At 45.3% G+C, this 57,697-nt stretch overlaps 2 protein-coding genes and 1 pseudogene across 3 annotated transcripts; 2 read left to right on the top strand and 1 right to left on the bottom strand.

Annotated features, from left to right (window-relative positions):
• Window positions 1–2,817: 2,817 nt before the first annotated feature.
• xrcc6 (X-ray repair complementing defective repair in Chinese hamster cells 6) lies at window positions 2,818–33,948 on the bottom strand. The gene is made up of 13 exons (XM_083635641.1): window positions 33,876–33,948; window positions 33,402–33,500; window positions 31,627–31,742; window positions 30,241–30,382; window positions 27,123–27,374; window positions 22,849–23,035; window positions 21,600–21,786; window positions 20,367–20,541; window positions 9,547–9,708; window positions 8,062–8,203; window positions 5,462–5,562; window positions 5,229–5,345; window positions 2,818–4,427 (listed from the first exon to the last, which is right to left on the bottom strand). The coding sequence occupies exons 2-13, from the start codon at window positions 33,472–33,474 to the stop codon at window positions 4,219–4,221; spliced, it is 1,863 nt and encodes a 620-aa protein (XP_083491767.1). The 5' UTR covers window positions 33,475–33,500; window positions 33,876–33,948; the 3' UTR covers window positions 2,818–4,218.
• Window positions 14,197–17,997, top strand: LOC310774871 (superkiller complex protein 2 pseudogene; annotated as a pseudogene). Its single transcript has one exon. The product of its transcript is annotated as a superkiller complex protein 2 pseudogene (transcript).
• A 6,818-nt stretch (window positions 33,949–40,766) lies between the features above and the next one.
• LOC310775642 (bone morphogenetic protein 2) lies at window positions 40,767–45,872 on the top strand (the record flags this gene model as incomplete). The annotated part of the gene is made up of 5 exons (XM_083635798.1): window positions 40,767–41,061; window positions 41,356–41,495; window positions 41,826–41,942; window positions 44,590–44,770; window positions 45,460–45,872. 5 exons carry the CDS (start codon window positions 40,767–40,769, stop codon window positions 45,870–45,872), a joined length of 1,146 nt encoding a protein of 381 aa, XP_083491924.1.
• Window positions 45,873–57,697: the final 11,825 nt, after the last annotated feature.

Consider the following 57,697-nt stretch of genomic DNA (forward strand, 5'->3'; position numbering starts at 1 on the left):
TTGATGCAAAGGCAAAGGCTTTGGAAGGAAAGAAATGTGTACATAGGATCAACTTAACTATTTATAGCTTTATATGTAAAACATAGTATTCAACTCCTACTTGACTGGTTGATAACTCATATTGTTACTTAATGCTCCACGTCAAAGCATGATCTGGACGGCACTTCTCTGATGACATCATCACTGCAAGACGACATCACAATGCCATCTGTGACATCACGAGTGTCAGATGAGTTATGACATCACCGGTGATGTCATCACCGGTGATGTCATAACTGCCCAGGCTGGCACAGGCTATAAGTAGGACCACTTCAATAGCTAGAGACGTTCTAGTCTTCTAGTCATGCCACGATCACAGAGTCCCATGCAAGATAGTGATCCTGGAGATGAAGCCTACAGCAGTCCGCCAGATACCCCCAGTCCGCTTCTGATCCCGGCTGGGGCATCTGGAGTTACTCAGAGATTAGACCGTGTCTTGGCAGACACACCTGCGACATCGCGAGCTGCGAGACTTGAGCTAGGTTTATACCTGCTGAATCCTGTACCAGACTCTGGGTCCTTCATCGCCCAGAACCCTGAAAGCACACCAGACTCCGGGTCCTTCAAGCCCGGACAAGAATCTAACCCAGGGTCTGGGTCCTTCGCCCGGAACTCTACAATATATATACAGAATGTTTGTCATAACTGCAATAATCTTGTATAGTCAGACAGGCCTGTGTGTAAACAGTGTGAAGACATTTAGAAAAGGGCAGAGCCTATGTGGGCTGTCTTCATACTTCAAACCCCTGTGGCCTTTGAACCAATACAATTTAGTCGGGGGCGAGGCTTCATGCTGCTGCTCACCTACTTTTAGTGTAGCTAGTTGCTAAACACGTCATTACTATTACACAATACTGTTTGGGAGCTAAGAAGCTGTAAATACTTCAGTGACTCAATTTGATGTTAAGAGCAAACCTCTGACAAAACATAATTCAAAGTTTCAATCCATTTTTTACATAACATAGGCTACATACAAACACACACACACACACACACACACACACACACACACACACACACACACACACACACACACACACACACACACACACACACCTATATATCTATATCTATATATATATATATATATATATATATATATATATATATATATAGCCGATCGATCAGTCAGACAAACAATATGGGCGATATATCAGGGGATTTTTCTGTAGCATGTTTAGGCCTACTAATCAAAGTGAATTTGTGTGTTGCTGGATGACTGACTCTGTGAGAATCTGTAGAGAAGATACCCCGCCACAGTGTAAGCTCCCATCTGCAAGCTGCTGCTGTCCAGCCACAGGCCTGAGCACACAGGGGAGGGAGAGAGGGAAGCATGACATTCATTCATCAGTAGAGCAATGTTGGTTACAGCCTATCATGGGGTTAACCTTTCACCCAAATGTGAACTATGGCCTATGCCCTATGGGAAGAAATACTCCAAATCCCAGGAAGTATCCCTATGTGTTGACTGTTCCGACTGGGCATATCCAGGAATGTGTTCAACGTTAAGGATTTTTTTATTTTATTTTTTTTAGTTATGATATAAACCTGGATGTTATCTCAACCCAGCAACAGTTGTCCTGAATGAGGTAAATTGTGCTCATAGTGGAAGATTGTAACATTTTACACAACTTTAATGACAGTTTGCAGTAGCTGCCACCTGTAGGCCTAGGCTATAAACATTCAGAAAATAGCCTAGTTTAAAAAGTCAGAAAATGGAAGAAAAAAACAGCGTGAAAACATATTGTTTAATTTCATAAACTATTTATGTACCGTATACAGTATCGTTACAATAAACACGATGTCATACATACTTTGAAAGCTAGCAAGTACTTTTATTTGGAAATAGCTAAACCGGAAGTTCTGCCGTTGACTTGACTGTAAAAAAGTGTAAACGAAAGCAACATGGAAAACTAGTCTCCTGCCTAGACAGAGTACAGGTAAAGCACAACTGAATCATTGAACTATAACTACAGTATAACAATCATTAAATCATTCAACTCACTGTCAAGTATCATTCACAGATATCTAAGTCCAGAAATAAATGTTATAATTATTGCTTCTTCTCTTTTTTGGGGGGTGGGGGGGTGTTATCTCACCTGCAACAGCCTCCGTTGAGGCTCCACAGTCTCTCTCCGGTCTGCAGTTACACTCCATGTTAACGTTACCTCTGCAGGTCAGTCCTGTAGCTTGTGGTTATTAGCAGTTTAGTGTCAAAGGAGTGTCAAGCCAGCCGGAATACAGCACTATCACTTGCGCTCTTGTCTTTCACAATGAAAGACAAGCTTTCAAAGTAAAACAGGCTTTGATGTCCCAACATTGTTCTGACTTAGAAAGTGGCAGTGGAAAATAAACAATATATGTATGGAGTAATCTGTTGAGAATCAAAACAATTGTGTCCCAAGGTGTCCTTGTTGATGTCTAGTAAAACTAGATTGTAACAGATCCATTTTGTACAGGACTGACAAATAGAGAAGGCTCCAACTAACACATGCTCCACTCCCACACAACTACATTGAAAAATAAGACTTTCAAATAAAAAATACCACACAAGAAATAACTTTTAAGTCTTAAACTAACCCATAGCAGTGGCACAACTGTTCCTATAAAGCTGCATTACCTGGTGTGCTAGTCAACAGAAACAGCTCCCACTGAAATGCCACAAACTGTAAGCCTGTCAAAACCTGATGCAGCTCAGTTGTGGCTGCAGGAGTCAGTCATTTAGAACAGCACTCTGCACGGGCCTGCCCTCAACATGCACACAATTATGATTTTATTCTACTGGGTGGGGATACAATGCAGTGGAAGGCCCAGGTATGCTCACAATGCTATGCTTTTACTTTGGGGGGAGACACCCTTTTTTCCTAATCGGACAGGAAGAACTGGAAATGCTGCATGAGACGCACACCGACTGACGCACAGGCATCGCCAAATAATGCAAGATAGAAGCAGTTACTGTAGAGTAAAAAAAACTGAAAAAGACAATTTTATTACAAAGGCAAGATGCAAAAACTCAAGTGTCATTCTTGGTTACAGCATTTTTCTGAACATGTGCATAATCCATTCCAATACTCACTGACACCAAAAGCATTTAGAACATAACAACCCAACTTATTTACCTTATTGATATAGCTGGTTACCATGGGGCTGTAACTATAAACCATGCTTAGGGTGTAGGGTGTAGGGTGTATGGTTCAGGGCCGAATGTTGCCCTCAGGCTCTTTCTATGTTCGTCTCAGGACTTCACTGTAGTACGAGCCCTCCCATCGACCATGCGATTTTCGTTAGACAATCTGTGTTGGGCATTAAACTCACCTTATTTCTGCACTTCGAAGTCACAGGTAGGGTCGGATGGGGCAAACTAATTATATCGGAAGCCTAGTTGCGGAAAAAAGTGAACTGTTGTTCTTTTTTAAAAGACAAAGTTTGACGAGAATCACAGAGTTGCCTGGAAACAGAGTCCAGACGCATGCGCATTGGCATCATTTTGTCTTCTGCATACATTCTGCAATGCATTTTAGACAGACCACCACCGCTCACTTTTTTCCGCAACTAGGCTTCCGATATAATTAGGTTGCCCCATCCGACCCTACCTGTGACTTCAAAGTGCAGGAATAAGGTAAGTTTAATGCCCAACACAGATTGTGTAATGAAAATAGCATGGTCAATGGGAGGGCTCTTACTACAGTGAAGTCCTGAGACGAACATAGAAAGAGCCTGAGGGTAAGGCCGAATGCATCGAGCAGAGCAGGACACTTTTTTCATTCCGTTTCTTTCCTTCTTCTTTTTTTTTTAAGGGGGGGGGGGGCATGTTGTCATCGGCCATGTTGGCCATTTTACCCGCCAGCTAAGGAAGGAATATGTATATTCTTTTGAGGATTATGAGTATTTGAAAGACAAACAAGACTTCCAAATGATGCTTATTTACCTGCTACAGTAGCTGGTGAACATATACTCACTGAGCATTTTATTAGGAACACTTGGCAACCAAAGTGACATCAGCTTCCAGGTTGGACATGTTGCATTCTGAGATGCTTTTCTGCTCACCAGTTATGCTGCATTCGTTTATAACTGGCAAGTGGCAAATTGCCAGTTGCTGCTAGCAAAAATCAAATAAAACGCCACATTAACTGGGAGTTCCTACTCGCAAACTTGGGTATGATTTCTCAACTCCTCTCGTCACTTGGCCAGCTGGGCGATAATAGCGTCTATCAGTTCCTGTTTTCTCGTCCCGGTGGTCTGAACCCCAAACTGCTTACAGGCCTCCTTCAGCACTGGCACTGTCAGCTTTGAGAGGGTGCCCTTCTCCATGTGGGTCCTCAGCTCTTCTTCTGGTATCTGCTGCATCCCCACTTTGGGTTTCTTCTCGGCTCCGCCTCCGGCATCGACTGAAAGTTTGTAGGTGAAGAAAAAAAGAAAAAATATTATTCTACGTTGAAAACCCACTTTTGGGCTGGAAAGTGAGTTTTGATCATTTTGATCATCATCTGTCCAAGTACATGCTGAGTTATTGGTATTGATTAACAAAGTTATCAACCCTGCAGATACAGTCCCCTCCGAGACTATTGGAACAGCGAGGCCAATTCCTTTATTTTTGCTGTACACTGAAAACATTTGGGTTTGACATCAAAAGATGAATACGAGACAAGAGATCAGTATTTCAGCTTTTATTTCCAGGTATTTACATCTAGATCTGATAAACAACTTAGAAGATAGCACCTTTTGTAATGGAACACCCAATTTTTAGGTGAGCAAAAGTATAGGAACAGATAGACTTAAAATAGATTAAAGTGAATAATACTTTATATTTAGTTGCAAATCCTTTGCTTGCAATAACTACATCAAGCCTGCGACCCATTGACATCACCAAACTTTTGGTTTCTTCTTTTGTGATGCTTTCCCAGGCTTTCACCGCAGTCTCTTTCAGTTGTTGTTTGTTTTGGGGGGTTTCTCCCTTCAGTCTCCTCTTTAACAGGTGAAATGCATGCTCAACAGGGTTTCAGTCTGGAGACTGACTTGGCCAGTCTAAAACCTTCCACTTTCCCCCCAATAGTTCCAATAGTTTCGGAGGGGACTGTATACTCTTGTGCTATAAGGCAGGATATATTTGACCGATTGAACCCTAGATAAAAACAAAGGAACAAATGACAATGTCAAGTGAAAAAAGTGACTTTGCTTCCGGCTCTGACCCGTTTTGCGTTTGGCGGCTGTTTTGCTCTCTGGGTTGTAGCCGGCAGGGTAGACCAGGTCTTTAAACTCTTTGCCCAGTGGACCCAGACGCTGGTCCATCTGTTGGACCTTCGGCACTGAGACAGAGGAAGAGGACAGAGACCGGGTGGAAGAGAGACAAACAGGCAGCTGTGCATGAGCCACAAGTGAAACTCAAGAGTATTTTTATGTTTGTTGTTTGTTTGCGTCTTACTGATGAAGTCCTCGATGGACTCTGGAGCCATCATGTCCAGAGCCAAGGCCTCCAGGTTCCTGTAGTGCTGCTGGATGACGGGGTTCTCAAAGGCATCACTCCTGAAACCACACACACACACACGACATATAGGCTCCGTTCACACTGTAGGCTTTCAGGCTCTATTCTACATTGATGCTCATATCTCAGCTGTTTTTGAATGACTTTCCATATATTCTATGAAACTAATCTCCAATAGCAATATGAACTGACAGCCATGCTGAAAAGACACATAAGAGTAACAATAACACAACAATATTGCATGTTTTTCCTCCTTAACACTTGTTTTAAACTACGGCTGCAACTAAAAATTAGTTATTATTTTTTATTTTTCTTCTTTTTTTTTATTCCCCCCCCCCCCGATTTTTTATCCCATTTTTATCCCCCTTAGTGCTAATTTACTTTTATTTATCCTGGTTGCTGCTCCACCCTCTGCCGATCTGGGGAGAGCCGAAACTGGCTTCATGCTTCCTCCGAGACATGGGCAGTTAGCCAGCCGCTTCTTTTCACCTGACAGGGGAAGCTTCACTGGTAGGACATAGCACGTGGGAGGTTCACGCTATTCCAACCGGTTCCCCTCCCTCCGAACAGGCGCCCTTAACGACCAGAGGAGGAACCACATTAGCAACCAGGATATTGCATGTTTTGGTGAAGGGGGTTCCTATATGAAGGAAACCCCCGGGAGGCACGGGGAGAAGATGCAAACTCCACACAGAAAGGCCCTTTTGACGACCCCACCCGGGCAGTGGGCACTCGAGGACATGCGGACGGGCACGCATTCCTTCAGCGTTCACAGCGTCCCAGGTGAGAATCGAACCCAAGACCTTCGAGCTGTGAGGCGACAGCGCTTACCACTGCACCACCGTAGCCCCGTTATTATTTTTTCAACTAATCAATTCATCATTTATAAACTGTCTATTAACTCATTGAGTGCCAATGACGACAATCGTCGTCAATTCAAATAGTAACGTAGAGTGCCAATGACGACGATTGTCGTCAATTGCGTTTTTTGACGGTGGGACGTGGATCAAAGCCTGATACATCTCCTGTAAAAATTTGGGGCATGTTGAATGTGTATAACCTATTTTACGGACCCATTAGGTGGCGACAGTGCTCTCCAGATTAGAGAAAGGTGAGGAAAAACAGCAGAAGAAGCCCCGTGATGAAACGGAAACCGCATCGGTATGCATCGATATGCATGAAGCATAACGTTAGCTGTGCCTGCAGCAGCCAATCTGCTCCCACAATTGAGCCCCTCCGTGTCCGCTGCGATAGCCCCTCACATGATTAGTTGTGGAGTTGTTATTATTCTCAGTTGGAAGCGCTGGGAGCCGGTGACAAATACACGCGGAACGCTGTGAAAAAGCTGGGTTTTCAGTGCAGAGCAAACGCAGCAGAGAGCCACCAGAGACACACCAACGGAGGAGGGCTTTGCAGTTGAGGCGGGGGGGTGGGGCACGCAGGGCAGCATACAACACCGACCCAGACAGACCCAGACAGCAGGCTCGATGGACAGATTGGCAAGCTAGAATATCTGATGCCCACCAGCAGTAAATCAAGACCAGCAAGAAAGTGTAGGGTCTGCGCACGCAGGGGCCAGCGCTGCTGGTTGCAGCTAAAAAATATTATTTTGACAAACAAAATTCCTTTGTTTTCGCTGTTTTATTGAAGGAAATTATTTTTGAGGTGTCACTACATCAGAAAATATTAGCTTCAGAGTCAGTGATGTGCTTGAAATGCTTCATTTCACAAAAGGCTGATTATCTCAGCTTCTAATTTGAAACGTCTGTTTTTGGTGAAAACAACCTATCTTCTCCGGCTGATAACTAAAGAACGGAAAATGATATCAATAAACTTTTTTTTGCCGATGATACAATAGAGTATCATCATCGTTCTTTGGGCATGTTCGGTGTTTACATAGTAATATCACACAATATTCTGTGGGCCTCGAGAAATCACTGAAAATGCTCTGAAAGGGCTGGCACTGGGAGCATCCGTCTTCCAAAAGTGGCTGGCACTCAATGAGTTAAATGTCAAGTTACCAGTGAAGTCTTACACTTGCTTCATATCCTATGCTATCCTACTACTATAATTGGAGAGCTATACGTGTACAGTATGTCCGTATGTCCAGAGTTGCAAGGCTCCGATTGCCTCTAAACTTTGCCGAAACACCTTTCAGGGGTCTGGCATGAATCTGGCGTGGAAAAAACAACACAAAAATCAGATTATCTCGAGACCCGTTCATCTGATCAACTTCAAACTTGGAGAGTGTGCTGCTGGGGACCTGCCAGAGTGCAGTGCCAAATTCCATGCAAGTTGGAGACGTGCATAGTTATAGCGCCACCTACGGGGAACACAAAAATGGTTTATCCCGAGAACAGTTCATCCGATCGACTTCAAACTTGTTGCGTGCGCTGCTGGGAACCCAAGAAAGTGCAGTTTTGAATTTTGTCCAATTTGACCAATCAGAACATGGCTTTTTTGTATCTTGAGAACCGTTTGTCCACTTCAAACTTGGGGGGAAGAGGGGTGCTGCCGGGGACCCAACAGAGTGCAGTTACCTGTATTTGAAGCGCAGCTTTGAGACAATCTCCTTCATCTTGTCCACCTGCATGCCCCCCAGTGTCCCAGAGGCAGTGGGACACTGGGGCGCATCCAGCCTCCGGATGTCGTCAGCGAACGGTAGGAAGATGACATTGAAACCTGGTGCAGGAAAGAGTTCCGAAGTCAACAGGGAAAGAGTGATACACGCAGGGAAAGAGTGATACATTGATACAGTGATACAAGAGTGATCCAATTCTGTCAATGGCACTGGACAATATTTAAAGTGCGAAGTAAAAGGTTGGACTTTAACAATGTTGTTCCCTGTTCAGTGTGATGCTACAGTGTTATACCTGTTCAGTCTTTGTTCGGTCTGATGCTACAGTGTTATACCTGTTCAGTCTGATGCTACAGTGTTATACCTGTTCAGTCTTTGTTCGGTCTGATGCTACAGTGTTATACCTGTTCAGTCTGATGCTACAGTGTTATACCTGTTCAGTCTTTGTTCGGTCTGATGCTACAGTGTTATACCTGTTCAGTGTGATGCTACAGTGTTATACCTGTTCAGTCTTTGTTCAGTCTGATGCTACAGTGGTAAATGGCAAATGGACTGCATTTATATAGCGCTTTTATCCAAAGCGCTTTACAATGTGCCTACATTCACCCATTCACACACCAAAGGCGACCAGCTGCCACGCAGGGTGCTGGCACAGCCATCGGGAACAATTTGGGGTTCAGTATCTTGCCGGGGATCAAACCACCAACCTTCTGGTTAGTGGACGACGCGCTCTACCTCCTGAGCCACTGCCGCCCCCCTACAGTGTTATACCTGTTCAGTCTTTGTTCAGTCTGATGCTACAGTGTTATACCTGTTCAGTGTGATGCTAGTGTTATACCTGTTCAGTGTGATGCTACAGTGTTATACCTGTTCAGTGTGATGCTACAGTGTTATACCTGTTCAGTGTGATGCTACAGTGTTATACCTGTTCAGTGTGATGCTACAGTGTTATACCTGTTCAGTGTGATGCTAGTGTTATACCTGTTCAGTGTGATGCTAGTGTTATACCTGTTCAGTGTGATGCTAGTGTTATACCTGTTCAGTCTGATGCTAGTGTTATACCTGTTCAGTCGGATGCTACAGTGTTATACCTGTTCAGTCTGATGCTACAGTGTTATACCTGTTCAGTGTGATGCTACAGTGTTATACCTGTTCAATGTGATGCTACAGTGTTATACCTGTTCAGTCTGATGCTACAGTGTTATACCTGTTCAGTGTGATGCTACAGTGTTATAAACCTGTTCAGTCTGATGCTACAGTGTTATACCTGTTCAGTGTGATGCTACAGTGTTATAAACATGTTCAGTCTGATGCTACAGTGTTATACCTGGTCAGTCTGATGCTACAGTGTTATACCTGGTCAGTCTGATGCTACAGTGTTATACCTGGTCAGTCTGATGCTACAGTGTTATACCTGTTCATTGTGATAATACAGTGTTATTTATACCTGGCGGTGTGACCTGGTTTTTTCCCTCGTCCACCTCCTCTCTCTGGGGCACCAGGGCTACGAATCGGGGTGGGGTGTTCCGGCGAGCGATGTAGCGACACAAGGCGAAGACTTTCTTCTCACTGCACTTCCTCAACAGGGTGGTGAACACACATGCACTGCCTGGAGGGGGACACAGGATATAAAGCTTAGTGGCACTAACAAGGGAGGGGGGGTTGAGTAGGACCATCCATGCTAAAAGTGTTTGAGAATGTATAAGAGCATCAAATCACCAATGATGTCACATTGCGACAAAGGCAAGGATGGTGCACTTCTACACCTCCATCGTTGAGTCCATCCTCACCTCCTCCATCACCGTATGGGACACTGCTGCTACTCTCAAGGACATCAGCAGACTGCAGCGTATCATTCGCTGTGCTGAAAAGGTGATCGGATGCAACCTTCTATGTTCTCAGAACATAGAAGCAATATCAGAAACCATGATCCCAAGAGCCCTGTTGCTAACCACTTCAATCATATGGACCATACCGTTGCTTCTCTCAGTTATACCGGGATTGAGCATGTGCAACTCCCACGGAGGAGGGGGGCAACATTAATAATATTATTTTAAGACGCAAACTCTTTTGGATCTACACTCTGGGTACTCTGGCGCCCAGGGGCCTCAATGAGGGGATGGACATTTGTCCTTTCTTATAACTGTATTTTTGTGTGTGTTGCATTTGAATTGTCTCTCTCGTTCTCATTTGAACTTTAAGTACTCGTGGTCCTTGTTTGCTATGTTTACACCGAGTTTAAGACATATAGAGGCGCCTCTCTAGCGTACCCACACTTTATGATGGCCCACTAGCCTGACGGTGGTGTTGGGCTACTACACTACTGAGTGTTTTTCCTCCTATTATTGTATGTACTGTACATGTATTCACATATATATATTTCCTTCACATATGCAGATTTCTTCCTCAGGAACTAGTACCACTTTCGAACTCACTTAAAGCCCCAATCAGTAAGATTTTTGACATTTTTTACCGTAATATAAGAGCTTTTTAGTCTTAGGACATGGTAGATTGACTTGTAATAGGGAGACTCTCGACTTTATTTATCCCACACCGCCCTCCATTGGCCAGCCCTGGGACTAAGCAGGTTGTCTGCCACGTCCCGTGGCAATAAAAAAAGAAAAGAAAAGGATGCGCGCATGCGCTGTACAGCGGAAGCGCTGTCTTCATGAAAACAAGGAAGTAACTCGATTCGGATTTGCTACGAAAATTATGTTTCACGGAACTATGGATTATTATTTCATCACGTGGTGAGTACCCGATGTCACAACATGTACATAGAGCTTTCTGGCACTGTGTTTTGTTGACTTTGAACGGCGATATCGTTATCGATACTATTGCACCCAGAGGGCGCAGTTTCTCCAATAGCAAAACTTGGAAAACTTGCTGAATGGGGCTTTAAATTAGCAGCATAATGCATTTGTGAATGGTTCTGTTTTTTCTGCTATTTATGTATTGTTCTGTATATTTCTATTACTGCACTACAGTCATTCTGGGTAGCTTTAGTGTATGCCTATGCCCAGGCCCACTTTATGTGGGGATGTGTGTCATGGCAAATTATTGATCAAGTGTTTATTGATTGATTCATTATTAATTATGACAATTCTAAGATGTATTTTGTGAACTGTGTTCTTCATCAATGCAGAAGATTGCTGTTCAAGGAGAACATGTAAGTTCCTGTGAGAACCTGTGTCTTGTTTTGGGAATAGACTGGATTTGTTATGTATTCTAGTGAACATCAGATAACTATTGACGTCATGGAAACTTTCTGTTGTGCATCCAAGGTGGAGGGCGGGTGCGATAGTTTCAGTATATGATGATATGTAACAATGACTCGTGGCTCTTCCATTGACAAATGTAGTCAAGAGGAGACCTCTGTGCACAGAGATAATTGTGGAATAAAACCTCCTATGAACATTTAAAACGGATATCTAATTATTGATGAATCAGCAGGGCATTGCAGCAGATTTTGCCACCACATGTGTTTTTTGTGGTTACAGTCTTGGCTCTGTCCACACAAAAGTTGGAAGTATGGCTAATCTACCACTAACTGTGCTAACTTCCCTTTTGATTATTTTGGTTTCACTATGTGTAATTGTCTTTGTATGCAACTTTTTTAATTCTAAGCTTTTCCTGACACATGACCGAGTTGGCCCACTTGACTGCGTCATGTGACTGCATCATGTGGGTCTTTAAAGATGGCGTCTTTCTCATGTCAGTTTGTCTGAAGAAGGGCAGGGTGCTGCCCGAAATGTTACCACCGGTGTAAAATAAATATACTCAACTTGGAGCCTTGCAGTGTGCAAGCTTTCTTTTTCTTTTGATCGGATGCAACCTGCCATCCCTTCAGGACCTGCACACCGCCAGGATGCTGAAGCGGTCTCGGAAAATCATGGCCGACCCCTCCCACCCTGGACATGGTGTCTTGTAAATACTCCCCCTCAGCAAGAGACTGAGGTCTGTCAAGACCCCCCCCCCCTGATGATTGTTGATGTGACCGCTACGCTGCATACTTACACTAAGTCAAATTCCACATACAGTACAGAATCAGATTACCTACAGTGGCAATAAAAGTGGTGAAGTGATGAATTGAAGTGAACAGAGAAATCAGAAGAAACTGAGGGGGTGTGAGGGGGCAATTGCCCCCTCAGATTTTTGAAATGTTTTTTCCCCCCATATAATTTCATTACTATGGATTTTATAACATGTAGTTATTATCGGCGAGGCCACGCATAGGCACCCAGCCACCCACACGGCACAGCTGCTGACAGCAGGGTTTCTGCTTAACTGGTCAGTATAGTGCATCAATCCCCTTTTCAAACACGTGAAAATGAAATGCTGTTAGTTGTTATAGGCACAGATAGTTGGCTACTTGTACCAGGCAGCTAAAGTTAGCATTGTAATGTTAGCCATCCCTCAATCATGTTGTTTACATGTCATGCTAGCTTGTGGTAGCATAGCATCCTATTTAACATTGGTGGTAAATGAGAGCTGTGTGAGTGTTATGCATTGTGTTATGGCAGTGAGCTGATCATTCTTACCACCACTCTATCACACAGGTTATACTGTAGGCCATAGGTTCTCAGATGTTTTTCAGCCAAGGACCCCTTACAAGATAGAAAATATACCGGGGACCCCCTCATTCTGATTTGTTTCCACTGTAACATGCTTGACTTTTAAATTTATAGGTTTGTTAGATTAGGATGTAATCCATCTGAACCATTTTAGATTTAAAGCATACAATATTTTTGCTGAACTATGAAGCTTTTGCACACACAAAACATTCTTATTTTATTTTTCCTGAAAACTTTTCGCAGACGCCCTTGCAAAGTGCCACGGACCCCTGGGGGTCCCCGGACCCCCATTTGAGAACCACTGCTGTAGGCTAGTTAGCAAAACACGGAATTCCATTTGATGTCTCCAGCCAGGTCAAAATGCAGAGGAAAAGATCACCAATCAGCGTAAAGTCCTCCCAGCCCTGTCTTCAGTGAAGAGGACATAGAGGTTGATGCAAGGAGTAAGTTTAGTGATAGGCTATTTTTCCAGACACTGTACCTGTACTGCTTCCTATGCATTGTGTTTGCTATTAGCATGTTGGCATGCTCCTTTCATCTGTGGCTTTATTATCTACAGATTTGTTCCCTAAATTAATTAGCATTGTGGATAATAGTCTTGAATAACATTTGGGGTATAGTACGATTTAGCTATTTTTGTGTGTGACTAAGTTAATAAGCATAACAGCACAAATAATTGACAAAGATCTCTAAATAAATATTGAGCATTTACTTGAATGAAAAAAGGAACAAATACTGATGGTTAAAACTGAAATGAGATCACAAGAGTCTAATCTTAATGTTAATTTAAAATGAGATATTCCTCTAAATCTGGCTTCAAACGCCAAAAATTCCGGCACCGTTCACAGGGCGGCACGAGTTTGCCCCCTCAGATTTTTGGCTTGCATGATGCCCCTGAGAGAAATGATTGGGGACGTACAGAATCCACGGTCCACAGTGTGACCGCGGCCTTCTTCTGTGGTGCTTTATGGTAGTTGGCATCCTTTATGTTGCATTACCATAAATGTATCTCCACTCACACAGTGTGACATCACCAGTGATGTCATAAATCCTCCTTATTGTGACCTCATTAGTTATGTCATAAATCCTACCCTGCTGGTGGTATAAATAGGACCAGTAGACGGTGAGTACTCACCACGTCACCTCTCTCCACTCACAGAGTGTGACATCACCAGTGATGTCATAAATCCTCCTTATTGTGACCTCATTAGTTATGTCATAAATTCTACCCTGCTGGTGGTATAAATAGGACCAGTAGACGGTGAGTACTCACCATGTCACACTTGTGAGATTTTGTGAGAGCACACCCTCAAGCAGGTGTCTCACACTACGACCTAAGAGTCAACCTTCAGAGATTTGAGTAGCAGTTTCCACCGCACCCTCACCTGAACATTGAGATGAAAATAGTGTGCAGACCCGAACCCTGAGGTGACTGTTGCCACACCTAAGAATCCAGACACATTCACTCAAATAGACAACTTTCCCTTGTGTGCTGTCTGCTGTTGTGGTGTTCAGTTGGGGAGATGGAAAGAACATTTGTGCCCTCTGTGGCCCCCTCGGACGTGCTGATCGCACACCCTCTGCCCCACAGCCAGCCCTCAGCTCAACACAGCATGTTCCCTCATGGACGCCCTCTGACCCACAGCCAGCCCTCAGCTCAACACAGCATGTTCCCTCATGGACACCCTCTGACCCACAGCCAGCCCTCAGCTCAACACAGCATGTTCCCTCATGGACGCCCTCTGACCCACAGCCAGCCCTCAGCTCAACACAGCATGTTCCCTCATGGACTCCCTCCCACCAGCGTGGACCTAGAGACAGAAGTGGAGCAACAGTTTCTGCACGACCCCGCCTGGCTCCCCATACACGACACAGACGCTGCCTTCCACAAGTTTCTCAAGGTGATTCAGAGAGAGGTTTGTGTTGACTCTCTGTTCAGCTACACTCGATCTCCACTCCACTCCAGCTTGTCTTTTATCAGAGATCAAACCACAGGGATGGTGCTGGACTTCACAGAGGTGTTATTGGAGCACACAGCAAAGAATTCCCTGTCTTTACAACGGCAACCGGCGCTGCCTTCAGAGGGCCGCACCAACTACCCCTTCTTGCCTGGAGGGATGGAGGAACTTACTCTGGACAAAATCAAGAAGAGGTCAGAGCTGGAGGACATAGACTTTGAGAACGATTTACTCCAAGTCCCTCCTGGACTTCAAGCTGGGATAGACTTCAGTGACGAAGATGCCAAAACAGTGAAAGCAGACATCAACTTCATGTCCCTTCTGTCCATGTTTGATAACATTGATTTGCAACCTGAGGCAGAAGAGAAGGAGAAAGGCAGAGGAAGTGGAGAAGCTCCCAAACTGCCCAGAACAAACAGCCTGGAATACCTGGGCATCAAGGATGATGTGCCGCCGTCCTCTACATCAGAGAAGGGAAAACAAGTGAAATCCAAACCAGCAGAAGATCCTGAGAACAAGAAATGGGCCATCCCAGTCAACATCACCTCACCCTGCGCTGACTTCTATGAACGCATCCCCAACCCGGCTTTCAAGTGGCCGTTTGAGCTGGACGTCTTCCAGAAACAGGCTGTGTTGAGGCTGGAGGCTCATGAATCTGTGTTTGTAGCAGCACACACGTCAGCTGGCAAAACAGTGGTGGCAGAATATGCTATTGCTCTCTCACAGAAACACATGACCAGGACAATCTACACCTCCCCTATCAAGGCCCTGTCCAATCAGAAGTTCAGAGACTTCAAGAATACCTTTGGGGATGTTGGACTGCTGACGGGCGACGTGCAGCTCAGTCCTGAATCTTCCTGTCTCATCATGACCACTGAGATTCTCAGGTCGATGCTTTACAATGGATCAGAGGTGATCAGAGATTTAGAGTGGGTGATCTTTGACGAGGTTCACTACATCAACGACGCTGAGAGAGGGGTTGTGTGGGAGGAGGTTTTGATTCTGCTTCCGGAACACGTCGGCATCATCCTGCTCAGCGCGACGGTGCCGAATGCTCTGGAGTTCAGCGAGTGGATTGGTCGTATTAAGAAGAGGCACATTTATGTGATCAGCACAGAGAAGAGACCTGTGCCTTTGGAGCATTACCTGTACATTGGAAACACCACCAAGGCAAAGAAGAGGTTCCTGCTGCTGGACGCTACGGACAACTTCCTCCCAAAAGCGTATTATGCTGCTGTCAATGCCATGAGGCAGCAAAGCAGCAAACACGCCCAATCATTTGGCAGGAAGAACACTTCTCATTACACTTCAGCCAATCAGGACCTAGCCTTGTGGCCCCCTCTCCTGCACCACCTGTCCCAGCACCAGCAGACGCCGGTGGTGGCGTTCACCTTCTCCCGGACGCGCTGCGACAATTATGCCCGTTCGCTTACTTCCATTGACCTGACCACCTCTGTGGAGAAGGTAGAGATCCACAGGTTCTTCCAGAACAGCCTGAGTCACCTCAGGGGAGGAGACCGAGAGTTGCCCCAGATCCTGCTGATGAGAGACCTGCTGAAGAGAGGAATAGCCATCCACCACAGCGGGATCCTGCCCATAGTCAAGGAAGTCATTGAGATGCTTTTCTCACAAGGGCTTGTAAAAGTGCTGTTTGCCACTGAGACGTTTGCTATGGGAGTGAACATGCCTGCTAGAACTGTGGTGTTTGACAGCATCAAGAAACACGACGGGACCGGCTACAGAAACCTACTGCCTGGTGAGTATATTCAGATGGCAGGTAGAGCAGGCAGGAGAGGTTTGGATGGCACAGGCACAGTCATCATTCTCTGCAAGGCTTGGGTCCACAACATGGGAGACCTGCATGAAATAATGCTGGGTAAACCTACTGTCCTCCAGTCCCAGTTCAGACTGACCTACACTATGATTCTCAACATGCTGCGGGTGGAGGCCCTCTGCATCACCGACATGATGAGGCGGAGCTTCTCTGAAAACCACAGACACAGCCAGACCCACGAGAAGAGGATCAGGCAGCTGAAGCAGATGGTGTCATCTCTGCCTCCACTAGACATGGAGGGCCAACTGTCCGACCTGGTGCCTTACTACCAGACCGTGACCGAGCTACGCATCACTGCTGAGGCTCTGCAACGCGCTACTCTGGGGTCTGTCAACGGGCTGAAAGCTCTGTCTGTTGGTCGAGTTGTACTAGTTAATAACAAACAGCATCTGAATGCCCTGGGAGTTATTCTTCAGGTCTCCAGTGACCCTGTGAAACGCACTTTGGCAGCTCTGATCATCTGTGAGAAGTGCAATGGGGATGGGGACGGCCCCAACGCCTTCCCTCACCTCTACAACACGGCTCTCTTTATACCTGAAGGCCCATGCAGCCACACACTGCAGAAGCTTAAGCTGCAGGACATCTCAGCCATCACGGTGAAAACCCTCAAGGTGAATCCTGAGAGGATTATCGACGACTACAACAAGAGGCTTGAGCCTCCTGGCCAAGCCATCTCCATGGTGACCCAGGAGCTGCTGCGATTGGCCAAGGCCAACCCGGGCAGGATTGCGACCCTCGATGCAGTGAACGACCTCCAGCTGAAGAGCACCGATGTGGTCAAAGGTTCCAGGAGGCTCTGCGAGCTGGAGCACCGCCTCAAGGAATTCAACTGCGTCCACTCGCCCACTTTCTCGGAGCAGTATGCGCGAATTCACGAGAGGATGAGTGTGCAGGAAGAGCTGGACAAGCTGCTGTTCCTGGTGTCCGACCAGTCTCTGTCTCTGCTTCCCGAGTACCACCAGAGGATCAAGGTCCTGCAGTCGCTGCAATACGTGGACAGGGGCGGGGTGGTGCAGCTGAAAGGCCGGGTGGCATGTCAGATCAGCAACCATGAGCTGCTGCTGACCGAGCTGCTGTTCGAGAATGCTCTGGGCCCACTGGCACCCGAGGAGATCGCCGCCCTGCTGTCCTGTCTGGTCTTCCAACAGAACACCCAGGTGGAGCCGCACATCAACAAGACACTCCAGGAGGGTAAAGATCGGGTGCTGTTGGTCGCCCAGCGTATCGGCGAGCTGCAGAGGGAGTATGCAATAGCGCAGACAGCAGAGGACTTTGTAAGACAGTTCAAATTTGGCCTGACAGAGGTGGTGTACTGCTGGGCCAGAGGCATGCCATTTGCAGAGATCGCCAAGCTCACTGACGTCCAGGAGGGTACGGTGGTGCGCTGCATCCAGCGTTTGGATGAGGTGCTGAAGGAGGTGCGCCTGGCCGCCCGCATCATCGGAAACTCTGACCTGGGGAGCAAGATGGAGAAGGCGTCCCAGGCCATCAGGCGGGACATAGTCTTCACCGCCTCCCTCTACACCCACTGAGGGAGGGGGAGGACAAGCAGGACGGGACTGCTGGTGAATGTGACAAGAGCAAGCCAAGGTGCCTTTGTGTGAAGGGTGAGAGACTAATAACGGCGTGGCTACTATCACAATTGCTTTATTTCACCAGGCAAGTCATTAAGAACAAATTATTATTTACAATGGCGGCCTGGAAGCATCACTGGCGACATCACAATTGCTTGAGTGTGAACATAGAATATATGCCCTCCACATTTTTTTGATGAATTTTTATTAATTTAAAGAATGAAAAACACAAAAAACATTTACAAAAAATAAAACCTATACAAACACATGCAGATTCACTCACTCACAAATATAATCCCCCTCCCTGCAGGGCCCACCCCCCCACAAAGATATTATCTCACAGTACCACATTATGATCGATCATCGCTGATACAGTATATCATATCACTATAGTATAGGGGTGGGGAGGGGAACTCGATACAGCATAGTATCGCGATATTTTGTGTGGCAATATACTGTATCGCACAGATGCTAAGTATTGCAATATTTCATTATATAAATGTGTCAGGTGAATGCAACATTTTGATAGGTTTGTATGATGGTATTGGTCTGTCTGTGTACTTTGCTGCAATAAAAATGATTGAAGTGAGATGAACAGACCGCAAACTTTATCTTAGATAAAACAGGTGTTGACAAAATTTTCTTTTGGAGACATAATTTGCATTGGAAAAAAGGTAATGAATCGCAATATATCGGAATATCGCAATACTCAATATATTGCAATACTAGCATAGCGCAATATTATCGTATTGTGACTTAATAAGTATCGTGATAATATCGTATCGTGGGGCATCAGGTGATTCCCACCACTACTATGTCACTACTATATAGTAGTGACCTCTCCACCAGGCCGAGCTGTCTAGAACTGTATGACATCATCGGTGACCTGGCCACTTTCTTTCTTTTTTTGTGGGGACAGACATATGGACATTCGGTCCCTAGTGGCCACGCCGTAAAAATCATTTACTTATCATCATCATATCATCATTATGAACTGAATTGGGTAGAGGTCTTATTTTCAGAACTGTAAAATTAAGGAGGGGGGGGGGTTGCCGTGTTTAAGCACCATGATTTGCCTGAAGGTCCAAACACCGCACAGCCGGGAAACTAGAGGTCATCTCATGAAGTGACACCTCTGAATTACTGCATGAGCTGAGTTTGGTGTGTGATGCCCAGGGCAGCGCGGTGGGGGAAACACAGCAGCACAGTTGTGGCAGTTGCTTGCCATCCACCATGGGTGGCTTGTCTATTAGCACGGTATTGCAATATTGTGGTTCTTGTGACAGTAAGAAAGTAGCTGGCTGGAAATGTTTGAATGTTTGGCCATTTAGCTCAGTGTTTCTCAAAGTGGGGTCAGGGGACCCCCAGGGGTCCTTGAGGTGATTCCAGGCAGTCCCCAGCAAAAAGAAAAAAGGGGGAGCTGGTGTGTGTTCCCGGGGAACTTGTAATGTGGGGATGGCGGCTGTGTGCGGCTTAAATATCACACAGACAGGCTGCAGCAGGTGAACACTGGCATAATACATAGCAGCCTAGCAAGCTTCATTCATAACGGAGCTATTTGATAGAAACAAACACAAATACGTACTCACATTGGGTTGAAAATAGGAAAGGTGTAGTGTAGTGTAGGTCTAAGTTGTGTCAGTTTAATGCTCCTTGACGTGAGAAAGTTTGAGAACGCCTGATTTAGCTGACAGCTGGCAATAAATCACTCAAGAACAGTATGACAGTTGGATTGTTGATTGCAAGATTGTTAAGATTCAAATGAAGCAATATCACTGTGTGACATTGCGGCCTCGTGCCAAAGATAATCACAGCCGTGACGATATCCAGGAACAACAGTACGACCTCAAGTGTCATACTGCTTTTTTACAACAGTTGTCAAGTTATTCATCAAGTAATAGTATTTTTTTAAGTAATTTGAGACAACAGTACATGAAAATACAAGAAAAATAAAACCTGCAGTGATTTGTGTGTGTGTGTGTGTGTGTGTGTGTGTGTGTGTGTGCGCACGCACATTTTCTATATTTAATTGTTCTCTAATTGTTGTTTTATATTATGTTGAGTTTCCCTGCCCCTGACCAGGTGCAATGGAGAGTTTCAGTGGAACAAATACTAAATGCTTGCCATTTTTGGCATGAAAAAAATCAAATATAAAGATACAATGTAGACAATTGAAAAACAAACAGAAATAATAACAATAACAATCATAATAATGTGTTCATGTGCTAATGCTACATTTGGCTCTGCTGTAATGCAATTAAAGATGCAAATTCCACATCTTTAAAATTACACACAAGACAAAAAGACACACACACACACACACGTACCTGTCACATGGTCTTCCTCAGGATAGAGGAAGACGGAGGGGCGGATGTGATGATGTAGTTTGAGTTTCTCCATCGGTTTGAATCCCATCAGAAAGATTCCAGTATCCTCAAACTCAAACTTCTTGATGGCATCCACCTCTTCCCTCTCCATCACGATCTGTCTCTTAGCATAAACCTTCAGCAAACACAGGCATACACAGACACTTAGGGTACAGAAAACATTGTCTTGACAGAGTACCAGCAATATGAATATCACTAAGGAGCCTCTATGCTAGATACTGTGTTAGCCTGGACGCAAGCCTATCCACCACTGATTCGGTGGCTTTTTCTTTTCTTTTTTTTTATACAACTGATTGGTTGCAGTTAGTTGTCAATCATCACCTCGTAGCAACAAGGTTCACTTCCCAGTGAAGACAACAGTGTGTTCTATGTTGGACATACTATTTTTGAGAGAGATGGACCTCGTCAAGCACAATTCCAAACAACCAATCCTTAACTGACCAACGGGCAAATAACAATAAGAGGAAGATTTGGCAGTCGCATTTCTGTAGCCACCAGAGGAACGAGCAGGTCAATGAGCGCTTATCAAAGCCGGCGGGAAGTACCGCCATGTTGGTCAGGGTTGCCAGATCTGTGTGAAAAGTAACCCAATGCAACCCACAGCAACACTTCAAAGGTAGCCCAATTCCGCTGAAAAACCACTATAGCTAATATACTGTATATCAATGTGGGAAATGAACACCAACAATCAAATGTTGGTCATTTCTGCTATGGGTACATTCTGTCTACCAAACCAGTCATTCTGGTTGGTAACTAACTTGAACCTTCCCCTGCCATCCATCTTGCTAGTAGGTTATGTGCTTTTTCATCTTGTGCCACAGACACAAATGAAACATGACTAAAGGAATATATTTATACATTTGGCACTTAGCAGGTGGTCATTTCTAGGGCAGGCACCAACTATCTGGATGTCTGTGTGTTAAGCTGACATTCAAAGCAGAATTTAGGATGTGTGGATATGTTTCTCTAAGGAGGATGTATGCGAATTCATTGTAAGCTGCAATATATTATATCCTACTTGGTGTCATGAATGGAATGATGGAAGAAAAGTGAAGAAAGTCCAGCGATGTTGGCAGTCCCAGGAAATAAAAATGACTTAAATACAGACTGATAGGAAACGATGTGAAAGCAGCTACAGTAGCTAGTCATTATGGTGTGAGTGAGCGCCCTCGCCTGGGCTTTCTTGATATCGCTGGGCAGCAGCAGGCTGCCGGTTTGGGTGTGGAAGATGCGGGTCTTGCTGAGGACCGGCTCGTTGGTCTCCCTGTACAGCCGGACGGGAGGCGGCTTCCGCTCCATCACCACATTCGCATAAATCCCCACCGCCACTTTCATCCCCTCGCCCAGACACAGAGACACCCTGGGAGGGGAGGGGAACGTGGGTTGGAAGGAAGGAGAAAGGAGAGGAGGGGTCAAGTGAATGGAAAGAACATAAGGGCATTTTCACACTTCTAGATAGTTTGCTCTGGTCTGAATCATTTAATGAGTTTGTAAGTTGGAGCATTTTCCCTTTCGTTCAGTTTCTTTTCACACGGAGAAAAATCCAAGCGAACCAAAATGCATCACTACAGTCAAGGCGTTCCCGAGATATTGTGTTAACAATAGGGGTGTCACGATACACTCAGTTCACGATATGGTGCGATACCAGATATTGGGTTCACGATAACGATACGATATTTTAACAATATTTTTTTGCGATCGATTTGTAAGTTGAGGGGGCATCCTCTATGCCAATTTGAGTAATTTCACCATTTTCATCCTCCGTGTCGGTAACGTCCCTCGTCTGTTCAAACAAAGCAATGAAAAAGAGCGAGCATGCAATCAGATGCAGATCAGTGCCACCATGTTCAGCTTCTTTTTCTTGCGATATGAGATTTCATCTCAACGATACATATTGTCACGTTTTGATATCGCGATATATCGTGGGACGAGATATTGTGACATCCTTAGTGAACGAGCTAGAAAATTGGATTCATGAGGTCACAATGACCTTGAACTTTGACCACCAAGTCCAAGTGGACGTTTGTGACAAAATTCAGTCAAGGCGTTCCTGAGATATCGCGTTAACGAGCTATAAAATGGCGTTCGTAAGGTCACAGTGACCTTGACCTTTGACCACCAAAATGTAATCAGTTCATCCGTTTGAGCCAAATGTGAAGAAATTCAGTCAAGGTGTTCCTGAGATATGTGTTAACGAACATCGGACGTACGGACAACCCGAAACCATAATGACTCTGGCTCGGCTATCGCCGGCGGAGGCATAAAAATGCAGGTGCGAAAATGCCTTAAAAGAAAGAATAGTTAATACGAGTAGACAGGAGGAAAAAGGAACGGCCTGAACATCCATTGAATCCTTGAAAAGCACAAGAAACCAAAGTAACTTTTCTGTGTCTGGGGGATGAAATGTAGGACTCATTCCTACCTAGACATGGCTCTCTTCTTCTGCTGCTTGGCTCTGACCCTCTTCGTGAGGTCCTCCAGTTTCCCACATGGCTCCAGCTGCAGCCCCAGCTCCGCCTCGTCCTCCGGTGGACTGACCACGTCGCAGAAGAACAGCGACACATCAAAGCCGCCTGGTTTCATCATGTGCATCAAATCGATGAGCACGCCTAGAAAAGAAGGGACTGCTCAGAACTCTTGGGTTTCCTTTAGTATCCCTTTTCTTATAAAAGGGAGCATGTGGGCAATCTCTGTTCTCACCGTTTCTATTTTTGTCCCACTGATGTCATCAGTGATGTCACTTGAGCAATTGTGCATTGTGACATCACAGTGATGACGTCATCAGTGATGTCATCAATCTGAGGCTATAAGTGATGGGAGTATAAGGAACCAGACGGAGAGAGAGCTCTTGAGGGGGGACGGGAGAGGGTGACCCTAGGCGGATCGGGTTTTACAGAACTAGGGATATCGCACGTGTGATTGCTAGGCTCCCCGCTACGCGCGCTTGCTAATCGCCCGTACTGCAGCTCGCATTCGCAGCTCGCCCGCTGCACGGCCTTGCCCGCAGCTCGGCTGCTGTGTGGCCAATGAGACCAGCATCACTGATGATGTCAGATTTATGACATCACTGATGATGTCATCAGTGGGATTTATGACATCACTGATGATGTCACAGTGGGATTCCATCAATGGGACTTATGACATCACTGATGATGTCAGAAGGGCATTTATGACTTCACTGATGTCAGTGGGATTTATGACATCACTGGGATTTATGACATCACTGATGTCACAGTGGGATTTATGACATCACAGTGGGACAGACAGAGAGACAGAGAAACAGAGCCCTAGCTCCCATTTATATATTTGAGATCAAACAGAGACCGTTGGAATAGTAGAAGGCAGATATTAGAGGCATCATGAGAGCCAAGCTGCCTTCAAACTATAGACTATGAAAAAGATGGACGTAGTGAATAGTTTGAAGCAGTGTTTCCATTATCCGGTAATTGCCGGACTTTTGGCATTATAATTAATCAAAGTCCGACAAATTAAAATCTACCGTCAGCAGGTCCGGTGAAAATAATCCCTTCAGCACAATTTGAGTTGGCTCAAGTTGCATTTCCACACAGCACCTCCTATTAAATAGCCGAAATGAATATTTGTATGTGTAGGTTATAGTGTGTAGGCTATTGTATGTTATGCGATGAATGCATGTGCCTGCAGTCAGCAGCAGCTCTGTCTCAACAGTTGGAGATAGTGGCTATACCGCGCCTGCATATCTACATGCACACCGTCCTGAAGCAGAGCCAGGCGAATCGCCTCCAGCTCTAGCACGTTAATGTGGCGAAGATCCTGAGCCTCCCACCGGCCGTTCGCCGAAAAATGCCCGCAAACCGCACCCCATCCCCAGAGGGAGGCGTCGGTGCGAATCACCAACCTGAGTGGGACAGGGCCCAACCGAGTACCTCTCGAGAGGTAACGGGGGTCCGCCCATATGGCCAGCGCCTGCCGGGCCTGACCTGTCAGAGGAACCCTGCGATGACGGTCCCCGGCCGCGTCCAGGCGAAGCCTGAGGAACCAGATTTGGAACGGGCGCATGTGTAGCCTCCCCAGTGGGAGCACATGCAGTGCTGAGGCCATCAGGCCCAACATGACTGTGCACTGATGCACTGACACCGAGGGCACAGACCTAACATCCTTGCTGTCCGCACTGTGCGAGCCTGTCGCTCTGGCGAAAGGCTCCCAGGGAGTCTAGCTCGAGCCCCAGGAAGGTCGCCCCCTGCGCTGGGACGAGGCAACTCTTCTGCCAGTTCACCAAAAACCCTAAGGTTTGCCGGTGATCGGTCACCACCTTGGTATGTTCCATGGCACGGACCCTCGAGTCGGCCACTATGAGAGCGTCGTCGAGATATAGGAAAACGCGGATCCCCCTTGCGCGGAGGGGAGCCAAGGCTGTCTCTTCATATCTCTGTCATATCTACAAATTTATTTTCTGAAACCAAGCGGGTCTAACGTTATTGTCATTGACGATGATAGCGTTAACTGAAAGCAGACTACAGCTGATTGACACACAGTGCTCTAACTCACTTTCCGAACGGACAAAAAGCTTATTTTTTTTCTGATTTCCCCCCCATTTTCTGGCCAATTGTACTTGGCCAGTTTCCCTCTGGTGCCCCGGTCGCTGCTCCACCCTCTGCCAATCTGGGGAGAGCTGTAGACTAGCACCATGCTTCCTCCGACACATGCGCAGTTGCCAGCCGCTTCTTTTCACCTGACAGCGGGGAGCTTCACCGACAGGACGTAGCACGAGCACATGGGAGGATCACGCTATTCCCACCAGTTCCCCTCCGCCCCTAGACTCAGCCCTCAGTCTTAATCTGTTTCACTCCTGTAAGACTGAGAATATTACTATTTAAATCTTTGCATAACGTTAGGTGGCGCTGTTGGAAGCCTTGCATCGGAGAACCAATCATGAGTGTTGTGGGCGGGCCTGCTTTCTGGGGGCAGATCTCATGCAGAACCGGTGTCTCGCAAAACATCGTCGCATTTGCGGAGAAACATATTAATCACGTAGAAACAAACATAACCTGTTAATAGGACGTGTTTCATCCGGCCCCGGCGGCTAGAGGTCTTTCCCCCAGCGATAAACCCGACTCCCGAGGCTAACGTTACAGAGCCTGCTGGCTGCTGATGACTTCACACAAGTTCACAGTATCAAGCGGACCACTTCCGGGTAGGAAAAATGATTGTAAAATAAACCACAGCTATAAATTTTGTTTGGAGCATATCAGCTTCGTGCTCTGTGTTAGGACTATGATAAATGGCATTGCCGCTCCCAAATAAAATTCTAATAATAAATGTAGGCGTGTCTGCTGCCGGTGGTTCTCGCCGGGCTCGGACAGACAGTTTCTGACAGTGAAATTCCCAGACGTTTGGTGGCGCAGCTCACCAAACGTCTGGGAGCCGAGACTACTCCGCCCCCAACAGGAGCCCCGAGCCGCCTAATGGCCTGTGATCGGTGAGTTGCGCTATCACTGGACAGAGGCCTGTCAATGACGCTGAAAACAGCCTTTTTTATCGTCTATTTTAACACATTGACTGCCAGCCGTTTTTTTTTTGCTGTAGGTAGCTTCTGCCAGGCCGTTTTTTGAGGATTCTGGCTCATTTTAAAAGAGCCGAGGATTCTTTTCTGCTTGGAGTTTGTGAACACAAAGTTCAGAAAAGTACTAATAGAATGTGTGCTTTCTCTGTCTAAAAGAGTTCGTTTGTAGAGTTAGTAGTTATGTAGATATTAGCCGTTGAGTACAGCATGGTTTCAGCTGTCTGAGAGTGAAAGCTGAGATAATCGCAGTTTTGTGAAATTCAATCAAACAGGCAGAACAGTCACTTTAACCATTTATTTTTGGCATCAGTGAGAGATCAGACATCCAAACAATATAGTTCCGAACGCCCTCTCCTTCAACTCCTCCCTCCGTGGGCGTGTCTAGTGGCTTTCAGCCTGCGTTTGTCACAAGCGAGTGGTCTCCTGCTGCTGCTGCTGCAGCGAGTTCGAGCAGCCTCCCTCCCTGGCAGCGAGTTTGAGCAGCCTCCCTCCCTGGCAGCGAGTGTGGATAGGTCTCACTCGTCTCTTGGGTTTGAGAGCCCCGATGAAGCCCCGTGCGACTCTAGGCTTATGCAAATTTGCAATCCCCCGTGTGCTGCTGCTGGCGCGGCCCGAGAGCGGCGAGTCTGGTGACTGATGACTGTAAAATCGGCAAGCCATTTCCTTGAGAATGGAGGAAGCAGCCGCGGGAGGCGGCTGCTTTTGGTTGACTTTCTCTCTGTCGGGAGGGCACCGTCGCCACCTAGCTGGTCGGTAAAATAGATTATACACATTCAATACTTCCAATATCTCCATAGGAGACGCAGGGGGCATTGATCCACGTAGCACCGTCAAAAAAAAAAAATTGATGGCAGTGAACCGCTGGATTTTTTTTGACGTATATATACGTCAGTGGCAGTCAACGTGTTAATCTAAACAAGTGAGTTTTATAAAAACAGTTGTCATGAAAGGTGAAATTAGCTATAGAGTCCAAAACCGTTTTTTTCTACCCGGCTGTAAACATGGTTATTTCTGTTTATTAACATGGGGGTGAATGAGGAATGACTCCCTTTGGAGCCAGCCTCAAGTGGCCAGTTGAGGAACTGCAGTTTTTTTATACTGCCGCATTCGCTTCATCTTTCCAAGCCGGAACTCCCCCTTCACTTCAAACCCACCCGTGTCTTTGAGGTCTCCGGCCTTGGTGCGCGCCTGCCAGTTCTTTGTGTTGTCGCCCCCGTGTGGCTGGTCCCTGCAGGTGAAGATCATGAGGCGCTTGTGTGACAAGCGGAGCTTGATGTCGTTGTAGAGGTTGGAGCAGCACCACAGTGCATCACCCAGTGTCGTCTTCCCGCTGCCCATGGTCTCAGCTGCGAGCTGGGCACCCTTCGCCCCCCGCAGGGCCTCCACCTCCTGTACCCGCTTTGCACCTGGGGCGGAGAAAGATGATAGGGATGAAGAAGGGAGTCAAAAGATGGAAGAGAGTGTGCGTCCTGGTAACACACCTGTTAGCACGCATACCACAAAGGCTCGGTCCTTCGCACAACCGACCCGGGTTCGAATCCGACCTGCGGTCCTTTGCCGCATGTCATCCCCTTTCTCTCTCCCCACCTTTCCTGTCTGCCTACTGTCCTATATAAAAAATAAATAAAGGCGAAATGCCCGAAAAAAGATGGAAGAGTTATATTAGGTCATAACTAGAACGACCACACCGCGGATATATATGCCTCCTGCCGAACAAGTGAGCAGTCGACATCCATGTCTGCCCAGACTTTGACGTTTGAGCCAAATGTGAAGAAATTCCGTCAAGGTGTTACTGAGATATGGCATTACTGAGCCAAACCAGATCAAAAGACAGATCCTGGATCTATTTATCCTCGATTCGTGGTATGGTCGGCAGACCGCTGGGTGCGTTAGTTTGTGTCCGGCGCATGCCGGTGCGAATTCCCCATGTTAAAAACAGTGTTGTTTGGCATGAATGACCCCGCCCAGCCAGAAAACTAGAGACTAAGGTCGTTTTCACACATATTTGGGTCGAGCCAGGCGCTGCCGCAGCAGTGAAAAGTATACAATGTTTCAATTTTCAACTAGAGCGGCTTCGTTTCACATGTGTTTTTTATCACCGCGCCCAGGCCGTCGTTCTACAGAGTGGAGCGTCATGTATCCATGCCAACCAGACGGAAGTAGACGCGTATAGCGTAATTCCACCCGGAAAGGAAGCCCGGGATGTAAACAGAACTGAACGATTGATTGAAAAGTTTATTTCTATAGGGACAGATAGGCTACATAAACATAGAGCATTCACAGTCTTTGTTATATATCCTAATATAGCCTATTGCTAGTTTGCAATATTTGTCCCTAGATAGAGAATGGAGAATGAACAACGCCGTTTGCTCTTGGTACTGCTTTTTGCATTTTACATCGTTTGTCTCTTTCAATATCGGGAAAGTGTTGAATTTGAAAACGAGGCACGGCTGCATCTGGAAAACAATGTTTTCATGTAATGGAGGCGGCGGATGCAAATCTCCAGACAAAGCAGGACAAGGCGCAGATTCTTTCTGTTGAACCGTGAAGCCCTCACCATACCCAGATATTATCGGCGAACAGCCAGGTAAGTTGTAAACATTAACGTTTGTAACGCTAGGCTTGCTATGCCCTTGGTGGTAATTTGGCCAATAACTGTTTATGCAATGTTTGTGAACGCCGAATTGACGTTAACATTAGAAATACAGCATTAGAACGAGCTGAAGTCGGCGCGCGTTCACACATCACTCGCGCCGTATTTAGGGTAGGGTTAGGGCGACGCAAGCCGCTCCGAAACCACCCTCTCCAGCTGAACCGAGAGCGAGTGAATTACGTCGACTACGAGTTCGAGTGGCATGTTCACACTGACCCAGTCGCGCCGTGTTTGGCCCTAAAACTCAGTTAAGTCGACCTAAACGTTCCGGTGTGAAAACGACCTAAGAGGAAGCTACACCTCACGCTGTGCAATGGAGAGGGGAGAGGAGGAAAGAATTCCACCCAAACCTAGTCCTTAATTTTTTTAAATAATAATTCGATCAAAATTCCACATGATTGACATGATTCCTTAATGATCAATTATCGATTTTTGATTATTGATGCCCAACCCTATGGCCTAGGGCTGGGCGATATAGCTAAAAAGTATATCGATATAAAATATTTCATATCAGTCGATATTGATAATTATTGATATTTTTAATGACCCGTTTTTATTAATACAAAAAAAACGAGAAGAAAAAGTTTGCATTTAACCACTTTATTTTCACACAGGCACACAGGTAATTGCAATGCTAACACTGTCACACATACAGTACATGCTCTTAGTGCAAGCAGTAAGTTACAGACACGGCGGCGTTTTATTTTGATGACATAGCGTTGCCAACCTTATCAAACAAAAAACGTTTGGTAACGTGTATTTCAGGGTTGAACGTTCAGTGAATGAGCTGCCCCGCATTCCGCAAAGTAACGTTGCAGACGTCCGCATTTGTGAAATTGGTGTGTAACGTTAACGACCCGGCCAGGACTGCGGGCTCAACGGTAATATGGAATTGGAAAACATGTTAACACGTCAATTTACGTGAACATGAATTGAAACTCACATTGAATTCTTTGTAACGTTTACAGACAACAGTGTTCTACTTTCAGCGTCCCTTTTATTGATAATTTCCTCCATGTCTTCTCCTCCCACACTTATTTTCTCTTCCTTCTGTATTGTTATTTGTTTCACGTGTGGTGGGAGCTTGGTGGAACCAAACGTGCTGTTCGCATCACTAGCACTGCCCATTGGGATATGATTGGCGGTTTATGAGCTGGGGCGGGTGCACGCTCAGGGTTTGTTTGACCTCACTGCTAAGTGATTGGCTGTTTCCGTGTCACTCGTAGCACGCTCCATTAACAAGGGAAATTTTTTCATGCAGCCGTGCTATCGAACGTCTATCGAACAATTGTTTTTATTGTATTGATGACGTCTCTATCGCGATATATATTGCTATCGTTTTATCGCCCAGCCCTACAATGGCGTACGAGTTACTCCGAATGCGCTCCGCTTCAGTTTGGCACGTTAAATTAGCATTTAACCTTTTGTTTTGTTATATGATCACATCTCCTATGTGTCCAGATGAGGAAAGGACATCACATCACTGAAGGGTGAAAATATTGCATTACTCAATTAAGATTAAAGTATTCCTGCAAATGCAGTGGTCAAGTTCAAGTCTACCTAGGCTGTGGTTCTGATTTATTTTCATAAAAAAAAAAAAAAAAAATGCAGAGTCGTACCAGGTTCACCGAGGTCGTGGTAGACATACACGTTCTTGAAGGAGTTCCCGAGGTTCTTGCTCTGCTCTGTGCCATAGAAAACCAGAGCCACTAGATCCCTGTAGCTGCTGATGATCTTGCTGGTGTAAACAGTGCGCACGCACTGCAAGGAGAAGACAGACAGAGATTAACCATCACAAGCCTGAATAAACGAAGGACGGTAAATCTGAGTTTAGTAAAATGTGGGAAATTAAATAATCATCAATCCACGCATCGATTAATATATATATATATATATATATATATATATATAAGCTTGTTTCAATACCTGAATAACCGGAACTGAACCTCAACTCGCCCGACCGCGCCCCTTTATGCTAATTCCTTCCTACACAGATTAAATAAACTAGAAATACCGCATCACGGTTGTGTAAGTCAGCAGTCTACATCCACGTCTGTCCAGACTCATACAAGCACAAATACCTTGAAGCCCACAACGCAATGCTGTGCCCATTCAGCCTTAGGCATCATTCAGATTCAATCCGTTGAGATGTATTGTAGTCCGGCTGTAGTACATCGTCCCACCTCCCCTTCTGCCTTCTCCCCTTCAAAACAAGCATACATGCGAGCGAACCAGGAAAAGACGTTTTTAAAAGGCTGTAGGCTATTTTTTTCGTTTCGTTTCTGTTTGATATCTGCTATTTCATGCTGATCACTTTCACTCGTAATATATCACTCAATCACACCGCTGTCCTGTGTGTGTATGTGTGTGTGTGTGTGTGAGAGAGAGAGAGAGAGAGAGAGAGAGAGAGAGAGAGAGAGAGAGAGAGAGAGAGAGAGAGAGAGAGAGAGAGAGAGAGAGAGAGAGAGAGAGAGAGAGAGAGAGAGAGAGAGAGACAGCAGGCCAATGTGGAGTTTTGCGAGGGGAAAATTCTGATGTGGCCCTCATCAGTGCGTTGTGGCAGTGCGCCATAAATGTATTAATGAATGGGAAAACACTGGCTGACCACCTGTCCTTACTCTCTAACGTTAATTTGACAAGCTGGGAGTGGGTGAGTTCGTAAATTCAATCTGATGTTCTCTACACTAAATGAGAGCGCGACTGTTCAAAGAAATGTTGTCTTTTCAACATAAAAATGCATACTTTTTCCTACATTCGAAGGTAGAGCCAGCACACCAAGGTATAATTTAGACTTCTTTATTTAATCAACAACTTCTCAATCCAAGATGGATCTCCATCTGGGCCTAATCATGTTCTGCTTCTAGCCCAGCACCCACATTTCCAGATTGCCCACACCTGTGAAGGACTTACTTTCAGGAAGTGGACAGGGACAGAAAACAAGGGACAGGCAGTAAACAACAAAGACAAGAGAAAGAAAGAAAGAAAGAAGTTGCCAGCTTAATTACCTGCATGGTCATGTCAAAGTTTGAAGGCTCTCCGTCTTCTCCTTTGACGAACATTTCCTTGGAAGCATCAACCAAGAAGACCAAACTATCTCTCCCTGTCACCTTGTAGTATTCTCCTGACAAAGACATGAAGACAAGAATGAAAGCATCATTTGGCATGCAGTAACAGTGTGCAGAATATAGGCAAACCTAATCTTCTGGAATTATTCTGATACAAATATGTAAGATAAAGAAAAACCAAAAATGTGGCAAAAGAAAGCTCAGCAGGCCAAAAGTATAGCAATGTATGCCATTAAGTGCCTCTACTCACTCCTCTATGTTGGCAAAGCAACCCGCCCATTACGCAATATGCACACACATACAGTAACTGAACACCAAAGTGCCACACACCACCGGGATACCAAAGGCCCCCTTGTCGACCACTTTATCCAACATTTTGCTCCAAGTATCCAAGAAGCTCCTTTTTCTCTTTAATCTGATACAAATATAGAATGCTATCTGCTAAAATATGCTAAATTGCATGTTAAATAATGTGCATTGCATGTAAAACTGCATGGCAATATAGGCATTCTTACGTCCCTCCTTACCACCACTGAGGTGTCATTTAGCAAGGCCCTTAACCCCAACCACTCAAATGGAGCTGCTCAGTGGCACTGCTGACCAGTACAACCACAGACTGATCTGCTATCACAGTGGTCCCCAACCACCGGGCCACGGCTGGTACCAGGCCGCAACGCATTTGGTACCGGGCCGCGAGCCCGGTCCAAAAATAATAATAATAATAATAATAACATAGGCTATAATATAGGCGGTGTGTGGTAGTTGAAACATAGTTTCAAGTTGACGTTTTTCATTTATGTTTGTAGTTGAAACAAAAACATAATACTGTAGGCTACATACAGTACAACACAAAAGGCTGTTATTTACCCTTTGTCGCCACCTGGTGAGTAAATATATATGTAACTAAAACCATTAAAATTGACAACCGGTCCGCAACTTTTTTTTCCATGTATCTACCGGTCCTTGGCACAAAAAAAGGTTGGGAACACCTGTACTATCAGACTGTGGTTGTACTGGTCAGCATCTACTCTCTCAAGCCAGACTGTCTCTTCTACATTCTGCGAATGCAGCTTAGACAGTCCGTAATTCACGCCCACAGAACATGGACAAAGGAAGTTTGGGGGGAAAACGTTTCATGTCGGAGGAAGTTCGAACCGATGCAGGTGATTGGAGATACAGTACGAGCGGATGTCCCCCCTAAAGCCGGGACATCCGGGATATCCCCCTATCATCGCTCATTATTTTCCCGGAGTTTCCCTTTCCGTTTTGAGCAACTTTTCCCTGCTTGAAGTACAGACGTTTAGGTGGAAGCATTTGAAAATTACGAGAGCCAACCGTCTGTTTTAAGAGACTAGTCAGCTTCCAACCACAGTTTGAACTGCAGGTATGCAGGGTGCTCCTGAAAAAGAGAGCATATCTCTGAGGGAGACTCCCCCTGTATAAACAAATGTATCACACTCCAACAATATTACAACAATATTTACATTTGACTGATTAGCTGATGTTCTAGCAACGGAATGCGTGCAACACTAGAATACGTTAAGTTAATGTTCTTGTGAGCCAAGAATGATGGAGTATGATAGTGAAGTGCAGGCATACAAAGAGAGCTAAGGAGAAAAGGTACAGAGGATTAAATTATCAAAAGGCAGAGTGATTGTTGATCATTAACAGACTCTTCTCAATGCAGTAACATGATGCAGTTTATTTCTTCCTACCCCCTGAGTCCTCTCCTTCCTCATGCTCTTCCTCCTCATCCTCATTCTGGTAGAACTTGTTCCACTCTGCCATGGTGTTTCCTCTGCCGTCAGCGATCACTAAACAACACAGAAGGTCAACAATTAGGAAATATAGCTTGCAGACAGTAGAAAGCAAAACGCGTATGAAGTGTAAAGTTAACGTTACCCTAAAAGTCCCCTCGTATATTACTCCGTACATTTGCGGAAATTGCCATAGAGCTGTGCAAACGGCAAACACAAACCACAAACCTGAACTGAAGCTGCAACTTCAGGCGGGCAAAGTTATCTATTCTAGCCTTACCTCCGCTAGCTCGTTATTAGCCACAGTTAGCTAATTTATTTGTGTTTCCTTTGTTGACAACAAATCTCTGTCAAGCAAGAAACGTAGGAGTGAACTCCTGAATAATGTAAAAAAATAATAATAATAACTGCAGAGTGAGTTATTTTACGTACCGTACACTGTTGATGTATACGCTAATCACGTCTGGACTAGCTGGGAACAGGGGCACAGAGCATGGATGTATGGCACAGAGAGACAGTTCAGCAAGACGGCCCAACTTCAACTCACTTCCTGTAATTTTGTCAGGTGGGTGTTTTGCCCATGGTTTTCCACGGACACGCCCACTTAGGAGACTTGCTGCTACCATTAGAATTGGCTAGTGTCATCTAGAGATAGAGTGGCGTCAGCGGAGGACCAAAATGCGAGACTCATTAGCAGCTCGTTAGCCAATGAACAGCCAGGAATGGGTCTCATGCTACTTTTGCATGCTAAAATAAAGCTGATAATGTACAATTTGATTCAAGGGGGGAAACACCCTTTCAGAGTACAACACAAGCTGTCTATTTTGCTGCAACTCGACAGTGCTGCTTAATACAGGATCTTACTTCCTGGAACTCTTGAGAGTAAAAAACTGGTCCATTGGGGTGAATGGAGATGTCGGGACTCTTCCATCTACATAGCTCTGGAATTGGCGGGGCCTGCGGTGACCGTCACTTCCTGTATCTGTACCGCGGCGGTTTCGCCACTGCTACGCCCCGTGAGAATGGTCAGCCAATAAATTTACATACCGTTGACAGCCAATCACAATCTGATAGCCACGCCCATTTAGGAGACCGGAAGAGTTCCGTTTCGTAATGGGATTTCAAGCAAGATGGCCCAACTTCAACTCAGTTCCTGTCATTTTGGCACGCTCGTTTTGCCCATGGCTTTCCACGGACACGCCCACTTAGGAGGTCTTCGGCAAAGTCAACGTGATCTCAGATTATGACAGATCCCTTGACCCCCATAATCATTAAAGTAAATATTCGGCTTACTGGCACACCCCCCCTATACTAATAGGTCTGTGACTCTGTAGGCCACACATGGGCCACTTCTGTTATAGCATTTCAGTCTTCAATATGGAATATCTTTCAATAATCGTTATGACTAAAAGGCTAAAAGTAATCTCATGTGTAATAAATGACTGTTCTACATTGAAGTAAACATTTAAATAATTAACTCGTTGGTTCTGGTTTTGGATTTATTTAGCTTCAAGAGTGCATTTTTGTTCTTGTGTGACCCTCAACACAGGCTTTGAGAATCCCGGGCCACTTATTGATACTTTGCTTAAATTAACCCACTCATATTCTGGTTTATTTCAAGAAAAACATTTCGGCTAGTGGAAATTCTAATTGGCTGGTAACTTTAAAATCTAGCAGCCATATTGGCAGGTGGTCAAAAAAGTTAATTTCAAGCCCTGCAGGGAGAGCAGGTGGTGATATAGGAGTGAGTGAGAAAATGATCAAATATTTGGTGGTTAAGACTGAATAATGACATCACAACTGTTAATTAAAAATTAGTTATTCCTCTAAACCTGGCTTCAAATGCCCCACATTTTTCATGCTGGCGGCGTTCGGCCCTCAGCAAAATCTGGTAATGAGGATTTTTTTTTGTGGCCCTCTCATCAAAGTTGCCCATCCATGGGTTACGGCATGACAATATTTGTTCGGCCCCCGGCAACAATCTGGGTTTCTCATGTGGCCCCCCATGAAAAATAGTTGCCCACCCCTGCTGTAGGCCCGTAGTGATATTTAACATTTTATATACATTTTTATGATTTGAGATCTATTTTTAAACAATTTATTGCTGTAATAAAGAAATATATTTTAACCTGACTCTTATCTTGCAGGTCAGTTATTAAAGTATTTGCCCTGAGCCAAAATAAAATTGAACTGGAAACACACGTCTCTGCTCCCTTTTCTTTATCAAACCTGATGTTGGGTATTTTATGGACTTTGATGTGGTATTCCCTGGGTGAAACTCCCAGAGTGGCGTAGTCTGGCACAATACCTTCTGTCCGGGCCTTGGTGTCCTAGTTACACTGGCAACGTGTGTGCTTTTCTTTAATGTTCGGTTTATTTGACTGTCTGTTGAACTGAAAATTCAAATACAAGTGGAAAAAAGATGGCATGTTTTACATAAATGAAGTTGAAGTAGTTGTCTTACTTTCTGAACAGCGGCTCCCAGCTGCACTCTGTCAGGTGTAAATCAAGCCCTATGTAGGCTGGCTGGGCTGCAGGTGACGTCACTGGGCTTCCCTTTAAGTCTATCTGTGATCAGCACATGGCCAGTGTCAACATCACACACCCACCAGCTGGCTCATATAGGCTCATGTGCATGTCGCACGCACACACACACGCGTGCGCACACACACTCCCACACGTGCGCGCACAAGCGCGCACGCAGTCACGCACACACACTCCCACATGTGCGCACGCACACACAGACACACGTCACAGGGAAGGGAGTCTAGAGCGGACAGGTGGGTGACCAGATCCCAGCAAACCAAATGTGGGACAAAGAGTATGACAAATGTCATCATTAAAATTTTAATTTAAACGTTGGGAAAATTAGTCGCCACTGGCATCCCTACTTTATAACTGTTTGAGACACAGCGTACACCTGTATGCGCCTGTTCGAGCAGAGCATGACGACTGAGAGCTTCATGATGCCGCCGATCAGGCGACCTCGACAAACTGAGGAGCCTGCTGCAGGAGGACTGCTTCAGAAGGCGTATCAATGAGAATAAGTGTTTGTTTAGGAAGGGGTGGTGGACCCCTCTGGGGCTCGCAGCCCAGTGGGTGCCTGTGTGGCCTACCTGATGAACCAGGGAGCCCAGGTAGACTGAGGAAGATAACTTCACGCCTCTCCAGTGGGCCATGAGCCAAGGTCACCTGGAGTGCGTCCGGATCCTCCTGGAAGCCGGATCCGACCCCAACAGAGACACCCCCCAGCTATACTTGGCTGCCTGTGATGGAAGGCTGGACATACTGCAGGAACTCATCAGGTTCTGTTCACACCCTCACAGACTCTCCTCTCTACATCAGTGCTAAAAGCCACCACCTGGACTGCTTCCACATGCTGCTCCAGGCCGCTGGCGTTCTGACCCGTGACGTGGCTTCTCGCCTGCTGCATAAGGTGCTGTGGTGGGGGTGCGACGCGGCTTTCTTCCATCTGCTCCTGGACCACGGCACCGACCCGGCCCTGGTGACCTGGGAGCAGGCACAGCTGGAGAAGAGGGCTGATCCCGAGGCTCTCAGGGTCTTTCTTGAGGCCAAGCGATGTCCTCGCACTCTGGCCCACGTGTGTCGGATCCGGATCCGCCAAGCGCTGGGCACACATCGCCTGAAACAAGTTGACTCCCTACCACTAACAAAAGTGATGAAGGACTTCATGCTCTACCAAAACTAACTTAAAGGACTGTCAGTTTATTTTCATATCCTAGATTTAGTTCTTCAGTGACTGTGTTTCAAACAAATCCATGATCAGAGATTAAATACCATCAGCATACACCACCTGTAGCTAAACCTACTGTGAGAACTGTGTGCCTGTGTGTGCTTGGTTGGTTCATCATCTCGAGTCCCCACCCTAGAATTGACCTAATTTCCCCCCGGGGATCAACAATAAAGTTATTCTGATTCTGATTCTGGTTGAATGCTCAAAAATTCTAGTTATCTTAATATGGCACGAGGTTCAGGGTGCTTTCTCACTGGGAAAGATTGCTTTAGTTCTGTTCCGCGCTGGGGCACGGAAATTGCCACCCCTCTCCCCGCTGGTCAGCTTTCACATTAGAACATTTCTTCCGCGCTCGGGAACGGAACAGAGTGCACTTGCGTCATCAACTACACCTGGAGTGTATCCTCGCACGTGTGTTGTCTATGTGGGTCGGAAAGGTTGGCATTCACATTCACATTCGCATGTGTTCTGTTCCTGGGCACGTCAAAATGTTCCCCAGACCACCTTTTCAAGTGGATCCTGTCACGGTTCCCCCGTTGTGTGCCCGGGCGCAAAATGCAACGTTAAACTGGGGTCAATTTGGGGACAAGTGTGCTTGGGAATGGTACCGGGGTGCCAGTGAGAAAGCACCCTCAGTTAGCTTTGCACAGAAACGGCCGGTAGAAATATTTTTTACTTTTATACTTTACATACATTTCAGAGCCTGTACTTTTTACTTTTACTTGAGTAAACAAGTTGAATACTTCTACTTTTACCAGTCTTGTTTTTTTTCCTTTCACACAAGTAGCCTACAGTAACTGTACTTCTACTTCGGTAAATAATGTGTGTACTTCTCCCATCTCTGGTGTGTGTGTGTGTGTGTGTGTGTGTGTGTGTGTGTGTGTGTGTGTGTGTGTGTGTGTGTGTGTGTGTGTGTGTGTGTGTGTGTGTGTGTCTCTCTCTCTCTCTCAATGGTTTGGCTTTTGAAAACTAGAGCCAATCAAAATGTGGGACCTCATCTCAATATGTGGGACATGGGAAAAGGCATGAAAATGCTGTGCAGTCCCACACAAAGTGAGACATCTGGTCACTATAGTCGGCACGTTCACACCATACGCTGAAGCAACGCTCAACCTACGCTGAACCCACAAGTTTCATTTTGGCCTTGTTAACAGGCAAAGCCATTCACACCAGCTTGTCTTGCTCAAGCCACGCTCAAGGCATGCTCAAGCGATCGTTCAGGATTCAGTCCTATTTTCTAAGCGTGAAGGGTGAAGCTGCAGGCATGAAGTCAATGGAAGGTGTGGGCGGGTTCAAGGTGTGCCGAGCGAGGTGCTGAGGAAAAGAGAGTGCTTGTGTGACTGGTTAAGCGTGAGCTCAACTTCAGTTCTGCTTCTGTTAAGCGTCAGGTGTTAACAAAGGCTAATGAGTCATGGATGAAGCTTGATGCAGCCAGGGCTAAGTGATGGCTTCCCCCTGCCCTATAGGTTCTTCACTAGCCTGATAAGTGCATCTCATTTCCTGTTTTATTTTATTTTATTTTGATGCCCTTACACACTTAAAGTGATCATCGCAAAGATTTCCATGTAAATAAATGTCTGTTACAGGTAAGTCACTATCTAGCCTATCTGATAGCGAGTTAACACAATGCTGTTAAAACTGAAATCTAAGAGATCACTTTAAGTTTGTCAGAAATTGTCACATGCATTTGTGTTAATAAATTCAATGTTTTTGCTTACACATTTTTATCCAGCTAACATTTAGAAGAGTGCAGTGTGTCTAACTTTTTTACTTTTTAAAGTAAAACAGGTTTGCAAGTGGATGCAAATCAAATCAACGTTATATTTATTATTAGCTACATACTCATCTAAAACATTTTGTTGACTTTTTTTAACCTATAGCCTATGACTTTCTATCCCACAATGTTTTGATCATGTGACTACTTTTTCCCCCTTATCATGATGTATACTGTTAAACTAAATATTGTGGTGCTCATATTTCAGATGACTTGTCAGCTGCACTATAATGCCATATAGGCTCCTAACTAATATCTTCTAGCTATAGCTATCAATAATAAGTGATATCAGAGATCAGAAAAGGCCTATTGAGTGTGTATGGAATTAGAAGGCAAGCAGGAGGTAAATAGCCTATGAGTATCACCCCTAAATGAGGGGATCATCTTTCCTTTAACAGCCGATGAATCGGATTAACAAAGAAAGAAAGGCCTATTGATCAGCATGATGCTCTTACCAATGTGATCCCTTTTGTTCAGTCTGATTGATTGGAGATAATCTGCCTTGGCTGGCATCATGTTAACGCTGTGAGTCACTGTCCACACAGCGAACAGGGCAGGGCGCGCCCCCGCGGACCAGCCGCGCGCGCTGTGGAAACCCGCTGCGTGTCGTGTGCGTCACGACTCGAGCCGTTCGTTTGCTCTCCTGCCAACTGGCCTCATACTGATAACACACTCCTCATACTGATAACACACCCCTCATACTGATAACACACAACTCATACTGATAACAATGGATAATGTGACAAGCCCATGATGTGGACAAAACGTCCGCGCACATCATAATGGGAAAACTCTGATCAATTAAGACTCAAATTAGGCTTATTGGTTTTAGAGAAGGGGGTGACGCACCCGTGTAGAAAAGAGAGCTCATATTTTATTTTTTATCTTCAATAAATGTCATCACAAATGTGTGTTACAGTTAGCCTATATCATGAGAATTGTGCCATAGCTTTATAGCCTATATGATGAATGTCTATTTAAATCGTTTATTCATTCAATCATGATATTAATAACAAACCAATAGCCTAATTAAAGTTGTGTTACTGATTTCAAACGTGACTCAACCCATCAGGATGATGATATGATGATAGCTATCTTCTCAACATGCGGCTATTATGAAATACTAATATGTGGTGTATACTCTTTCTCTCTCTCTCTCTCCATCTCGTGCACTGCTTGATTCCTATTAGGCTCGCCCGCTGCTCGGGGTCCGTCTCGCCCGCCGACCCTGCAGCTTGCACCCGCAGCTCGGCCAGCTGCGTGGCTTTGCCTGTCACAATGTTTATGACAACATCAGTGCCCATGACATCATCAGTGATGTCATAAGATGAGCATGCTCTTTTGACATCACTATGACATCATCAGTGGGACAAAAATGTAAACAGAGAACAGACAGAGATTCCCCACTTTCCCCTTTTATAGCTATAGATAGATGATTCTCTCCATATTTCCCAGCTGGTTTCTATCAACGGGAAATAAGTCAAAAGAGAAGGCTCTCGGGTCATTTACACCTCGGGGATGTGGAAATCCTGTGTGTGTGTGTGTGTGTGTGTGTGTGTGTGTGTGTGTGTGTGTGTGTGTGTGTGTGTGTGTGTGTGTGTGTGTGTGCGTGCGTGCGTGCGTGCGTGCGTGCGTGCGTGCGTGCGTGCGTGCGTGATTGTTTATCCACAATCAATCACTGCTCAATCATGTCACGGTGTTGGCTGCATACTGCATACAGGGACGAGCTGTCATCAAAGGCAGCGGCTCGCCTTATCACCGACCGTGCCTCACGTGCCCAGCTCAGTCCGCTAACATGACGACAAGCTGCGTCTGGCTCGTGCTCGCGCTCCAGCTCAGATGGCTCTCTGCGCTCAGCGGCACGGCGCGGGGGAAAGACGGCCCTTTGGATGCGGCGCAGACGGCGAACAAGCGGCTGGACGAGCGGGTCCATCTGAAGGCTTTGCCCCGGAGTCCCGCGTCGGCTCCGCACAGGAAGGCTCCTCAGTTCATGTTGGATCTTTTTAACGCGGTATCGATCTCCAGCGGGACGCCGAAAAGCCAAAAGGAGATTCTGGAGGGAAACGTCGTGAGGAGCTTCGAGGATAAAGGTGAGTAAAACCTGTCCAAAAAGGACAGTAACGCACGGGTTATGTTTCTGTTTTGGGCATATATTTAAGAAAACATATTTAGTTGACATATAAGTCACCCTAAGCGTGACCATACAGCAGTAAATATTAAGGATTTGAATGCGTAATTGTCACCCAAACTTACTTTACGCACCATCACGCGTGGCTTTTCCCCCCTTTGTGGAGTGGATTAAAGCGTATTAGACGCAATAGTTTTTGTTTATTATTACAGATCATTGTATCTTCCTCCCTAAACTTGTGTGTGATGTTTCCCAGGTCATGCCGGAGAGAGGCTTCACTTCTTCAACCTGTCGTCTTTGGGCAGAGAGGAGAGGATGGTCAAAGCGGAGTTCCGCTGGTTCAGGCAGAAACAGAAGTTTTACCTCGGAAAGTCGTACGGGCCTCATTTCTACAAGGTGAGATATAAATAGGCTATGTGATATGTGATGATTATGTATGTCAATTGACAATGTTTGCACTCTTACCCCAAATGTGATCTTGCAGATTGTATCTTCATTATTGGTCCAACAAGTCATAGTATCGCAGAAACTTATAAAAGTGGGTTTGTTTAGACTCTAAACAAACCCACTTTTATGGGTTTGTGACTCTAAACTTTAGAGTCACAAACCCACTTTTAGACGTTTTAATGGAGTAATGCACTTTGACATAGCCTACTCTAAAACACTGCGTAAAGCTGAGTAAAGCTGAGTGAAGTGACGTCAGTGCTGTGTGGAATGGATGCTCAGGTGGATTTGTACGAGGTGTTGGACAGCCGTGTGAAGCCGTGGAGAGGAAACCTCATCACCTCCAGACTGGTGCCCTTCTACACCCAGGGGTGGGAGGTCTTCAATGTCACTCAAACGGTGAGAGGTCTCCCCTCTCTATCTGTTTCTGTGTGTGTGTGTGTGTGCGCGCGCACGTGTCAGGGTTCAAGTTATGGGATGGTGGGGGGGGGGGGGGGGGGGGGGGGCTTGTGGGGGTTTGGCCCCCATAGAGAGAGTCCCCCATGGTCAAGAGCACCTAGCTGTGGGGTCTCTCTATGTATTTTTTCCCTCCAAATAATGCATTTTTTTCAATGCAAGAATTAGTATTAGAGTAAAGTGCACTAAAACTATGTTTCATTAATATTTATTTTTGTTAGTTTTTGATTTATACGTGCATTGCAGACACAGTAAGCAAACAGAGACAGTTAAATTTAAAGTTAATTTAAGTTCAGCAATTGTGTGTCTGATTTGTCAAATTAAATTGTTGTATTTGGGGCATCCGGGTAGTGTAACGGTAGATTCCCTACCTACCAACACGAGGGTCACAGGTTTGCGGCCCCATGTTACCTCCGGCTTGGTCAGGCATCCATACAGGCACGATTGGCTGTGTCTGCGGGTGGGAAGCCGGATTGAGGGTATGTGTCCTGGTCACTGCACTAGCGCCTCCTCTGGTCGGTCGGGGCGCCCTTGTTCGGGACAGAAGGGAACTCTCGTAACGGACAAGCCCGTCTTTTATTGTCACACGAACACCACAATACATGCATGCGGCCACAACACACTCATGCTGACGGTGGCCGGTGAAAAGTGTCCTCTGCATTTGATTTGATTTATTGATTTTTGCACTGTAAAGACAATACATGCCAAGCGTATTACACCTGGAGGGGAAATTAATAAAATACAAAACATTTCAGTGCTTGGAGAGGTAAGAAACCCTAGAAGGGCTTATCGAGAACCTCACCATGTAAAAAATATCTATTTATATATATTTCTAAAAGATATATATATTATAACCAAGGAGATAGTACAGATAATAATACATAGATAGTACAAAAAAATAAAAAATAAAAAAAATAAACAAGACTTAATTGACCAATACATCAAAAGAAATAAAAATTACAATGGCAACAGAAAAAAAATTAACACAATTCCATTGAGGACAGATGTTCTTTTAGTTTTCTTTTGTAGACGGGTAGGGAGGGTGAGCTGTCCATCAGGTGGATATAGTTGTTCCATAGGATAACACCTTTGTATTTGATGGATAACTGCCCTCTGGTGGTACGACAAAGTGGAATATGCAGGAACTTAGATTGTCTAGTAGTTCTGGAGTGAATGTTTGAGTTTTTAAGAAAATATTGTTGAAAATGATATGGAAGTGTGTGACCCTGATACTGAACCTTGAAAAGAAAAATACATGTTTCCACAATGTTTATGTTATAAACAGTCAATATTTTTAATTTAGAAAATAAGGGGGCAGATGTGACTGTGGACTTGGAACTAGTGGCTATTCTAATAAAACGTTTCTGAATTAAATGGAGTTTATGTAGGTATGTAACCCATCCAGGCATGTCCTTTCCTCCGGGAGGCAGGCCAGGAGCAGTGGTCGCTTTCTCGTACAGCGCCCGGGGACCAACTTCAGATGTTGTCGTCACTGGTCGGATGACGATGACGATCTGATCTTCTGCATGTTTTTTTTAGTGGGGGGGGGTTATATACGGAGGAACCCCCTGGGGGAGCACGGGGAGAACATGCAAACTCCACACAGAGAGAAAGGCCCTTACGACGAGATACCCCACCTGGGCAGTAGGCACTGAAGATATGGGGGGGAACACAACCACAGCGCCCACAGTGTCCCAGGCGAGAATCGAACTCAGGACCTTCTGACTGTGAGGCGACAGCTCTACCACTGAGCCACCGTGCCTGAACTGGTGGGAATAGCGTCCTGCCGGTGAAGCTCCCCGCCGTCAGGTGGAAAGAAGCGGCTGGCAACTGCGGAAACATGTAGTGTGTGTGTCTACGGAAATAAAATAAAAAATATATAAATGTAAACATAAACGAAGGCTTCTTGTAGCTTTAGCTCGTTTGAATGTATCACTCGTGAGACAGCGCATCAACATGTCAGTAGCAGGAAACACACTGAAGAACTCGCTTGACTCTTGTTGCTGTGACATTACCGTAATGGACACAGTACAGCGCAAGCGCATTAGACTACCGTATATACTACCGTATATGAAAAGAAATAAAATAAAATGTATTATATCAGATGCAAATAAGTAAATTATATCATGGCATTATATATCGGCAGGTGGTGACGTGGAGGTGAGTGAGAAAAGGAGCAAATATTGATGGTTAAGAGTAAGACTGAATGATGACATCACTACAGTCTAATCCTAATGTTAATTTAAAATGAGATATTCATCTAAAGCTAGCTTCAAAAGGCCACAATTTTTGGGACCCTGGTGTGCGTGCGCGACTGCGCCTGTATATGTGTGTGTGTGTGTGTGTGTGTGTGAATGTGTGTGTGTGAGTGTGCGCGTGCGTGTGCGCGCGCGCGCGTGTGTGTGTGTGTGTGTGTGTGATGGTTGGTTGGAGTAAGAGTTTACCCGTCAGATTGCATGACAGTCCATATCACTCTCATTCATTCCAAAGGATTCGGTTAATGAATGAAATCTGTTTCATTTCATCTATCCAATCTATTTATTATCTATTTTTTATTTATTTATTATCCAATCTATCTCTTAAACACCAGGTGTCCAAGTGGATCCGTAACAGCGAGGAGAACAACGGCCTCCTGGTGGTGACGACACTTCCTGGTAGCTGGCTGGGCTCGGGGGCGGGGCAGTACCGCGGGCTGGCTGACCGCAGCGCCTACCTGGTCATCTTCTCTGATGACGGGAGGACAACGGAGGCAAACCAAACCTACAGCCCGGGTACGGTGGTGGAGATTGGAGATGGTTTTCATTTGTGAGGAGTGATGTGTGGAAAATGGATTTTGAGGATAGTCGCCAGTCTGCTACGGCAAGGTATATGCACTAGGGGTTTTCAATCATGTGCCGTCATGACCTTCATGTCATGTAGTCTGCGGGTTTTCATTCTAAGCAAATTAATTTGGTTGATGGAAACTTGTTCTTATTATTTTTTTAACTCCATATCCTGGTGTTTACAGAGTAACTATGAGCACCAAACCAAATCGTATGTTTGGTGCCAGTCACCACTTGTTGTCCTCTATAGAAGGTGACATCACCTGACACCAAAGATCATGCAGACAATAGCAGATGGCCAGTTCAGTTGCATGCTGTTTACCACTAGATGTCAGGCTTAGTTTACTTTAGGGTTTAGTTACTTTGTCAAATACAACACAGTTATCTAAACTCTCTGAATATCAGAACATTTTGGGCAAAGTTGATTTACTCGCCAACAGTAGTAGGCATGCTTATAAGCAACTGACTTCATCAATTTTGATGAACATTTGAGGTGGAGTTTCGGAAAAGCATAAATGCCAAGATAGTGTGTTTCTATTGGGCTCGACCGTGTCTAGGCAACAAAAACCACAGGATGCAGTTCTACTCTTTGATCTATGAGTCTAGTCTACCCGGATCTGATCATCTTCTGTCCACAGGACAAAGCCAACATGCCGCAGCACCTGAGAGCCATGGTCAGCGCAGCCGGAGGAGGCGTGCCGCCCCGGGCTTCCTGCCGCGCGGGCGCGTCCAGTCCTGCCAGCGGGTCCCGCTCTTCGTGGACTTCGAGGAGATCGGCTGGTCGGGCTGGATCATCTCGCCCCGCGGCTACAACGCCTACCACTGCAAAGGCTCTTGTCCCTTCCCGCTGGGCGAGAGCCTCCGGGCGACCAACCACGCCACGGTGCGCTCCATCATGCACGCGCTCAAGCTCTCCGGTGACGACGTGGCCGCGCCGTGCTGCGTGCCCGACAGACTCCAGTCCATAAGTTTGTTGTATTTTGACGATGAGGAGAACGTGGTTTTGAAGCAGTACGACGACATGGTGGCGGTGAGCTGTGGCTGCCACTGACCAGCACGTCTCCTGCCTCTTTGGGACTATGAGTGGAGGCTGGAGTGGATGTTCACTTGAGTTGACTAAAAAACACTGTAGGCTATTTCCGTGCACATGTTTAAAGACCCCCTAAAGTCATGTTTCAACATGTATATAAAATACTTGTATTTACTAAGTAAAACATTTACTTGTTAAAATCCTTAAAATGACTTCCCCTACTTCTGCCTCATTAAAAATTCCAAAGCAACCAATCAGGGTGATCTAGAAGCTAAGTAGCCAATCACAGCATACTGTACAACCCAGGCTTTCAACACATTCTCACTACCAACTCGTGACAAAGTGACGACAAGAAGGGTTCCTGACTGATCTGCAGTATGACGAGTTGGGAGTGAGAATGTGTTGGGCCTTTAACTGCTGAGTACTGGACAGTGATTGGCTCCAATATTCGTGATGTCACAAATCTTGCGAGTTGAAAACTGCCTTTTGAGTGAGCTCAGAGAAACTTTCCACTTTCAGCAGATGATTGTGGAAACTGGAAACAGCCTTCTAGTGTCAAACTTGGCACAGACATCATTCTGCACAGTGAAGCTCAGACATCCAACTGAAGGAACAAGAAGAAAAACAGATTTTTTTTTACTTTAGGGGGTCTTTTTTAAATATTGTACTATTTTGAGAAATAAAACAATCCTAAACTATGGGTTACTCTTCTCCTATACCTTAGGCCAGGGTGCATAGGCTACTACTTAGTAAGTCAAAGTAACACTTATTGCTTTAAAAAAAATTGACCCAAGTATATTTGTGTTTATTAGTTTTTTTGTTTGTTTGTTTTGTTTGTTTTTTACATTTATATGTGTGTGTGTGTACAGGTACATAAAAGCTACTCAATTACAGTAATGAGAGTAAATGCAATTAATTACTTCCACCCTTGTGAATTACTATCGTATTGATACTGTAGGTTGAGAGGGGGCGATGAAATCCAATAGTCATCCTTATACACTTTCATTGTACTAACCTCTTGTGAATGACACACTAATGAAGTTCAACTATTCATCATTTTACTGAGGTCCCCTGGAACCTCCTCGAGGGCATTGATTCTCAACCTTTTTCATATCAACGACCTCTCATTTAGAACCACGGACCCCCATTTGACGGTCTCCCAGACGCAAATCTGATAATATGTAGGTAGGTAGGTAGATACTTTATTGATCCCGAAGGAAATTCAGGTAGCAGCAGCTTACATACAGTTAATAAAAACACACAATAGACACATTAAAATACACCTCGTAAAAATTTATAAAATAATTGCATAAATAGAAATAGCAGACTTTGGTGGATTGCTGTGCAAGAGCCAAAACATAAAGTGACTGAGTGCATATAGTAAAAGAGTAAAACAGGTGTGGCTAAAGGGACAAAGACACACAGCAGAGACAACAGAGGCATACAGTGGAGCAATCTCAAGTTCTCACTTCCCCCGCTGGGAAGAGTTAAAAAGCCTGATGGCTCTGGGGACAAATGACTTCCTAACTCTGTCTGTTGTCCAGCTCAGTGACAGCTGAACATGCTCCCCTGCCCACTATGATGGTGTGTAGTGGGTGACTGTTATAGTCCATGATGGGCAGCAGTTTCCTCAGAGACCTTCTCTCCGCCACCTTCACCAGAGAGTCCATCTCACTGCCGATAACAGAGCCAAAGGACCCCAAGTCTCCTAAGAAAATAGAGCAGACTCTGCCCCTTCCTGTATAGGGTGCCTGTGCGTGTGCACTCCACCTCCACATCAACCCCCTCGATGAAAACTGGTTGCATGGGTGGCCCCGCCCTACGATAGTCCAGCAGCATCTCCTTTGTCTTGGCTGGGTTCAGCTGCAGCTGGTTAGACCGGCAGCATGCCACAAAGTCACTCACCAAGCCCCTGTAGTCCTCCTGCCCACCCCTAACACACCACACGGTGGCAGTGTCATCTGAAAACTTCTGCAGGTGGCATGTCTCTGAGTTGTACATGAAGTCAGATGTGTAAGAGTGAAGAGAAAATGAGAGAAAATGGTCCCTTGTGGTGCACCTGTACTGCTGACCACAGTCTCTGATGTGCAGCCCCCTAGCCTGACATACGTGAGGTATGTTATCCAGGTCACAAGGTGTGGGTCAACTTGCATCCTGGCCAGCTTCTCTCAGTAAGAGGGGCTGGTGTTCAATGCACTTGAGAAAAAAAAAAGATTCTCACAGCACCATCTCCCTTATCCAGGTTAGAGTAGGACCGATGAAGTAGGTAGAGGATAGCATCATCTACACCCACCTTCTCCTGATAGGCAGTGTGTCCAGAGCATGTTGAACCTGAGGTCTGAGGAGACGGAGGAGCAGCCGCTCTAAGGTCTTCATTGAGATGTCAGCACCACTGCTCCAAAGTCATTGAGCACACTGGGGTGCCCTTTCTTAGGCAGAGGGATGAGGCATGATGTCTTCTACAGTATGGATGTGGGTACCCAGCCATAGATTGAGGTTGAAAATGGGTTCCCTCAGCTCAGTGGCACATGCCTTCAAGAGCCATAGGCACGCCTTGTCCGGGCCAGCTGCTTTCCTGGGTTTGAGTCTCCACAGCTCTCCCCTAACCTGGTCAACAGTGATATGTGGGAGGGGAGGGGGGGGGGGGGCTGTAGCTGTTAGTGCTGGTGCAGGACAGTCAAAACGATTAAAGAAGAGGTTGAACTCATTCGCCCTTTCAACAGTACCATCTGCAGTACTCTTCCTCCCAGGGAAAGACTGTCCTCTCACAGATCTCTCCATCTCCATCGACAACACCACTGTACTGCCCTCCCAAACAGCTAAGAACCTTGGGGTGATCCTCGACAACCAGCTGTCTTGCTCTGCCAACAGAGCTGCGACAGCATGCTCCTGTAGGTTCTCCCTCTACAACATCCGCAAAATCCGTCCCTTCCTCACAAGAGAAGCGACTCAACTCCTGGTCCAGTCACTTATCATCCCTCGCCTGGACTACTGCAACGTGCTCCTGGCTGGCCTACCTGCCACCGACATCTGACCGCTTCAGCTCATTCAGAACGCTGCAGCCCGTCTGGTATTCAACCAACCCAAATTCTCTCATGTCACTCCCCTCTTCCGGGACCTCCACTGGCTTCCCATCTCGGCTCGCATCAAATTCAAGACACTGGTACTGGCCTACAGGGCAGTACACCAGTCAGCTCCCCTGTACCTGCAATCTATGGTCAGGTTCCAAACCTCTCACCGCTCCCTTCGCTCCTCTACCAGTGCAGGGCGCCTCGCTCCTCCTTCGCTACGGGCGCTCAAAAGTCGCTCATCCCGATCTCGACTCTTCTCCTCCCTGGCACCCCAATGGTGGAACCAGCTGCCACCTTCGGTCAGGACTGCTGAATCACTGCCGATCTTTCGGAAAAGACTAAAGACTCACCTTTTCAGGCTCCACCTGGGCCCTTCTTGATCTAACTTCTTTCTCTCTCTTCTTTCTCTCTCTTTATTAAAAAAAAGAAAAAGAAAAAAAGAAGAAAAAAAATCCTAAACTAAAACTCGTACCACTGTTCCTTCAGGATTTGTAGTTGTCATAGACTGTGCTCCATAGTTGATTGCTCTATTGCTGACAAAAAGTGTGTTATTGTAAGTCGCTTTGGATAAAAGCGTCTGCCAAATGACGTAATGTAATGTAATGTAATGCAGTGCTGCTGTTCTTCTGCTTGCAGCCCGCAATGGTCTTCATACCATCCCACACCTCCCTCAAGCACCTGCAGCTTCTGCTCCAGCTTCCTCCTTAAGTTCCCTCTGCACGCTCCTCAGCTCCACCTGGTTCCCCTCCCTGAATGTCATCCTTTTCTTGTTGAGGAGGTCTTGCTGGTAATTTGTAATATATGATTTTGTCCCGAATTCCATGTACTGAGAGATAGCAGAGAAACTATGATCAAAACGGTCATTCTTCTACATTCTCTAACTGTGTTCACTTCTTGTCAATGAAATAATGTTGAAGTTTAACAATTCCCTTAAGGGCCCCTGGTGGTCTACAGACCACTGGTGGTCCCCAGACCATGCTTTAGGCCACTTCTGCCTCCTTGAGGAAGAAACGCTGTCCATGGTGCTGAGTCAGACCAAGGCATTCACTTCTCCTGGACCCAGTCTTTCAAAGCTTTTCTGACAGGATTTGTAATCGCATTGGATTAACTGTGAAAATTGTGTGTTTCAAAATGGATAAATGAGATAAATGATAAATGGATAAATGAGATTCTGAGGATTCCGTTGGGATGGGATTGGGTAATGCAGTCCATCATTTAATCAACCTTAAATGTTTTCCAAAACTCAAAGGCAGAGGTTAGTAAAACTCAAAGACAGAGGTTAGTAAAACTCAAAGGCAGAGGTTAGTAAAACTCAAAGACAGAGGTTAGTAAAACTCAAAGGCAGAGGTTAGTAGCTTTGACGCGAAGGCAGGATAAACTTGAACCTCTGGATTAAGAGAAATGAAGGCCATTATACATAGCCAATAACTTGTGAGGGTACAGGCGAGGATATGGAAAAAATACAGCCTATACAGTTTATCTTGAAAATTGATTTTGATTTGTTTACATTTACATTAATGAACAAAACAAAGCCTAATCCCATCCCCGCCACCGTACCCCCTGGGGAGACACGGAGGCACAGTGGTAGCACCGTCACTTCACAGCAAGAAGGTCCTGGGTTTGATTCCTACCTGGGACACTGTGGGCGCCTGTGTCCCCATTCCCATGTCCTCAGTGCCTATGGGCCAGGTGGGGTTGTCAAAAAGGGCCAGAGTTTGCATGTTCTCCCCGTGCTCCCCTGAGGTTTCCTGCAGGTAGGAACCCCCCTAAAACACGCAAAGAAAAAAAATCATCCCATCTGCCAGGATTGCAGCAGCATGGAGCAGCTGGGCAGTCAGTGAAAAAAATGTTCTTGGGAAGGTTTAGGTTTAAAATGGTCCTTGAATTAATTAATGAAAAGTTTGGAGAGAAATGGAAATTTTGGTTTTGAATTATTTTTCTGCTATCCATTGTCTTTAAGTTCTTATTCACTGTATACTTGTATAGTGAATAAATGTAACATACAAACTCTCATTTAGTTCAGTTTTTTCTGGCCCAGTAACAGGTACCATTGTCCAACAGAGGGCGAGAGAGACTGACAATCTGGCTTCTAATCTGGATTAGCAGGAACCTATGATGATTGTTTGAAACACTGACTCAAAATCTGTCAAATCAATCTGATCCTGTATTCTAGAAATGAGAAAATCGGTATACTTTTGATATAGATTAAAAGTTTTGAATTACTGAGCCTTAAATGCAAAATGTAGCCTATAATAATCACTCGCCTATGACTTGAGTTAATGATCAAGAAAAGTCCCCACTGATAATAAATATGAAAATGTTGGATTGTGTTGCTAATTGACAACATAATACTACAAATGTATTATGTAAAATGAGAACTTTCTTAAACCTATAGTGAGATGCTGTCCATCCTGTCCAACAAATCCTAATACCTCCCAGTCTCAGGTAGGCTACCTCAACTCGGCCTTATTGTTTTTCACTTTGGGCGATCTAAAGTGTATTTCTTGAAAAAATTTGTTTCTCCCCCAATTGTACAATCTACAGTAAGTATTTTGTCCGCATAAATATCACTGTCCCATCTGTCAGTGGACTGACAGAGACTGACAGCTGAATGGTTCGGGAGTGGTTAATGTAAATGAGGAGCTATTGAAGTCCACACCACTGGCTTACCTGGCTGCCAGGGTGTGAAAAAGCCCAAACTTTGAAGGCTTTTTTCCCTCTCAATTCCTGTTTTGGGAATGGGAACATTCAAATAAGCATATCTCCTCCATTTTTTCCCAGGTTACAATGTGTGTTTGAAAGTTTACAGTTTGCAGTTTCATAATCTGTAAAAAATAAATAAAAAATGACGTCGGGCCTACTTGTGGGTCGAAATACCAGCAGCTGTCACAAATGATATTCTATTCAGAAAAATTTTACACTCTCACTGATGTTCTAAGTTAGTAGGCATCTTAAAGCCTTTGGTTGGCAAAATAACACTTTTACAGACTAGATAATTTATAATTGAATGACAAATAAATGAACCATTGAATATAATGAAATCAATCAGATTAATTTTGAAATGGATATGCTGTTTTTCTGAATAGGACTCTTCGTTTACATTATATGTTTTAATAATCAAACAATAAATATTCTGCAATGAAAGATTAGCACTATAATCTGTAACAACAGTTGTTTTTTATTGGAATGGATCACAGACACAATACAGCCCTGCTTTACTCTAGTTATCAAATGCAAATGCAACCAAATTGCAAAACTAGTTCTCCTTCAAGTCCTGTGCATATAAAAAAACATAAATTGCACTAACACCAATTCAAGCTTTTAGACAGTATAAATCAATTTTGTGATGTATTAAATGTACTCAGTCACAACCACATTTTAAATCTTTCATGCAAAACAGTTAAATTCCACTTATGTGTACATGATCAATTGAAATCAATAGACAAATTCAAATGATAATGCAACAGGTCATGTTTTTTTTAATTAAGTCTAATTGTTTCAAGTATATCTGGTGATTTATGTGACTGAAAACTCTCTTGTGAAAAAATCCTAAGGCAACTAAACTTTGCAGATCAGAAAAACCAAAACAATAATACCTGAAAAGTAGTGGAGACCCCAATACCACTTTCGTAGATTATAACAAACTTGACACAATAAATATTCCACATTTACATTCAAGCGTTGCCTCTCAGTTTACATTTAAAATACATATATATGTACATGGATGACCCATGTCCCTTATCTCAGCATTTCTTAATTGAAAATGTCTCTCAAAAACTGCACATATCATACACAAATCCCTGAAATCACATCCAACCAATGTCATTTATCCACAAGTTTTATCATTCATATGCAAATTCAGATTTTTTTTCTCCGTTTCTGCTCAAGTGAAATTCTGTATTCGTCTTCACAAAATGGATAAAGAGGCCTCTGTAGCTCCACAGACCTGGCAAAGTCTCCAATTTCTCACATCAATCTTTAGCAGGTAAAGCAAAAAAAAAACTCAATCAAGATGAGTATTAAGAAACCCTTCCGCTTAAAGGAAAAATCCACCCCAAACACTTTGCCACTGGTTAAAAACAACTTGGTGATGGACCTTGCATTTCTGGGACCATTTTGTTTTTTGGTGTATTTTTCTTATTCCCACGGACGACTGGCCAAACACAAACAATGTGATGTCAAGCAAGGGCTTCTTTCTAAAGCCCAGAGAGAGCAATTTCCAGGCAGATTGAGGGAAAACGGCTACACCAGGAAAGCAAATTCCAACACATCATCACAAAATAACTCTTGGAATGCAGTGAACATCACGGCTTGATGATCTATAACAGCGTAAGAGTATCCCAGGGTGGATTTTTTCTTTTCAACCATTTTTCCCTTATCAACTGGCACAGTCCAGCTCCTCAGTGCCCAGGAACTCCCCTAACATGTGGTCGTGTTGACCGTAGATAGGCTCTAAATATGGATGTCCCTCCTTACAGTGCATCTGCCTCGACCTCTCTAGGTGTCTCTGCTCAATCTCCTCCTGCTCCACATGAGAGGCCTGGATGGTTGATTTCTGAGCCATGGAGGACAAAGGCACTGGGACGAAGCCGTGGTAGACAACCAGCGGCTGGTTCAAAACCTCCATGGTGGTCGGCTGAGCGATGGCACCTTCTGGGGGCTGGACTGGTAGCTGCACATAATTCCCTGTTTCAGGGTCGAAGAAGGTTTTTGTCTTAACCTGGACGGGCATGTCTACGAAAAAGTAATGTCCCGACTCTGGATCCTGGAGGAGCTTACGTTGGGTCATTGGGAAGGACTGCGTGACGATGGTGTGTTCGATGCTGGACTGGCGAGAGAGCTGGCTGGTGTGGCTTGACTGGCGGGACAGGCTAGGAGGCTGAGACACCTCTGTGCCGTAGGCGTCAATACTGTGACTCCTTTTCAGAGCGATGTCTCTGCTCGCTCTGTCTCGGACTCGGCCTCTCTGCTGAAGCTCGTCCATGATGGATCTCTCGATGCGCTGGCTCCTCGGATCGAACTTCTCACTGGCTGATGCATCAGCGCTAAGCCTGCGCTCCACTTTATCTGCTACGTACCTATCAGAGCTTTGTGACCGCTGGTACTGCCTGTCAGCCATGGGTCTCTCGTCAACATGGGCTTTGTATACCGGTACATTACTGATGACCCGATCATTGCTGTAGTTTCTGTGCTCCGGTTTATGTCGAATGTGTCTGTCACTACTGCGGCCCTGCCATTCTGTTGATACATTGGGAGGAGCCTCACTGGTGTGGCTATTGCTGTCTGCCCCATCGTGACTCCGCCTTCCAGTCTTCTGGCTGTTGTGGTCTGTTGTGCTGTGATGATGGTTTCCAGTCTTCTGGCTGTTGTGGTCTGTTGTGCTGTGATGATGGTTTCCAGTCTTCTGGCTGCTGTGGTCTGTTGTGCTGTGATGATGGTTTCCAGTCTTCTGGCTGTTGTGGTCTGTTGTGCTGTGATGATGGTTTCCAGTCTTCTGGCTGCTGTGGTCTGTTGTGCTGTGATGATGGTTTCCAGTCTTCTGGCTGTTGTGGTCTGTTGTGCTGTGATGATGGTTTCCAGTCTTCTGACTGCTGTGGTCTGTTGTGCTGTGATGATGGTTTTCGCTGCTGTGGCCTCTTCTTTCATCACTCCTGTCACTATTGTTCTTGTCACGGCGGCTTTCGCTATGGCGTCGACTCTCTTCTGTTCTTTCTCTGCTGCTCCTCTGCTTCTCACCCGTTTTGCAGCTGCTGCTTTTGTGCTGTGATGATTGATGCTCAGAACTCTCACTCCTGTGTTTGTGCTGTGATGATTGCTGCTCAGAACTCTCACTCCTGTGTTTGCTCGTGCTGCGAGATGACTTGTGGGATGACTTAATCTGGGCCTCCTCCTTCTTGATCCTTCTGTTGGTCAGCTTCATGGCCTTCAGAAGGGCCTTCTCAGATTTGGGCAGGACGGCTGGCGGTTTGGGCAGCCCGGTTTGGCTGTCGTTACCACTGCAGGGAGACCCCGACCTCTCACTGGGGACCTTTGACCCCGACCTCTCACTGGGGACCTTTGACCCTTCACCTCTCGAGCCCATCTCATCGCCTGTGTCAGCGGTGCTCGTGATGCTCTCCACCCCCTCAGATAATGGACTCAACCCAGAATGTCTTTCATCCTCCTGTGGGACGGCGAGGAATTCTCCACACTGGGGTTTCTTTGGGGTCTCACTTTCATGCAGATTTGAAGGAGAGTGCGGTGTGACTGGTGAATGATGTGATAAAGTGTCTTTGTGTTTGAAGATTTCCACTGGGACGGTGCTGCTGCCACTGATAGCGTCTGTTTGATTAGTTAGTGGGAGCTCTGGATTTAACTTGATATGATGTAGCACTTGCTCTTCCTTCTCTGAACCGCTCAGACTCTCCCTTGGTGACAATGGCAGCAGTGGTTTTACTGTCTTGTGACTGAAAGTGTTGTCTTTGACTTTAAATAAAGCAGGGACCCCCAAAGTGGGAGAGACCGTGTTAGAGGGTGACATTGGTGTCTGATTCAAGCTTGTCGCTTGACTTGTCATATCTTTGTCAATTTCTCTTCCCTCCTGGGATGGTGCTTCTTTGTCTTTTTGAGGAGAGTTTACTGGCCATTTTCCAACTTCTGGTTCGCTCTCATGGTCACTTACAGAATAATACTCAATTTCTGAATCCCCTTTTAGGTTTGCTGAAACATTTTCCGTCACCTCTTCAACCTCCTCCAACTCTCCCATCAAATTCACCTCTTCAACCTCCTCCAACTCTCCCATCAAATTCACCTCTTCAACCTCCTCCAACTCTCCCATCAAAGTCTCCAAAGAGTGGTAAATGTTTGATTCGCTTTCAGTATTTCTGTGCAGTGCACTCTCCGCAGAGAAGTAGGATGATTTTGAGGACAAGCTGCTCGCTTGATCAGGCGGGCTCTGATTGACGCTAAGCCCATTCACTAGTAATAAAGGTGATATGATCTTCCTGGGGAATTCACTGAGAGCTTCCTCATCTAGATTAATTTCCTCACTAGCTCTACTTATTTTGTCAGGCTCTTCTGCTACTTGACTCTTAGTTATAGTATCATCCACATTTGTAGTCTTCTCTTGGTTAGTTACAGTATCATCCACATTTGTAGTCTTCTCTTGGCTTGGGGGCTCTGGTGTGTTGAAATGGTCTGGCTTTAACGGGGCCTTCCGCTTGACCTTGCGCTGCTCCTGTGGCTCAGGATGTTCCCTTGTAGGGCTCAAATGTGTCTGCCTGCTAGTTGCTCTATGCTCTTTTGGTGATAAACATGGCGATGTCTTTTCAGTGTAGAGGTGTTTTGAAGGTACTAAAGTTTCACATACAACTCCATCTGTTTGAGCAATAGGTTTTATCTTCTCATTATTGACCACATCGCAAATCTCACTTGAAATGATTTCACTTTGGTTGGGCACAGACTCTTTTCTGGAAACGTCACTATCTAGTTCTTGTTTTCCTGAACCTGAACTCCTCATCTCTTTTACAGAGTGTACCTCAGCATTTTCAGATTGACTATCCTTACTGGAGACTTCCTCTTCTATTGCATCATTCAAACTTTCTGTCTCCTTGCTCCCATCTCTTCTAAGCACTCCTTTTTTGCTCCTCGGAGGAACAGGAGGAGCATCTCTCTTTTTGATATCTCCTTCATTTTCATTGACATTTCCGCCATTATCTTCAAACATCTGCCTCACCATATGTCTCACATTTGCCTCTTCTGGATCACCATCCATTAGTTTGTCTTGTCCATCTTTCCTATGTTTAGATTTCATTGTCTGGAGTTTGTTTAGCTCACTCTCGATCCTGTCCATGCCAGGTAGAGCTATCTTAGATCCTGAGCGGTGGCCAAATGTAACTTCAGTTTGTGACATAATCTGTTTCATATGATTGTGGTCTCTCAGATCCCCTAACCTCTCCTTCATTTCTTTTTCTCTCAGCATGGATATGCTTCCATTTTGTTTTTCATTAGCCTCTCCTTCTTTCTTCGCTTGTTTGTGTTGCTGTACTCCCGTTGTGTTTGCATCCTGGTCTTTTGTCAATTTATTCTTTAGTCTTTCTGATATGATCTCTTCAAGTGCCATTTTAGCTTTGTCATAATTGTCATTTATAAGTGCTTTGTTGACTATGACGTTGCTGTCTATCTTTGAGAAGGTCTGAAGCTTGCTCTGCTCATGCTCCCTCTTGATGAACATGTCTTTCTTAGCCAGTGTGTTGCTCCTCATAGACAGCATACCCCGCTTAATATTCCTAAGTTCCCTTGAGATCAATTCATTCTTAGCCTTCGCCGCCTCATCTATGTTAACGACCCCTAGTTTGTTCTTTGCATTCTCATGAATATGATCGCCGAGCCTCGCTCTCTCCAGCTCTTTCAAAGCATGTAAATCATTAATTATATGCTCGCTATCTTTCATTTCTGTGGGTAACATCACCTCCTCATCTTCCATCCTTGTGTTCACTTTGAGATCATCTTCCTCCTCCTCCTCCTCCTCCTCCTCCTCTTCTTCTTCACCCTCTGTCACTGTATATCTCTGACTTTTGATATAATTGTTCTGTCGAGCTGAAAATAGATGTTTGAACTTTCCCTGTTTCTTGACGACTTCATTATCTTTTGGTGGTAGATCAAGTTTTGCATTACCTAAATCACCATTACTGAATGTGTCGTCATTAAGTGCTTGCAGTTTATCAAGAGGAAGTTGAATATCTGATTTAGCAAAATGTCTCTTTGGAACTGGCGGGGGCTCTCTTTTGACATTAC

This window comes from Poromitra crassiceps, assembly GCF_964638095.1.
Source record: "Poromitra crassiceps genome assembly, chromosome: 4".
Lineage (NCBI taxonomy): Eukaryota > Metazoa > Chordata > Actinopteri > Beryciformes > Melamphaidae > Poromitra > Poromitra crassiceps.

Bases quoted from the DNA above. Each gene is read 5' to 3' on its own strand.
- xrcc6 (XM_083635641.1), bottom strand. From the start codon at position 33,474: ATGGCAGAGTGGAACAAGTTCTACCAGAATGAGGATGAGGAGGAAGAG. The intron at 27,375-30,240 runs GTACGACTCTGC...TCTCCGCCCCAG, and splicing joins CCACGACCTCGGTGAACCTG to GTGCAAAGCGGGTACAGGAG. The intron at 23,036-27,122 runs GTGGGTTTGAAG...CTTCTTTTCTAG, and splicing joins CGGAGACCTCAAAGACACGG to GCGTGCTCATCGATTTGATG.